We start from the raw sequence: 72,089 nt of genomic DNA, 5'->3' as shown, positions 1-72,089 counted from the left end.
AAAAGCATAACAGATCCTCCTAAATATGAGATCTGGGGTCAAAAAGACCTCAGATCTCATATTTACACTAAAATGCAATAAAAAAAAAAAAGTCATTTAAAAAAATGACATGAAAAAAATGTGCCTTTAAGACGTATGGGCGGAAGTGATGTTTTGACGTTGCTTACGCCCTGCAGTGTCATGGAGACCAGTGGGCGCCATCTTCCCCTCACTCATCTCTAGGCACAGCTAGAGGACAGACGCGATCGCCTCCACTACCGATGGCTCTGGTAAGAGGCGGAGGGCACCAGATCAGGGCAGGAGGGGGCCCTCTCCCGCCACCGATAAAAGTGATCTTGCGGCGAATCCACTTTTATCTTGTAGCCGACCGCTGCACGAAAACGGGGATACTGGGGTTATGGCAGCTAGCTGCTGCCATAACAATGATATCCGCCGGCAAAGTTAGGGCGTACATCGGCATGTGGCGGTCGGCAAGTGGTTAAAGGGATGAGATGGCAACCCTAGTAGTAGTGCTGTAGTAGAGGTGTAGTGGTATAGTAGTAGTGCTGTAGTAGAGGTGTAGTAGTGGTATAGTAGTAGTGCTGTAGTAGAGGTGTAGTAGTGGTATAGTAGTAGTGTAGTAGAGGTGTAGTAGTGGTATAGTACCCTGTTTCCCCGAAAATAAGACCTAACGTGATTGTCGGTGATGGCTGCAATATAAGCCCTACCCCCCAAATAAGCCCTACCCTGTTTCCCTGAAAATAAGCCCTACCCTGAAAATAAGACCTACAAGGACTTTAACTACGGCTTATTTGGGGGGTAGGGCTTATATTGCAGCCATCACCGACAATCACACTAGGTCTTATTTTCGGGGAAACAGGGTAGTAGTGTAGTAGTGCTGTAGTAAAGGTGTAGTAGTTGTATAGTAGTAGTGCTGTAGTAGAGGTGTAGTAGTGGTATAGTAGTAGTGTAGTAGTGCTGTAGTAGAGGTGTCGGCACCCAGTGATTTCCAGCTTCTAGAGAAATCTCACAGGTATGATATATACATAGTTACATTGATCCATTGTAACTACACATAAAACATCCAAACCTGGAATTCAGCTTTAAAAACATTTTCAGGAAGTACATAAAATACCCGCTAAATGACATAGAATGTGTGCCCCATGCCCTGCTTTGTACCCCCTGATGTTCCCTGTGCCCCCTGTGATGCACCATGCTGTGCTTAATAATGTGCCCTGCTGTGTACAGCATAATAAACCCTGCTGTGTGCCCCCTGATGTGCCCTGCTGTGGGCCTCATGCCCCATACCCTGCTGTGTACCACCTGATGTGCCCTGCTGTGTGTACTGTGATGTGCCCCATGCCCTGTGATGTTCTCAGTGCCCTGCTGTGTACCCCCTGATGTGCCCTGTGTTGTGCCCCATGACCTGTGATGTTCTCAGTGCCTTGCTGTGTACCCACTGATGTGCCCTTTGCCCATGATGTGCCTTCCTATGTGCCCTGTGATGTGCCCTATTGTGTGCTCCATGCCCTGTGTTGTTCCCTGCTGTGTGCCCCATGCCCTGTGATGTGCCTGTGCCCTGCTGTGTGCCTTACTGTGTGCCCCATGATTTATGTAGGTGGGGCTTTGTGTAGGTGTGGCTTGTGTGTGGGTGGGGACACAGGGGGCCCCATGATCTTCTATTGCCGGGGGCCCCATGAGTTGTCAGTCCGATCCTGGATATTCCATTTATGGGGAGAAGCTCCCAAAGGGTTAATCACACCTGAAGGGATTCTGACTTGGCAATTTTCCTCATTAAAACCCAACAAGTTCATCAGCTGCTTGGTAATAAAAGTCACTCCCATTTCTGATTTATTTTGCACACTGACATTACCCAACACAGCAACAAAAGGTAAGACTGCAACAAAGTTTCCTCCAATTCTTGCAATGTACATTGATCAGGTAGAGGGGCTTGTTTGTTTCTTAACCAAAGTGGGGTTATTGTTTAATATCTTGTGTGAAAATGTAATAATAATGAAGATAAGAATAAGAGGAAGCTCGGGGGTGAAGTCTTCTCCATTCACAGAATGAAGCCTGGGACATTGTTGTCTGTGAATGGTGTGAAGTAGAGGGAGGTAGAGGGACCACCTCAGTACTGGGGTCTATGAGACCTGCAGAGCTTGGCTCCAAGGTGGGGGGGTCTGTACAGTGGGAGCTCTACTAATCCAACATGGAAATGAGGAGGTAGAATAAAGACTGTGGAGGGGGGAGGACTTTGTTGCAATGGGATGTATCGATATGCTTCATCCTTGGGAAGGGCAAGTTTACCTAAGTTTAGTCTTTGAAGCTTTTATAGGTTATAATCTTATATTGAGGTCTGTAGTTCCATGGAAGACGTGTGTGTGTGTGGTGTTTTCCCCTACAGATCAGCCCTTACCAATGGCACATGGCATGTTCTGATAAGATTTGCTGGAACAAAACCAGACTGGTAAAAACAAACCCCTTTGGAGGTGTCTGGGGTCCCACTAGAGTCTCCACCTCATTCCTTTAAAACTGAACACATATGAATCACACAGGTTCTGTGGCTGATTAAGGTGGTAATTAAACTTGATTCTTTATCTGTATTAAATTGGTCTCAGAACCTGTATAATTAATGTGTTTGGGTTTTAAAGGGATGAGGAGGCAACTCTAGAACCCACCCAATGATATGATGTAAGGTCAGGATTATACGAGGATAAAGACTCACACACGTTCCAATAAACCTTCCCAACCAACTTCTACCATCATCTGATTACTGGTACAGCCATCTCCATCCTGTCTTCTGTATATCTGAGATCATCCTCTTCACAAGGCTTACTACTGTGTATGTATGTATAAAAAAAATTTTTTTTTTTTTTTTTGTTTTATCAGATTTCCATGTTGGGAGATAAGCGGTGACCTTCCTTCATCTCCAATGGCGGCCAATAAGGTGAGTGACTTTCTATTCATTTCCATCAGTGTGATACCAAATCATTTCATACAAGCAGAGGGAAGAGCTCATGGCAGCCAATCAGAATACATCCAGTACTGGATCCTCTAATAAGAAATCTCTATGGGGGGGAAAAAAACTCCAACTTGTGTGGCTGGGGTGAGTTAATATGAAGTCATTTGTGTGGTGTTTTTTTTTTTTTCTCCCCCCCCCCCCCCCCCCCCCATCAGAATCTTGTGGATTTGTTTATCAATGAGAAAATACAAAGCCCAGAATAGTCCATGAGAATTCTTTTACCCTGGGATCACACTTGTGTGGTGCAGGACACAGCATGTGAGTCACACAGGAGTTCACTTTGTATGGCTCGAATTGCACCGCATTCACACCAAAATGGTACAGGGCCCCTCTTATATAATTTTTTTTTTTTTTTTTTTTTTAACTCCTTTTGCCTCCCCTGTGAACACCCATACTATTCAATTCTGCATTTTCTGAGCTGTTTTGGGATTTTGTTAATTTAACATTCATACCTGCAGCAGACCGTATGAACACCATGTAAATTTCAATGCAGTGCAGGAAACTCAAAGGATTAGCTCGGCTAAAGCAAAATTTACACTATGCAGCTGTGACTTGATCCGATTATTAAACTTAATTTTTTTTTTTTTTTTTGTAGTGAAACTGTGTGTGGTTTTGGGAAGGAGATTTGGCAGTGGCGGCTGGTGCTCCCTGTCACCCCCAAATCATTTGATTTTCCCCCTGCCAGGTCACGGCTTCAGGGTCTCCTCCTGAGTCCCAGCAATTGTTTCTCCTCCCAGCCAATCGGGTCTCAGGGCTAGGGATGGGTCGAACGGACCCCTGTTCGTTTTAGAACCGGAACTTTCAAACACCGCAAAATTTCAAACCTGAATAACGAACCCCATTAAAGTTAATGGGACCCGTAAATCAAAAGTGCCCATTTTGAAGGCTTGTGTGTAAGTAATTGGGCATACAATGGTTATAGGGGTCCTGCCCTGGGGGACATGTATCAAAAAAGTTAGTGAAGAGCATCATTTTTAAATGAGCAGTGATACACCATTTATTTTTTAATTTTTTTTTTTTTTTTTTCTCATTTTCTTTTCTCAATCTTTAACTGCTTGCCGACCAGGAGCCACAGTTGCACTGCGGCAACATGGCTCGGCTGCGAGAATCGCCATTATGTTACGTCGCTCCCTTTGGCCACAAGGGGCGCTCGCCGCCGCCCCCCCCCCCCCCCCGGAGCCGACACGAGTGCCTGGAGGTCTGGATGACACAGCAAGAACCAGGATGTGTAAACAGAGATCCTGGTTCTGAGGGGAGAAGTGACAGATCGTCTGTTCATACATAGTATGAACCGCGATCTGTCATCTCCTCTAGCCAGTCCCCTCCCCCTTCAATTAGAACACACATTAGGGAACACAATCTCTTGATCACCTCCTAGTGTTAACCCCTACACTGCCAGTGGCATTTTTACAGTAATCAATGCATTTTTTTAGCACTGATCGCTGTATTAATGCCAATGGTTCCAAAAATGTGTCAAACTTTGTCCGATGTGTCCGCCATAATGTTGCAGTCAGGATAAAGATCGTAGATTGTCACCATTACTAGTAAAAAAAAAATAAAAATGCTTTAAATCTATCCCCATTTTGTAGATGCTATAATTTTTGCGCAAACCAATCGATATACGCTTATTGCGATTTATATATATATCACCAAAAGAAAGCTCTATTTGTAGGGGGGAAAGAGCGTCAATTTTGTTTTGGGTACAACGTCTCACAACCGCGCAATTGTCAGTTAAAGTAACTTGGTGCTGAATCGCAAGAAGTGCTCTGGTCAGGGAGGGGGTAAACTCTTCTGGGGCTGAAGCGGTTAAAATGAGAGCATAAAAATTCCAATATAGTGCCTGGGGGGGGTCCCCTTAGTCTACCTGTAAAGTGGCAGATCTGTACCATGTCTAGAATCTGCTGCAGCAATAAATGAATTTATAAAGCCCAAAAAATGACCTTTTCCCTGCAAACTGCCTCTTATTTTGCAGCATCTGTGGAGCCAGTGTGTATGATGAGGACACAATGTAGTGCACTGGGAACAAGATTAGAGATTTTTGGATACATTCTGGTGTCACTTTGACTTTGTATAGAAGTAACGGGTGTGTAAAAATTTGTCTTTGGGTGTTGGTGGCGCCTTCCCACCGTAACCCTATAGAGGTAATCTTGATGAAAGCAAGAATTGGCCTTGCTGTAAATTGTAATATGCACTGATACTGAGAAATTTAGTCTTTGGGTGTTAATTGTGCCCATGAAACCTATACCAAAAACATTCTTCCAGATGAAATGAACACCCTCAGTTCTGAAAGGACCAGACAGCTGAGATTTGGGGAGGGGGCTCAGATAACAGCTTCAGAATGTGATGGAATAGGGGGGCTGCTCTCTAATCTTGATGTCGACCTCCTTGGGGTTGTCACCTCACCTTCAGTTTCCTCCTCTGCTCTATCTGGGCCTGGAGTCAGTATCATCATCCGCTGTAGGAAAATGAATGCCAATTTGTCTACCAGTGTTCCTCCCTCTCTCTAGGCTCATGTTTCTGTAATCCTTAACCTCAGAACCAACATCTGAATCCAGTAATGGCTGGGCATCATTAGGGAACAAGTGGCTGACACTGGTCAAATAACTCAGCTGACTCCTCCATGGCTGATGTTGGAGCTATGGTGGGAATAGATGTGGACAAGGAGGCAGGTTTATCCACTCCGGCAACTGCAGGGGACTGTCTACTTGTCTCTGCTTGTGTGACTGAGGATGAGGAAGGTTTAGTAAGCCAGTCCACCACCTCCTCTGCATGCTGTGGCTGGATAGCACGGGCAACATCACTAAACAGGAGATGATGCCCTGCCTGAGGACTGACCACCACGTCCACCTTTACCTGTGGACACATTTTGTTGCTGACCCCCTTACAGTGCCAAGAGAACGTCTGCCTCTCCTTGTTGTCCTCCCAGACATTATTGGGAGGGAGGGGGCAGTGCTTATAAGCAAATGTAAAGAAGTGGTGGAAATCTGTACTTGGATGTAATTTAATCAATGTAAAGAGGTGTTTGGTGCACTTTAAATTGAGTACTCACACTACAGACACACTCCAGATATAATATACTACAATATAATGTGCCAAACATACAGAACTATATGGCGTTAAACTGGCAGTAATTCAATCAGACAGCGTGCAACTGTCACTACACTGACTATACACTAATGTGAAGATTACTGACAATCTCACTACACTACAGTGATACTATCTGATCTGTCCCCACTCTAGCTGCACACTATACAAAGCTGAATGATGGTTCTCCTCACTACATCACACTATCCCTAGACTGACACTAAACTAATATTCTACACTGACAATTGAAACAAAATAGCACAGTATAGAACACTAACTAATAGCACTGAACAGAGCCCTGTTCTATCTCTCTCCACACCAAAATCACACTGAAAATGATTGCCATTGAAAGAATACTTTTATGCTGTGGGGCGGGAATGAGCCATGATTGGATAAAGTCATGATGAGTGTCCAATCATGAGTCTGACTGTGCTCTGTGCTATCAGGGCTTTCAATGCACTGTTCAGCACTGCAATGCATTGTGGTCGGTTTTGGGGGGCCAAATAAACAGTCGAATGACCTGTTTGTTCGCTGAACAACAAAAGTTATGCTCGGGCTGAACCATTTACCCATCAGTACTCAGGACCCGCTTCCTGATTGGCTGGGAGGAGAAGCCGGAAGACATTAGTGAATATTAATGTTGCACAACTGGGTGAGGTCACCACCTTTTTGGAGACAATTAGAGCCTTAAGCCTCGTACATACGATCAGATTGTTGGCAGGGGATTGTCTGACAGACTGTTGTCCTAAAATCTGACCGTTGGTATGCTCCTTTTGACAATTGTTCAACTTTCAGTCAACAAATGTTGGCTGGCAGGCTAGTAAATTTTCAGCGGACAACGGTCTGTTAGATCCGTCACACAAGTTGAAAGTACAAACACGCATGCTCAGAATCAATGCACACCAAATTAGCAGAAGGGGCCCAAAGGGTGGCGCTTAAGACCTGAAAATCCTAGTAGTACGTCACTACGTTCGTGTTTGTTGGCTGACAATTGTGTACCATTAGTATGCAAGACGAGATCCAGGCACACACCTTTTTTGACAAAAATCAGACGCTCGATTTGCCAACAATCTGATCGTGTGTACCAGGCTTAAGGCTCTAATATGTGCCTTAAAACAAAAAACATCCATGTGTCTGCCACCCTGCATGTAGATTAGGGGGGTGGTGCCAGTAAATTTACTGAATATAGGAAAAAAAATTTAAACTGCCAGTAAATATCAGGGGCTGATAATGTCATGCGGTGTTGACTTGTTATAGGTATTGTCAGTGTTTCCATATCATGTTTTATACTGTTCAAGTATTCACTGTTAGTTTTTATGTAATTTCTCAGGTTTCCAGTAAAAGATGTGCTCTTCCAGTAAATTCTCCATGTTATGTCAGTAAAAAATGCTGCAGGAGGTAGGCAGACCCTGGGTGGTGCCCCATATGAGTGGCTGCCACAGGTGGTAGAAATATGGTGACAGATTCAGCTCTCAGGGATGCTGGTTGAGTGAGAACCAGGTGAATGTAACCAAAGGAACAGGATAACAAAAAAGTGTGAGGGTTCCCCCACAATCCACATCAGGTCCTTTTGGGTCTGGTATGGATTTTAAGGGGGTTTCAATGCCCAAAAATGGTGATGTCCCCCCTCAAATTACAGGGCATGTGGCCTAGTATGGTTCAGGTGGGGGCACCCCCATTCTTGACGTGCCAGGCTACATTCTCAGATAAGGGACTAGTATGGATTTTGGAGGCATCTCAGCTGCTTTGTGGGGTGTGGGGTTTTTTTTTTTTTTTTTGTCGAGGACCCCTTAAAATTTGCAACAGACCCTAAGGGCCAGGTAGACATTGTGGGGTAACCAATGGAGCCCAGGGCTGGCCTAAGACATTGTGCTGCCTGGGTACAAGAATATGCAAAATGCTCTGCCCCCCCCCCCAAAAAAAATCACACACCAAAAGGGGCCCCCCACAGTCATAATTTTATATTATGGTCACCTCTGCGTCCCAGTCCACAGCACATCTCTGCACCTATTCAACATCTGAAGTTTTCCTTCTTAAACATCTCACTTCTGCAATAACTGTCCATAGTCCTCACCTTTACACATCATTCCATTCACATCTCTAAGCACACCCCTCCCCCCATGCACAGCTTTTGTTTGCACACTTCAAAACAAATCTTCCCTTATTCTAGGGCTGACCATCTATCCATCCATCCATCCATCCATCCATCCTCCTCTTAGCAGTCGAAACAGATCTATTGGGCGGTGGCCACCTCAGGCTCAGCACACTGGCTGCTTTGCCTCTCATATAGCTGAATGAAATGTGTAAATCAACCTGGTCAGCCAGCCGGTGGCAGCGGCTCCTGGGGCACCTGTCCAGTGTGCTGGCGCTCGCAGCTCCCCCCCCCCCCCCTTGTCTCAGGGGAGCTCTGCAGTAAATCATCAGGATGCCTCTGTGTTCACCCCCCATCCTCATCATCCTAAGCCTGCTCCTACTCATTCCTTTCTGTATGAACAGTGTCCAGGACAGGAGCCTCTCCCCGAATGGTCAGTCCGCCCTAATCTTGGGTGTCAATTTGTCGCCCCCCTTAAAGTGCTGTCCGGGTCCAATGGGCCCCCGCAGGACCCATGGTAGGGCCGGCCCTCATGTAGCCAAATTGTGATTGGTTGCTACAGTTTACGTTAATTTAACTAACCATTAATTTGACACTTTATTTACAAATGTCACTTTTTGTAGCACAGCCTACGTATATTAAAAAAAACTAATGTCCCACCACAGGAAATCCATACCAAACCTTTCAAGTCTGGTATAGATTTTAAGAAAGATCCTCAAGCAAAATATGAAAAATGAATACCGGACCTTTTCATTTGAGCAAAAAGCCTGGCTGATCAAGAGACCACACCAGACCATATGGGGGGGGGTTCCTGCTATGGCAGATCACTCAGCAAAGCACCTTGTCTCCCCCCAATGTGAGGAGAGGCCTCTTCCCCAAAACCCCTAGCCTGGTGTTTGGGGGGGGGGGGGTCTGTGGGCAGGGGGGTTTATTAAATCTGGGACACCACCTTTTTAAAACCATTGAAAATAAACTAGTGAAATCACATCAACTATGTAAATGTCACAATTGTGTGAATACAGTCTGCACTACAAAAGAACTCTGTGCAATAAAATAAAGTGCAGAAAATTGTGACTCCAAATCCTCCCGTGTCCTCTCCCATGATCCTCCTCCAGCATGATATCAAGCCTCTTACCATTTCCTTATGACCCTTTATGTCTGAGGTCACAAATATGTGGATATCCAAGGAGATCGGAGATAAAAGCGTCTCGTTATCCACGCTTGTCATGGACCATAGAAAGAAGAAACCCTTCTCTTACTGTGCCCTATAGAATCACATCCTATTTATTAAAAATGTTAAATACTCACAAAGATCTGTTTAATAATCTGCATTGGAAATGATTGACCTCCGCACTGCTTTGGTGAGCATGTCAACCAGTTCAGTTCTTTAGCATTTCATCGGGGGGGACTTTAATTTTTGCTTTCTAGATCTTTCTACTAAGGATGAGCTGAGCACCAAACATCCCAACACCCCCCCTCGGTTCGCACGCCAACGGGCAATAAATTCATGAGAACACCAATTAAGTCTATGGGACACGAACATGAAAAACCAAAAGTGCTAATTTTAAAGGCTTATATGCAAGTTCTCATCAAAAAGTGTTTGGAGACCCGGGTCCAGCCCCAGGGGACATGGATCAATGCAAAAAGATTTAAACTTTTTTTTTTTTTTTTTTTTTTTTTTTTTGTTTAAAAAAAAAATCACTTTTATTGTCACTAGGAATGTAAGCATCCCTTGTGAGAGTAATAGGTGGTGACCGGTACTATTTATGGAGGGATCGGGGGGGGTCTTGCACTCCAAAGTATTCAGATCGCCGTTTTCGGAAATTCTGAATACCCATTTATTTTCCGGCGCCATTTGCAGCTGAGTTAATGGGAAGTGACGCCACTTCCGTGTTTACAATTAGGAGACTGGAACTAAGCAGTTTCCAGCTTCGTGCTAGTCTGTCCCCAGCCGCCAGAGGTGGCGGATTGTTGATTGGGTCACCTGGTAAATCGGGAGGCCCGTTGAGAGCGGCGGGAGGGAGGGAAGATGTCCCCTCCCACTCCTCCGGTGTAACAGCTATGTGGCTTTTAGCCACATCGCTTCTTATCCCTGGAAAGCCTGAAAAAAAATGGTACAGTGATGATGCCTGCAGCTGTGGGCATCATCCCAGTATAACCCCCGAAAGCCGAGGCTGCACATCTGTGTACGCTCGGTGGGAAGGGGTTAATGGTGTTCTGGCGGCTTTTGAAGTTCACACAAACACTGCATGTTTGCTGTTCTCCGAACACTCAATGCTCAGTTTGAACTTCTGCTCGGGCCAAACCATTCGCCCATCCCTACTTTCTACGTTCCTTTCCATGAAGCTCCTGCTAACTGATTTGGAGTTCCCACTGACTTGTAGAGGTAAAATGAGTGGAGCAAAAATCAATATCTGAGCTGTGAAACCTCCTCCGGGGTCACAAGAACTTTTCATTAATTCTGGAAAAATGTGTTTGGACATTTTGGTTTGTATCACCAGACTGTTTCTGAACATCACAATGTGTCTCTTTTGTCTTCACAGGGAAATCTTGATCTTGTAGATGGGTAAGTAATGTCATTTTTCTTAAATTTTAATATAGTCCTTTTCTACAGAAGAACAAAAAAAAAAATAGACATTGGGTGGTGCTGGCGACATGAATCTGTCCTCCTCCTGTATTTCAAAAATCTTGCCAACAGGACTTTTTTGTAGAAAATGTATTTTAAAGGAAAAGGTTTCCCTGTGACATCAGGCGTTTCCTAGGGACCCTACGGGTGCAAGCATTAACAGCAGGAAGCGGAGATGGTTGTCTCTTGTCTGTCTTACAGCTACTCCCAAATAGGCAGTAGTTTAGGTGTTTGTCTGGAGTACCAAGTGACCAAAGATCAGTCTGAACCTAGGTTCAGGCTTGGACGTCGGCTCCTCCTTCATGTCATGCAGCTAGCTCTGCCAAGTGGCATTGTCCCTGACACTATGCAAGCACCATTAAATGGGAGGTCAATGAGCCACAATTCAAGGAACCTTAGAGCTCCACAGGACCCAGGTTGAGAATGGCTCCTTTAATAGGAATGCTTGATCAAGAGGGAATCTTTCACACATTGGAGATTTCTATTCATTTGTTAATTTTTTATTGAACTCCATTCTATCCAGAATGACAGTCTTGTCTCTGGAGAAACTTTAACTATATTCTGTTTGTAAGAATAACTTTTTTTTTTTTCACACTTTATAGCTCTGAAGAGGAAACCATAGCTGTCAAGGCAAGGATGAGAAAAGTAAAGGAGACCCTTTTGTCCTTAGGCATGAATGTTAAAGAGGTAAGTCTTTAGTATTTTTGTCTTGTAAACCTTGATTTTGAAACCACTTAAACCAAGTAAGCGTTGCTCCTGTCCATGAAAAAACGAGGTGCTGGCTCAAAGAAGCCCGTCCTTGCTCACCATTGTAAGGAATAGGCAAATGTACTACTTTGCCCAGCTGTTGCTGATCTTGGCTTACTTCCTGGACTTGCTCTGCCTGTCGATCTGGTCCTTCACTGTCTGGATAAAGCTGACTGCCACCTGCTACCATTTCCTGCTCTGGTGCCAAGCTGCTTCAGCATCCTGTCCTGAGGACTGCAACTTTCAGCTCTACCCGCCTAAGGAGCGGACACCACCAGCCAGCTACTCTGGTACTTGTGATACTCCATGCCATAACAATCTCTGCCTCCACCTCTAGGAATGTAGGGCAGAGGAGGTGCAAGAGAGGCCTCTACAATTTTCCAGTCTTCATCCCATATGTGATAGTACATCTGCACTCATGTCTTCATCCAGAAGTCACCACTTCCCTAAAATGTCTCACCATAGTTAGAAAAATAACCCAAACCCTTATGGCCAAGCCATTCATCATGAAACTTTTTAAGGAAGTGGGGCTGGATTCACACCTATGTATTTTTAGTGCATTTTGCAGATTTGCACTACAGAAAGTGTTCCATAGGAAACCATGTTAAATGGACTGTAGTGCAAAAAGCACTAAAAATGCATAGGTGTGAATCAAGCCTTATGGCCAAGCCATTAATGATGAAACGCGTTAAGAGGGGCTTCTGGTTGGAGCCATGTTTCAGGTATAAAGCTGATTGAATTAAACAAATTTGGAGGAGTGGAGATCAGAGTAAAACTCTAATTTATTCCTTGACTATTATATATAAGGTAAGATTTCAACCTCATACTATAGCTTTATACAGATGTTGATTTATCCCATACTTGTATTCAGTTTTCATGCTGTTTTATCAATTTCTTACCACTGTTCAAGCCATATTCCATCTAAAGTAGACCTTTTCATGTTTGTTTGTTTTTTTTTCCCTGAAGAATTGCAACCCTCCTGTAATCGCGGTCTTGGGATCTGGGGGTGGACTCCGTGCCATGGTTGGTTTTCTGGGAACTATTTCTAAACTGGCTGAACTCAACCTTTTGGGTACCGTGACCTTCATCAGTGCGATATCTGGAGCAACATGGTATATATGCATATTCTAATTTATATAATTGACTTCTATTGTTGCTTTTTTAACCACTTCATGCCCAGGGCAATTTTAAAAATTTTTCACGTTTAAAATATTTTATTTTGTTAAATAGGAAGTTTAACACTTCAGCCTTGGAAGGTTTTACCCCCTTAATTACCAGGCTATGACACCCCCCTGCTATGTGATGGCATAGGCAGGGAATAGGTTCTCTATGGAGACATAAAGGGTCTATTGGACCTATTGTGTCTCCCCTGCTAATCCAGCACAGACCATGCTTGATTAGCTGCTTCTCTAGCTACAGTGACCAGGGAACGACAGCTCTTAAATAGAAGTAATGAAATCATTGTTGCTTTCAACTTCATTACTTTTTTGTTTGTAGACCAGCCATTCATGGAGTCTATAGGAAAAGGGGAGACAGGAAATGGGGTGTAGATTAAGATTGGTAGGGTCCAAGGAACAAGTATGTGGGTGACTAGAGAATGTTTGGGAAGATTTCAGAAAAGAGGGAGATTGAAGTTAGAGTGTGTAGGATAGAATCAGAGGGTGACCATAGTATTTGTGAGGGTCCAGGGGACAGGTGGTTTGGGTGTTAGAAATTAAGTTTAGCAACCTTGTCTATAGTAGTAGGTGTAGTAATATGACTGAACAGAGGTGACTCCATCTTGTGCGGCCATGGAGTCATATAAATTCATAAATCTTAGCTTGTATGTTCAGACTCTAGTTAAAGTCAGCTAGTTCTGTTTTTTCAGCTTAACAGGCTTTCTATAAAGCATACATATAAGAAAATATTGCTTGCATAAGCGGTTTTATTCTGTACCGTCTAAAGAATTGGGGCTCAATATGTCTGGGCCACCTTTCCTGTGTCACGAGACATGAAACGGAGAAGCAGGACTCATAACTGAGTCATGAAAGCAGATGGCGTAATTATGTAATGATGTGAAATGTACACCTCTGTATTAACCACGCCCATCTTCCATATGATTGGTTAATAAATTGTATAAGTTGTATACCCGCCCAGAATTAAATCGGATAGCTTTGAACATAACCTCTGCATTATCTCTTTTTGTGTTCACCAAGAAGCTATCTCCTCAGTACTGAGAGGGTCTTGTGAGTGTGGTAATTGCTGTGATTATACCTAGCTGGTCTTGTCAGGTATACGGAAATACCGTTAGATTCTCTTCAGTAGGGTTGAATAAGGGAGTGTTGATTATACCTGTTGGTGTGGGGGAGATACCGGTAAAGTGGAGATTTCATCAAATGATTAAATCTTTTATATTTGAAGTGATTGGCGATCTCCTGGGCAGTTGGTGGGTGGAAGCAGTGGAGGACGAAGCAGAGTTTAAAGATAGAGAAGAGTTGACATGGACTGGATGATGAGGTGTTAATGAGATAAAATAGGTCTGCTTGGGGAGGAGGCAGGAATTGCATTTTTGGAGGGCAGATTTTAATTGGTTGAAGTCCTTGAGAGACTTAGTCTTATTCCACTGATGCTCAAGAGCCCGGCTATGTGGGTTTTTTTTTTTTTTTTTTTTTTGAGACTTCTGGTGTCATCTGTTTGCCAGGGTTGTAGGGTCGGGACCTGATTCTGTGTAGTGGTGATGGCAAGCTTGTCCAGGGTGGAGGATGGGGATCTATTGTACATGGAAGTGGCTAGATTGGGGTAGGACAGGGGGTCAGTAGCAGAAAAGAGAATGGTTGGTTAAAGTGGTGACGTCGTGTGTGGTGTTTTTTTTTTTTTTTTTTTTTTTTTTTCCCGAGTGATTGTTAGGCGATTGGAGGGAAAGGTAGTGGAAGACGTAGTAAAACTAATAAGGTGGTGATCAGAGCGAGGAAAAGGATTGTCGGAGAGGTTGCACATGGGTAGGAGGATACAAGGTCAAGGGTGTTCCCATCAGTGAGTAGAAGCCTGTACCCATTGCTTCAGGTCAAATGAAGAGTTTAGACTAGGAAGTTTTAGAAGTAGGAGTGTTCATATGAACAAGGATGTTGAAGTCACTAGGAAGGATTGTGGGAATTGGACAAGAGAAAGTAGGGTAGCCAGGCCGAAAAATTGTCAAGGAGAGTTGATAATGGTCCAGGGGGTTGGTAGATCACAGCACTTAAGAGAATAGATGTGTACAGTGAGCTTCAAATGATGAGGGACAGTGAGGGTGGGGATTACCTGGTGCTCTGTGGTTTCCACCTCCCTTGCATCCACTAGGTCTAGGAGTGAGTCCAGTGAAGGCCACCATGGGAGAGGGACGAAGGAGAGGCAGTGTTGGATTCATGAAGCCAGTTTTCGGTTACAGCAAGTAATTTAAAGGAGTTGGTCACAAAGAATTTGTGAACAGTGGTGTATTTGTTGCCCACAGAGGGGGCATTCCAGAGGGCACAGGAGAATGGGAAGCTGTTTTTGAAAAGGGGAGACTAATATTATTGTGAGTGCTTCCAGAGGATTTGAGGTGATGGATGCATTGGGTACAATTTAAATAAGGGAGGCCCAGGATTTGGGGATCTCTATCTATATCGCAGTGTGCTGATTTTGTTAAGTTTGCTTTCAATGTTTGTTTCGTGCAAATTACTGAAGCGGAAGTGTCGACTAAAGAAATCCCACTTTGTTGGAAGAACCCCAGCATGCATCTCCCTGGTCTGTGTCCTCCAAAAAAGGTTCTCTTGTTTAATACTGTGGTGGGTGTGGATGGGATTTGCCAATTAATCAGGAGTTAATATTCGGCACACAACTAGCACAGCAAACTTTTCACACCACAATCAACCTTCAACAGGGCCAAGGGGGTAGGAATGTAAAGATACGGCAGCCCATAACTTGGGTAAGCCAGTTTAAAACCAAATAAACCTCCAAAATAATGTGAAGGGGTCTATAGATGGATGTGAAACAGCAGTAACACAAATTCAAAATTTACCAAGGAGACATTTGAACAGTCTATGTTCAGTTTAAGGTGGATGGGAATAGCAGGAATATAAATACAGTGTTAACCCCTTCCCTGCCAGTGACATTTGGACAGTAATCTGTGGCTATTTTTAGCTGATTGCCAAAAAATGTCAAGTGTCCATTGTAATGTTGCAGTCCCGCTAAAAATTGCAGATCACCGCCATTACTAGTGTAAAAAACTATAAAAATGCCAAATCTTTCCCCTATTTGGTTTGCGCAAAAGTTATAGCGTCTACAAATCAATATACGCTTATTGCATTTCTACCAAAAATATGTAGAGGAATACATATTGGCCTAAACTGATGAAGGGTATGTTATATGTAAATTTTTTTTTTTTTTTTTTTTTTTTCCTTGGCACAAAAATAAACTGCAGAAGTGCTCAAATGCCACCATAAAGCTCTCTTTGTGGGAAAACAAAGGATATAAATTTTGTTTGGGTACACCCACGCAATTGTCAGTTAAATTGACGCAGTGCCGTATTGCAAAAAAATGTCCTGGTCAGGAAGGGGACAAATCCTTCCGGGGCTGAAGTGGTTAAACAACAAATGGGGTAGAGCTTTCAGGCAAAGGAAGCATGTTGAATGAATAACTTGCCTATCAAACATTTGACTTACTACTTTAATGTTCCAGGTGTATGTCCTCTCTGTATGCTAAAAGTAACTGGTCGGACTTTTCATACATGAAAGATCTGGAGTTTTGGTTATGTGAGCGAATCAAATTGGAAACTGACCGGGACTGGACAAAGCCATGGGAGAAGATAAAAGAGAAATTTCTTGGAGACTCATACACTCTGACAGATCTTTGGGCCTATACATTCGTGTTCTTCGTCGTGAATAAAGTACGTACATGTCAAGTCCTGTCCAAGGTTTTAAACCAAGGAGAACCTTTAGCTCTGAAGTGACTTGACTTTATCTTCTTGAATAATGGAGGCATCACAGTCTCTTTATTTTACTGTTGGTCTATATCAGCCTCTTAGTTGCAGTTTGTCTGCATCATAACTTCCTCTCAGATGTTATCAGTACCGACAATCTGAGGCATTTGTAAGAACTCAGGATGAGCCAAACTGTCCTGGGTTTGGTGAACTTCAAAGTGCGCACCCCCCCCCCCCATCATAACCGGACACATGCCCTCAACATGAGGGGGTGTAATAAAGACACCCAAATGTTTGACAAGCCCTTTATTTAAATAAATCTCACAAACATTCCTAGCTGTGAATCCATCGTGGTGCCTGCTGACTTCTTAAAAGAGGGACCTGGTGCACACGACCTATGCTAACAGTACCACTAGCTGAATTTTATTTTCCATGAGTTGTCGTCATTCATATAAATAGGAGAGCCTGGCTTGTGGTGACATTGGCCAAATATGCCCATATGACAATCTCCCTGCTATCTCTGCCCCTTTTGAGTATGTCAGTGATCATACATACGTGTTTTGCTCAGAAATAAGTCGGCACATTTGTCCAAGCACCAAAAAAAATTGGCCTAAACTGAGTGGAGCAAACCATTGTCTCATTCCTGGTGAGGACTGATATTAAAAGGGTTTTTGCTACTTTATATTGTTTTGGTACATTCCAGTTAATTTTATTTCAGATACAGTTCTAATTAACCTTCTAAGACAAGTACAGTAATGGACAATGTTGCTAATTAAAGCTTGGGTAGCAGAAGGTAATGGAGCTAAAGTTGACTTCTATGGGAAAAAGTCATGATTTGTACATCAGTTCAGCTGATTACTAATCATTCTGATGTGCAGTTTTCAGATATGACAAACATAGCAGCAGTGTATTCTGGGATAGTGACCTGAATCCAGGTCTTGGAGTTTTTTACTTTTTTATTTTTTTATTTAGTTATTCATTATTATTCACAAGATACCATCCTGACTTGGACATAATAATTCTAGTTTTTGCTGCTTGCCTGTTCATGACCTTTTAAATTAACCCCAGCTGTCCTCTTGGCTTGTACCAGCCAAAAAAAGCTGAGCTGGGGGGGAGGGGGGGGGCACACCACCATGATGAGCCTGGGGGGTGCTTACCACCAATGATGCTGAGCCTTGGGGTACCCTTAAACAACTTCCACTATTACACTTTTTTTTTTTTTTTTTTTTCTCTGCAGATTAATGAAGAAAAGCTGTCCAGTCACAAAGAGATTTGCGATATCGGTGAAGACCCGTATCCCATCTACTGTGCTGTGAGGAAGAGTAAAATGCATGAAAACAGATCAGGTGTGTTTACTAGAATGGCCTCTTTATTCCTCACCTTATGATTGCTATAAATGAAGAATACTAAAAATGAAAATTGGGACTTTCATTATCCATATACTATTTTATTACAGAATTTACAAGCTCCTTCCCTGGTGGGCTGATGCCATCCAGATTAAGCCCTGCCGATCAGACACTAAGTGGATGTAGAGAAAGCTGCTTATCAAGCTAGTGGAGCATTAAAGCTGGACATACACTACTCAATTTTCCAATAAACTTTCTTTTAAAAATTACTCAACAGTACATTCCATCAGTTGCTCAGTCATTCAAAATTAGTTTCCTGGAACTATGCTCACCTTCACGCCAACCATACGGTGTCCATGAGCCCCTCAGCTACTCTTCTTTTTCTCATTTCTGATTGGTAGGGTCAGGATGAAGTCTCTCCCACACAGATTAATCTCGACAGATGTAAAAATTGTTCTGAGCTTATCTCAGTATACATTGGTTGTAAGAATACTTTTAATCCCAAATGGATACAGTAAAAATCCTCAGTAGTATATCGGGGAGGGATGGAAGTGCTCACCAAGAGATACTCAATTGCAAATGTGACAGGAAGGCTTCAACTCCATTCCCTCCCCCAACCACACCCTCTAATGTGTTTAAACCCATCATGGGCTCTACAATTAAGCCCATGGTAGATGAAATGTGTTAGGGTTTTTCAAGAGTGGATGGAACTGAAGCCTTCCTATCACCTGCAATGGACCAGCTCTTGGTGTACCCTTCCATCTCTCCCTGGTATGCTTCTGAGTAATGGGCAAGACCAGCCCTGTGAGAGCTGCACCTGACAGGGATTGAATCACCAGGTGACTGAACTAGTGGAGCTTGGAGTGGTGCTACATATTTGATTTGGGTGCAGATAGTAAAAATCCTCTTCAGAAATATTTATTAACTCCTTCCTGCCCAGCCCCTGGAGCCCCCCTAGTAGGATCTGTATGTCTGGGGAAGGATCAGCCCATCATTTGAAAACTATGCATGGTTGTCAAACTACTCATGTGATCAAAAGCTGGTCTCGTTGACGCCTGATCATTCGTACAGCGTGAAAGCCGTCTTTGACACCCTAGTTAAGGTGCTGGGAATGTGCAGTGAGCATGCTCTTGGCATGTGGGCATTAAAGACTTTCCAATTTGCCGCCGCACATATGCGTTATTTTGGGTGGCAAGAGTCCAACTAGAGGTTCAATTTTGGAATAAATGGAATTTCTGGAATGAAAACCATTCACTGATTGAAATGTGTTCATTGGAGAGAATTTCCATCCTGTTTGACTTTTCTCATTACTGCATCAAATCACTTCGACTTGACCCCACCAATCCTTTAAATGTGTTAAGACACTTTTTGAAACCAAATCCCTCTAGTGGATGGCCAGCCTTACAATTGCTCTTCTCCATTTCATTTTTTTTTTCTTGTCCTTGATAAAGCTTGGAAGGTCATTGTTTGCAATGAAGAGGAAATAGAGATGACTCTTCATTGTGTATAGGACACATAATTCTCTGGATGGACAATAACTGGAGGAAAATCTCATTTCAGAAGCTTGGTTTGAGTTCACTCCACACAAGTCCGGATTTCCTGCTTATGACTGCTATATAAAGACTGAGCATCTGGGATGTAGGTTTAGAGAAGGACGTTTATTGAAGGAGCTGCCTGAACATGACTTGATTTATCTTCAAGGTGAGCCGAATCAAAAATGGTCAAATCTTACCTGTGCTATTTTATCTTGTCACCAAATCAGATGTGTTTTTCCTATGCAAAATCTTGTTTTGGTTTTTTGAGGGATTGCGTGCTAAGAATCTAATGTACATGATAATGAGCTTAAAGTGATTAAGGGTTTTTTTTTTTTTTTTTTTTTTTTTTATAATAAAATGGCAACCCTTGTCATACTTGCTCTGAAGTGGTTTCACAAAGAAGCCCCAATCTTCCTCTTGGATCCCCCTCTGGCACTTTGGGCTCCACCCTCAGGCCAAGCTGCTTACTATGGGGATGACTGGTGCACGCTCTCTCCCGAGCCTTGCTCGGTGTCCATAAGGCACACAGCCAGGTTTGACCCTGCCCCCCCCCCCCCCCCCACTTCCTTGTGAGTGGCTCTTACTGGCTGCAGCGGGAGCCTATGGCTGCTGCCATGTCTGAGCCAATAAGGAGCAAGAGTTGAGATGCATAACAGATTTTGGTTAACACAGGCTGCTCCCCAGGGGGCAGAGGCCCCAGGAGCCAGAGAGCTTTGGTCAGACCCTTCTAAAGCTTTATCTTCTCCCCAGCCACTCCCTCCTAGAGATTGGTAGAGGTCATAAATTCATAACCCATTGATTGACCCTCCCACACTATATATTTCTGGAATGTTTTTCCAGAGGCAGGCAGGAGTAATCAGCCACCAGGCTTGGGAATAGACATGGCCAGACCTGGAGAATTGCTTCTCAACTGAATACAGCAGAGCCAAAGACTACAGTTATCCAGCCTTTGGCACGGTGCTACAGATCTATACATATACCATGGCTCTATCAAATGACCATCTGAAATCTATGTCCTTGACAGTTGGAGAGAACTCATAATTAAATATGAATGTGTATACGGCTATGAAAATACTAAAAGGTCATTTACAGTTCATAACTGATCCTCATTTTATATTCAGCACTAATGTAGCCCTTTATTTATATATTTTTTTTTTTTTTTCTGCAGGATTGTGGGGCAGTGCACTTGGAGCTGATTGGGTTTCGTTGGCCATTCGTGGTAGGTGATCAAGGATTCCCAGCTAAATATACCTCTCCACCAAACCCCCTAACTGATGTAACATTTAGGAAAATCAAATGTAGTGCAGATCCCATACTGGTCCCACTGTGTCCCAAGTACTATTCCCTATTTACTGCGTCCCTTGATTCCACCACCTACCAGTACTGCCCCTTTTAGAGAATGCAGAACAATGTACCATTTTGTGGTGCTAAATCATTTGTATGGAACATGTTAATGAGAAAGAGAAGCAGTAAAATCGATCCCCTGCAGCCAGGAATAGAATCCCAGCAATGGATCCCCACACAATGGACTCCCCCAGCAACAGTGAACCACCCACAAAATATCACACCCAGTAACAAAATATCCACCCAAGCAACATTAGACCTCCCCCCAGCAACCAACATCAATAGACCCTCCAGCACACCCCATGCTATTACATACATTCAGTGCTGGAACTGTGTTCCCGCTGGAAAAAAAGCCGTGCTAGGCACACCCAGAACTAGTGCAAACTTGGTTGAGGACACCATCTCTAAACCATTAACTAAGGTTTTCAAGGAAGAAAAATGTAAACAGTTTGGCCTATGGGGTTCCCACTCTGGAAACAGCCCAGGCCAGCAAGTCTGGAACCGTCTCCAAGAAAAACAAAAACCACAACAGCAATTGGTCTCTCCCCAAGATTTATCTCGGGCTTCTACCCGCTGTGCCCTTGTATTCATGAATGTCTCCTTCCAATATCGGCCAGACCCTGTACTGTTCTCAGCCCAATCCTCAGATGACTTTGCTCCAACTGTTCCTGCAGATTTGCTAGTTGGTTCCTCAGCTCTCCTTGGGCTGGAACTGCACAGAACCTCCTGCAGACTTCTCTGGATCACCATGGAGGGCATGATAATATTATATTATTGTGTTTGATATTCTTAAAGATAATAAAAGAATTGATTGTTTTACAGAAACCTACAAGAAAGTGATGAAAACAATGACTGGAGGTAAGAATTCAACCACTTGGCAAATCCACTTTCTGGGAGCACCTACCTGTATATTACATACGGTTTATATTAAATAATGCAATGTCTTTGAAGCTCATTCTTCCAGATTTGTGTGTTGGTTTTAATCGCTTCCATACGGGGCTAATTCTGGAATTCTCTCCTACATGTAAAAGTCATTATTTCTTGAAAAATTATTTGGAACACCCAAACAAAATATAAATATATATTTTAGAGACTCTAATGAAATTGTGGTCATTGCAACTTTTTGTCTCACATTATTTGTGCAGCAATTTTTCCAACATTTGGTTAAAAAAAAAAGCTTAATTTAGTCTTATTTTTTTTCTTAATGTGAAAGATTGTGTTATGCCGAGTAAATGGATACCTAACATGTCATGCTTTTAAAATTGTGCACACTCGTGGAATGGCACCAAACTTTGATACAGTTTGATACTCTCCGTAGGCGGCGTGTGGTTTGAACAGTTTACACATGTGGGCATAACATACGTGTGCATTCACTTCTGTCTGCGACAATGGGGGCACTTTAATTTATTTTTCACTTTTATTAGTATTACAAGGAATGTAAACCTCCATTGTAATATGAATAGGGCATGACAAGTCTTTACAGAGAGATCTGGGGTTTATAAGACCTCACATCTCTCCTCTAGCCTGGAATAAAAAAACATTTTAAAAAATATCCTTCTCAGCCTTTGCTGTAGAAGAAAAAAAACCTGTTTACATCGGTCTTCAAAGGTCACAGACTGCAGGGGACCATCTGGTCCGGTATTCTCTATGGTAAACTTCTGCCGCTGGCCGATTTCATTCCCCGGCATCTACGATCGTATGGGTGAGTTGGTAAAAACACTGGAGGGTGGTTGTTCTACCACCCCCCACCTGTAAAAAAAAAAAAAAAAAAAAAAAAAAAAAAAAAAAAAAAAAAATTTTATGGTGCAGAGAATCGCCGGCAGAATAAAGATATCTGAATGATGCCGGCAGCTGCACCCATCATTCAGATGTAACGACCCAACTCCAGGACGTCGTATGACTTCCAGCGGGCAGGAAGTGGTTAAATTCAAAGATTTGAAGATATGCCAACATAGGGATCTTGGAGGCCTGATGACCTTTCTTGTGGGGGTGGGAGATGGATGGATAGATATTTTTCTCTGAAGAGGGGTAAGTGCTTATGTGTATAATATGTTTCCTGCAATAAACCTTTTTTCTATCACATGAGGGACAATAGTCCTCTTTGAACCCCTGATGTCTCGCCTGTCCTCCGTTGAAGCTGATGGAGTGCAGATTGTTCTCCATTAACTTCTCCTCCGGCCACAACATCCAGGGAATGTGGCAGCCAGACCTGGAAGGGATTAGACTCCCTCCTGGGTAAGGGATATCAGCAAATGGAAGATGGTCAGATTTGCCACCCCCACTAACATATGACAGTGAAAGAGCTCAAGCGCTATTAAATCCCAAACCAGAAATGTAATATATTGCAGCTTACCAATCAATAGATGTGACAGCTACATTCCTTTTTTTTTTTTTTTTTTTTTTTTTTTTTATATTATAGTGATTCTGCCAGAGTGTCTGTAAAACTTCGTTTAACAAACCAAGCTGTCCGTATCTTACATGGGTCGCATTCAGCTGTGGTACTGCCCACAGAACATGACAGGAACAGTCATTTTTGCTGCGGATATGAATGTTCTCATCTTCCCACCCCCAACAATCATTTTTAAACAATTCAGGATTCCCAAGGGGGAGCAGGAAGGATTAGAGACCATGTGACTGCCATTGGTGGTCACATGATTGGAAGCTGGTCCGCCCACTAATCTTTAGCCTGGATCTGTCTTTGACAGTTCGGTCCTTGTGCTCAGTGTGTGTGTGTGTGTGGATCACGCTGTCAGCAGATGAACATTGGCTGCCCAGTGAAGCACATATGCAGTGTGAGGGTGGTGAAGCCCACCCTCTTTTACCACCGCACATACTGTATTGGGTTGTGATGAAGGACTTAAGGGTGCGATTGGAAGGCTAAAAACAGCTTGGCCATCAGTCTATATCTGCCCTATAGAATTTCCAGATTACGCATTTCCCCCGTCTCATGGGTTTAGCCATAGAGGTCCGATCCTCTATACATGGTGACTGGACAGACTGCTAGTGTGCGGCTCCTTATCTTATAGCAATTAGCAGTCACCATATACAAAGGATTGGCTTCAGCTTGTCTCCTCCAATCATATCCTTCAACATGTTTCACCCTACCATGGGGTTTAGTCATGAAGGGTTTAGCCAGATCAGCCCATTCAATACGTATGGAGGATTGGATTGTCATCTTAAAGCCACACCTCCCAACATGTTTCTCCCTTCCACAGCTTTAGTCAGAAGTCTGATCCTTTATACATGGTGACTGGTGTGTGGCTCCTTATCTTCCACAGTCGGTTACAATGAACTCCCCAACCGTATTAGAGTCACTTGGCTGCTGTAAGCCGGAGCTCTTTACTATTTTTAGGGTCACAATGCTTCTACATCACCGCTGATTACTCTTCTGTGAAGTACATCAGACTGGGGCACTGCTAAAGCTGGCTATACACTATTAGATTTGTGAACGAATGTTCTTATGCATGTTTGCTTGAACATTCCTACTAATTCTTTGTACATTTGACTGGAGAAATATCTTTTTGGAAGCACTTCAATGATGATGGAACTTTCTTAAAATGAAACATTTTGAACAAAATTCTTACTGTATGTCCGGTCTGACTCCTACTTCATTCATACCTCATTTCCTCCCTCGAGATCTCCTCCTCTGATGTTCTCCTACATATAGAAGTTGTGTGTTTGTAGCTCTGGATGTATGTTACTAATGCCGTTCCCTGATCTTCTTTTTTTTTTTTTTTTTTTTTTTTTCTTTCTCTTTAACAGTAAAAGATGGAGGTGTGAGAATCTTCAAAAGTAAGTAGTTGTGGGTTTTTTTTTTTTTCCCCTCATGTAAATGTTAATTTACTAATCTCCATTATTCTGCAAAAGAAACAGTTGTAGATTATATAATTTTTGACAAATCTGATTGTTAGAGGAATTCCAGGTATTGCTTACAGCCAACAAGGTATTATGGGCTTTAAATGTATCTATCTTGAAAAAATTAAATTCCAATCTTCACCCCCACTTTGTCCTTTATAATTGTCCCCCCCTCTACCTACCTCGAAGCCTCATCCCTTGGTTCTCCGCTCCCAGTACCACCCCTTATAGAGAATACAGACTTGCCTGTCTTGGAATCCAGCAGTCGGCACCCCAGCTGGTGGTTTTTGTCGGGTGCTGCCTTTGCTGGTAAGGGAACCCGGCAGTTAAGTCTTGTGGGTCCCTACTGTGCATGTGTGAAGTGTGCAGCGCTTCCTGAATGGTGCAGTGGGGGGAGGAGAAGGGGGCTGAATGTCTGCACCCCCCCCCCCAAGGTGCCAAAAGTGGCACCGGAGGGGGGGGGGGGGGAATGGGATAAGTGCAAATTCAACTTTTGGGTGGAACTCCACTTTTAATAAGGAAAAGCGGTAAAAGCTCACCTGTAGCTAGCAAACCTCCTTTTTCCAGCAACAATGGACCCTCCCAGCAACAATAGATCCATCCCAGCAAAAATACTCCCGACAGACAGCAACTATGGACCCCTCCCTTAACAGTACCCACCCCCAGCAACAATGGAGCCCCCTCCAGCACCCCTTGCCATTTCATACTTTCGGTGCTGGAGGTGCTGGAACTATGTTCCCCCGCAATCCTGTTAAACTGTTGGTGCAAAAAAAGTTTTCTTTTTACACTCCCACTGCAATACTTCTCTGCAATTTTGTGTGTCCTGCAGTAATACATCTTCCCCCCCCCCCACTAGATGTCCCTAGTCTACCAGGTAGAATGACACCCCCAACTTCATTCAATCTGTGATGCTGAGGGCATCCTGTGAGTGCAGGGTGTCTCCAACCCGCCCCTTCAGGGCACTGTGGTGGTTTTTTTTTTTTTTTTTGTAAAGAATTTTACAGCTAGTTAGGTAATTTTCTGACCAATATCAAAAAACGTCCTCAGTGATGGTAATGAAGGTTACGGTGATCTGTCATTTCAGTAATGTCATCCTGTAGCTATACTGCAATTGTAATACCATGACATTCCTAGTAAACATTATGGGGTCTATGTATAAAAAAAATGCAAAGACCAAATGTGACCCAAATCCGCACAGCTCCAATGAAACATGCCGTATTCTGTGTTATAGAACCATCACCTATAATCATTAGCGCCATCTAATGGCCAAAATTCCTTTTCTTTCCAGATTGTGGTATTTAAAATCAAATGCCACATTATAGCCAATAGGATGGCGCTTATATAACAGAATACATTTCATTGGAGCAGTGTGGATCTGTCGGACCTTTTATACATGGACTTCGATGAAATGTAATAATACAGCAAGATTTTTAATAAAATGTAATTTCAAATTAGTGTTTTGTGACCTTTAAAAAAAGCACACCTTGATCCTATCACACCATCTATCACACAGATACTTCTTGGTGTTATATGCACGGATTTCACTGATTTTTGTTTCCAATCATTTTATCCAGGAAGCTGGAGTTGGGTTTTTACTGGTCTGATGGAAGGTAAGGAGACTTCATCTTCTTCCATACACTGATCAGCTAATAGATGAGATAACCTTATGACCACCCACCATAACTCATCGAGGTATGGACACCACCAGATCTATGAAGGTTTTCTGTGGTATCTGGCCCCAATCCATCAGTAGCCGTTCCTTTTTTAAGTCCTAGGTGGGGCCTCCATGTATTGGACTCAATTGATCTGGAGAATTTTTAAGTTTAAGTCAATCAGCCTCAGATATGTAAGGCTGAGATCTTCTCCAGGACAGTCCAGGTGTGGAAACCAGGACATATTATTCAAACCAGACTGGCCCCCAACCTCAGGCGTGCCTGGGCACACCCTAATCCCCCAGTGGAGTGCAGATTCCCTCTGCTGCCCAGGTTACACCTATGTTCTCCAAGTACCACAACCATCAAGTGCATAGACCCCCCCCCCCCCCTTCTCAATCCTGCCTCCGACCAAGTGCATATACACTAAGGTAAGGGGTGCTTTATGGACTCTGATGTAAGGGGCATTTTGGGACCATCATTTAAGGGGGAATGCTGGGTCTTCTGATGTAAGTGGGGGGCTTTGAGCAGAAACCCCCTTACAATAGAGTTGCTTTTTTACACCAGAGTCCAGTGTTCCCCCTTTTAGAAAAAAAAGCAGTGTGCCGCTAAAGTGTTCGGGTTTGACTTTAAGAAAAGGTGGCAACCCTATTTGCTAGATATATAACATATGAATGATAACAAACTAAATGGTAATCTGCATTCATTGTAGTACATGTTGGCCCACCCTTTGCAGCTATAACAGCTTCAACTCTTCTGGGAAGGCTGTCCACAAGGTTTAGGAGTGTCCATGGGAATGTTTGACTCCTTCCAGAAAAGCATTTTGTGAGATCAGGCGCTGATGTTGGGTGTGGAAGGCCTGGCTCATGGTCTCTGCTCCAATTCATCCCAAAGTTTGATCGGGCTGAGGTCAGGACTCTGTGCAGGCCAGTAAAGTTCCTCCACCCCGAACTCGCTCGTCCATGTCTTTTATGGACCTTTCTTTGTGCACTGGTGCGCAGTTATGTTGGAACAGGAAGGGGCCGTCCCCAAACTGTTCCCACAAAGTTGAGAGCATGAAATTGTTCAAAATGTCTTGGTATGCTGATGCCTTCAGAGTTCCCTTCACTGGAACTAAAAAGGTCAAGTCCAACCCCTGAAAGACAGCCACACACCGTTAACACTTGGCACAATGCAGTCAGCCAAGTACCATCCTCTTGGCAACCACCAAACCCAGACACGTCCATTGGATTGCCAGACAGAAGAGTGTAATTCATCACACCAGAAAACACGTCTCCACTGCTTCAGTGGCGGCATGCTTTACACCCCTGCATCCAATGCTTTGCACTTGGTGATGTAAAGCTTGGATGTAGCTGCTCGGCCATGGAAACCCATTCCATGAAGGTCTCTATGCACTGTTGTGCTAATCTGAAGGTCACAGTTTGGAGGTCTGTAGCTATTGACTCTGCAGACAGTTGGCCACTTCTGCGCACTGTGTACTTCAGCATGTGCTGACCCCGTTCTATCATTTTACGTGGCCTACCACTTCATTGCCACTATTCCTAGTTGCTTCCACTGTTTTGGAGCAGAACAAAAGTCTGATATTATTATATCTACCCCTGAAAAAACTATTGAATATAAAGCATGCACGCTCTGAAGTGATTACACTGACACCAGTTCAGAATAAACTTCTGTTTTTAATTTCCTCTTTTCCAGACTTTTATACAATTTTTCGTTAAGGTTTAAGATAAGTCAGATAAGACTGGCGCATGCAAACCACAAATGTATAAATATACAGTGACAAAATATTGGCTTTAGCTGGGACATCCATGAGGAAGTCTATCACGGGTCTACTCTAGAATTCACTGAGCTTCTGAGAGCGACCCATTCTTTCACAAATGTTTGTTAAAGCCATCTGCATGCCTAGGTGCTTGATTTATACACCTGTGGCCATGGAGGTGATTGGAACACCCGACTCCAATCATTTGGAGGGGGTGTCACAATACTTTTGGCATTTAAGGTTTGAGGCATTGGAGATCCTTAGAGAAGATGCTGTAGGGGAGGTTGCAGGTCTCTTCTGTGATATCTGGGGCTCCTCTTTGTGGGTCTATAGTGGAGCTGGCAGGTGCAGAGGAGGGATATTGTCTGCAGGAGAGGGGGTATGCTCCATGCTGTCCTCTCCACCATCTTGTGCTTCTTCTCTGCCAAAGCCAGGAAAGAAATCAATCAACCTCTTTGGTTGTACAGGGTTGGGTTGTGGTGGATGGTTGTGCCTTATTTATTTTTTGTCAGTGTCGCTGTGTGAGGGGGCTATCAAAGCTTGGAGATTGCTGGAGAAAGATAATCTTGGACGGAGCTCCATGTTTAGTGGCCATTTACATTCATGGCCAGACCACGCCCCCATCAATCTTTATGTGACATTTTGATAAGTGTCATTATTTCAGAAATACAATTCTGCAGGAAAATGTCTGATGTTCTTCTTCTGTGTATATGTATGTGTGTGTGTGTGTGTGTGTGTGTATATATGTATGTGTGTGTTTTGGTGATATTGATGACACCTTGTTTTACTTTATCATAGGGGTCCCAGAAATATCCTTTTCTGAATTTATACGAGGTATGTAATGCAGGCAATCCAATGTCAGTGTACAGCTTGTATAACAGAGTAAATTTGCTGTCCCCTCAACTCAACACACACAGCCATTAATGTCTAAACTGCTGGCAACAAAAGTGAATACACCCCTAAGTGAAAATGTCCAAAATGGGCCTAATTAGCCATTTTCCCTCCCTGGTGTTATGGGACTCATTAGTGTTACAAGGTCTCGGGTGTGAATGGGGAGCAGATGTGTTATATTTGGAATCGATCACACGCTCTTGCTCTCTCATACTGGTCACTGGAAGTTCAACATGGCAACTCATGGCAAAGAACTCCTTTTGAGGATCTGAAAAAAAATTGCTCTACATAAAGATGGCCTAGGCTATACGATTGCCAAGACCCTGAAACTAAGCTGCAGCCGGTGGCTAAAACCATACAGCGGTTTAACAGGACAGGTTCCACTCAGAACAGACCTCACCATGGTTAACCAAAGAAGTTGAGTGTATGTGCTCAGCGTCATATCCAGATGTTGTCTTTGGGAAATAGACGTATGAGTGCCGCCAGCATTGCTGCAGAGGTTGAAGGGGTGGGGGGGGGGGGGGGGGTCAGCCTGTCAGTGCTCAGACCATACGCCACACACTGCATCAAATTGGTCTGCATGGCTGTCGTCCCAGAAGGAAGCCTCTTCTAAAGATGATGCACAAGAGCCTGCAAACAGTATGCTGCAGACTAAGGACATGGATTACTGGAACCATGTCCTGTGGTCTGAGACCAAGGTAAACTTATTTGGTTCAGATGGTGTCAAGCATGTGTGGCAGCAACCAGGTGAGGAGTACAAAGACAAGTGGGTGTCTTGCCAGTCAAGCTTGGTGGTGAGAGTGTCATGGTCTGGGGCTGCATGAGTGCTGCCGGCACTGGGGAGCTACAGTTTATTAAGGCAATCATGAATGCCAACATGTACTGTGACATACTGAAGCAGTTCATGATCCCCTCCCTTAGGAGACTGGGCCGCAGGGCAGTATTCAACTTGACAACCCCAAACACACCTCCAAGATGACCACTGCCTTGCTGAAGAAGCTGAGGGTAGAGGTGATGGACTGGTCAAGCATGTCTCCAGACCTAAACCCTATTGAGCATCTGTGTGGCATCCTCAAATGGAAAATGGAGGAGAGCAAGGTCTCTAACATCCACCAGTTCCGTCATGGATGAGTGGAAAAGGACTCCAGTGGCAACCTATGAAGCTCTGGTGAACTCCATGGCTAAGAGGGTTAAGGCAGTGCTACCAAAATAATGGTGGCCACACAATATTGACACTTTGGGCCCAATTTGGACATTTTCACTTAGGGGTGTACTCGCCTTTGTTGCCAGCAGTTTAGACATTAATGGCTGTGTTATTTATTTTGAGGGGACAGCAAATTTACAGTGTTATACAAGCTGTACACTCACTACTTTACATTGTAGCAAAGTGTCCTATCTTTTCATGTGACAACACTGAAGAAATAAGAAAATATTTACAAAAATGTTGAGGGGGTGTACTCACTTTTGTGAGATTGTATGTGGTTTATTGCAGGACATTTTTATATATCGCATAAGGGACAATAGTCCTATTTGAACTCCTGATGTCTCACATTTGCCTCCCCCCCCCCCCCCCCCCCCCCCAACTAACATAAAACATGAGATACGTCGGTGACAGTGAAAGAGCTAAAGTGCTATTAAACCCCAAACCAGAAATGTAATATATTGCAGCTTACCAATCAATAGATGTGGCAGCTGCATTCATTTTTATTAAGGAAAACACAAAGTCCAGCGCTCAGGAAATTTTAAAAGCAAACTGCAACAGGCACAGAAATTTGAATAATTTAATAAACCAGTAATAAATAATATATGAAGTGACAGTAATAACTGCTGATAGAAACAAAGTTAAAAAGCACTGTTGCAGAAAAACACAGTAACACAGTACATGGTGTGGTAAATATACAAATTTATACAAGTTGTATATCACGTTCTGTTTTGAGCTCTCCGGGTGGTCTACCATTGGCGCTGGATTATTACTGTGTGTTTTATTCATTTTTATTACTTTTTACATCTGATTCTGCCAGAGTCTGTTCAACTTGCCTTAACAAACCAAGCTGTCCGTTTCTAACATGGGTTGCATTCGGCTGTGGTACTGCCCACAGAACATGACAAACAGTCATTATTGCTGTGGGCATGAATGTTCTCATCTGCAGCTTTTGCAGCTTAAACAACTTCCCACCCACCCCCAACGCTCCTTTTAAACTGTTTAGAATTCCCAAGAGGGAGCAGGAAGGATTGGAGACCATGTGACTATTGGTGGTCACATGAGTGGAAGCTGGTCCACCCACTACTGATCTTTAGCCTGGATCTGTCTTTGACAGTTGGGTCCTTGTGCTCAGTGTGTGTGGAGCAGATGAACATTGGCTGCCCAGTGAAGCACATATGCAGTGTGGGGATGTTTAAGCCCACCCTCTTTTACCACCGCACATACTGTATTGGGTTGTGATGAAGGATTTAAGGGTGCGATTGGAAGGCTAAAAACACATCTTGGCCATCAGTCTAAACCTGCCCTATAGAATTTCCAGATTATACATTTCACCCTCTCATGGGTTTAGCCATAGAGGTCCGATCCTCTGTACATGGTGACTGGACAGACTGCTGGTGTGCGGCTCCTTTATCTTGTAGCACACTGGCAATCGGCCCAGTCACCCATACAAAGGATTGGCTGCAGCTTGTCTCCTCCAACCACAACCTTCAACATGTTTCACCCTCCCATGGGGTTTAGTCATAAAGGGTTTAGCCAGATCAGCCCAGTCAACATGTGTAGAGGATCGGATTGTCATCTTAAATCCACACATCCAACATGTTTCACCCTCTCACAGGTTTAGCCATAAAGGTCGGAGCCTCTATTCATGGTGACTGGGCTGATTGCAGGTGTGCGGCTCCTTATTTTCTAGCACAATTTTTTTTCAACTTTCCGCTCCCCCTCCTCTCCAAGGCGTCTTTCGGGACAGCACCTGAGATAGTGACTCCTCCCACCGGACCATAGGAAACACCTACTTTCTCCAAAAATTTAAAGTGAGGCACCTCCCTACCATACCTCAGATTGTGTCTCCTCCAGCCCGGAGGGAATATCTTTGGGAGGGGATTCAAAAGCTTTGGTGCTCCTGAGACAGGGCTCCCCCCCCCCCCCCCCCCACACACACCCTTTGTCTTTTCTCACAGGCTAAAAGCTCTGACCCAAGAAATATGTCCTCCTTGCAGGGCCAAAATGGGTGAAAATTGGAAAAAATCCCTATGCAGTGCTTGCATCACTTCTTTAGTTGAGGAGGAATCTGCTTCTGGTTGCTTCTGTAAAAGAGCTATATACCACGACTTAAACTTTTCGTGACTCATTAGTTAATCCAGCTGCTAGTCAGCCTTACAATTCAGTCTTCCCAGGGTTCTCTTCCGATGCTGGTGTTGGAAGCTCCTATCTGAAGACCCTTCAAATAGGGAAGCGCAGTCCCCTGCTCCTTCCGTTAAAGACTCGGAAGAGGTGGAGGAGGCTGACGTTGCCCCCTCCCAATTTAAGTTCTCCCTAGAAGAGGTGGATGGGCTCCTTAAAGCTATTCATGTTACACTTAGCTTAAGAAAAGGAATTGTCTTTGTGACTGCATGTATGCTGGGCTAAACTAACTTAAGAGGCGGACATTCCCGGTTCATTCGGTCACTTCTGACGCCATTAAAAAAAGCAGGATCCGCAGAGACCTTTTCTTTTGGGGGACGGCCTTTGGCAATGTGGAACAAGGTGCCCAGGTTGGATGCGGCCTTATCCCAGGTCTTAAGGTCCACAGACCTGTCTTTTGAAGACATGGGGGTTCTAAAGGATCCAATAGACAAATGCATGGATCTTTTGCTCAAGAGAGCATGGCAATCGGTCATGAGCATTTTAAAGCCAGTAATGGCCACAACATGTGTAGCCAGGAATCTAAAACTTTGGGTTAACCAGCTAAAATCGCATATAGTGGCAGATTACCCTAAACAGATTTTATATTCTTTTCCTACCCTGATCTCGGCTGTTATTTTTATATTGCAGAGGCCTCAGCTGAAGCAATTGTCAGTTAGATCAGCAGCTTTGACAAATTGTTCTATAGCTAAAGACCTGGCCAGGTGACGTGGCGTCAAAACAAGCTTTGTGGGATTCCCTTTTCGGGTGACCTTCTTTTTGGCCCTCATCTAGATGATGATCTAGACAGGACTGCCAATATAAAGAGGTCCTTCCTGGTCAAAGAAAAAGCAGGTCCCAAAACGTGTGGGGGTTTTTTTTTTTTTTCCTACCTTTTTAAAAAGCTTAGGAGCAAGGCAGCAAGTTTCAGGGGAGAAGGAAAAATTGGTCCACACAAGGCAAAGGATAAAGGTGGAATGCTCTTCCGTCCTCCTGCACAGGCAGAGAAATCGCAATGACTCGTCCCTGCGGGTGGGCGGAAGACAAGAGTTTCTTCTGCAGTGGTCAGGGATAACTTCAAATCTGTTCTGACCACTCTCTCTTGCAGGGCTACACTCTCTTGTTTACCCAGAGCCCCCCCAAGAAGGTTTTTGATAACCAATGCCCCACGAGATCCATTAAGGGCCCTGGCCATGAAGTCCTCTCTAGAGGAACTGGTGCAGCAGGGTGTAGTAATCCAAGTGCCACTAAAAGAATGACAGGAGGGGTTCTATTCTCATGTCTTCCTGGTAAGAAAATCAACAGGAACATTTGTATAGATCCTTAATCTAAAGCCTCTAAATGAATCCATTAAATACAGAGAGTTCAAGATGGACTTAATTTTCTCAGTCAGAAATCTACTTATGCCAGATTGCTTTATGGCGTCAATAGATTTAAAGGATGCATATTTCCTGCCAACCTGAGATACCTCTGGGACTGGGGGGGCGGGGGGGATGGAAGGTGTGATTCATCATCTACAGTTCAGGGCCTTACCCTTCAGTCTGTCATCTTCACCCCAAATTTTCACCAAAGTGGTAGCAGGAGCCTTGGCTCCGCTTCATCTTCAGGGAATCAATATATATATATGATCTGCTATTTTTTGCCCTCTCAAAGGAGGAATTGCAGAGCAATTTAGGCAAAGCATTCAGCCACCTGGATTCTCTGGGATGGATTTAAAAAAAAAAAAAAAAAAAAAAATCTTCCCTGGACCTATCTTAGGAGATTCGGTATCTAATCAATTCTGTGGAACAAAAGATCTATCTTCCCTTTAGAGGGACAGGATTCACGATACGGTGTCGGTACTGAAGACCAATCTGCGGCTGACTGCAAGACAGGTTATGTCAGCTTTTGTTCTGACTTCATCAATGCCGGCAATTCAGTGGGCAAGGCTACACTTCAGGTACCTGTAGACTTTTCTCCTAAGATCATGGGATCACAAATTGGAATCCCTGGAGATGGAGGTAAAAATTCCAACTCTGGTGAAAAGATCACTATGGTGGTGGAAGAGTAAGTATATCTTAACAAAAGGTTTAGTCTGGGCTTTTCCGGTAGAGAAGACTGACAATTGATGCCAGCTCCTGGGGTTGGGGGTCCACTTGGGAGTTTCACTAAGGGGATCTGATCCAAGGAGGCAACAAGGTCCTCAAACTGGAGAGAGCTCAAGGCGATCGCCTTATCTCTAAAGGAATTTGCTCAGGATCTTCACTCTCAGCATGTTCAGAAACTAACTGGACAATGCCACGGCAGTGGCTTATATACAGGCAGGGGGTACAAGGGAGCAAGTTACGCCAAATACTAGCCATGGAAGTTCTTCAGTGGGCAGAAGGACACTTGCTGTCTTTATCAGCAGTCCACTTAAAAGGGACCCTGAACAGGGTGGTGGATTTCCTGAAGTGGACCTGTTTGCCTTAAAGGAGCATGCTCAGGTTTCTCATTCTTTTCCCAGAGGAATCACGACGGCTCACTAGGAACAGATGCTTTGGTGTATCCATAGAAATTCCATCTTTGCTATGCCTCCCCCTCCCATTCCATTAATATTAAGGAAAATTCAGGAGGAAATGGTACAAACTGTGCCTTTTTGGCCAAAAAGGACCCGGTTTTCAACCGTTTTGAGAATGACAGTCAAACCATGTTGGCATCTGCCCCTCAGGGATGATCTACTGTTACAAGGCCTGGTAAGTCATCCAGGGGTGGTTAATCTGGCACTCACAGCCTGGTATCTGAGGAGCAGCTCCTAAAGAAGCAAGGGCTCTTCCAACCGGTTGATTGCAACACTAATGTCAAGTAGGAAAAAGGTGTCAAGGGACATTTATTCTAAGGTCTGGAAGGTTTATAATACATGGTGTAGTTCTTCTGCCCAGGACCCAGGGAGCCTTTGCTCCATTTTGTAAAAATTCCAAAATGGAGACAAGGGGCTAGCAGTTAGTACCCTTAAAGTGCAAGTTGCTGCGCTAGCAGTATTGTTGGAAAGATCTGTGGCCTCAAATCCGGTGGTAATCAGATTCTTTAAAAGCTCTTACAAGATCTAGACCAGCACCACTTGAGGCTTTTCCTAAATGGGATCTGTCAATAGTCCTGCAGTCTCTAACTGTCCTTTTTGAACCTTTAGAAGCGTCTCTCTGATATTTCACTTTCAAGACAGTGTTTCTGATTGCCACTGTCTCTGCACGTAGGATCAGTGAGCTAAACGCTCTTTCAATTAAAGAACCTTATTTGTCTATTTTTCCAAATAGTTCTTCTAAGGACCGACCCAAAATTCTTACTGAAGGTAGCTAGAATTGTGCTGAAGACATTGTACTTCCAACCTTCTGAGCTAACCCAGCAGGGGAGAAGGACATATTTTTTTTTTTTTTTTTTTCCCCACATGTTGGGTGTCAAAGACTTTGTTACTTGGAAAGGACAAAGCTCTTTAGACATTCAGATTCACTATTTGTGCTTTTGGTTGCCATGCTTCTACAGTTTCTTTAGCGAGGTGGCTGAAATTATCTCCACCAACAGGAGTTTGTGCACACTCAACCAGAGCACTGGCAGCCACTTGGGCAGAGCTGGTGCCACCCCTGAACAGATTTGCAAGGCAGCAACGTGGTCAGGTTTTCACACATTCATAAAACATTACAGGCTGGACCTCACATCTGCCAGAGATCAGGCATTTGGCAGAAAGGTCCTGCAAGTTGTTGTCCCGCTCTAAGTGGTTAAGTCTGTTATCCTCTCAGGTGCTGTCCTGAAAGACACCTTAGGAAAAACCAATTTGGACTTGCCAGTAACATGTTTTCCAGAAGTCTTTCAGCACAGCAACATCTCGCCCTATTGTTGGATATACTATGCTGTGACTAACGTATGTGTTTGTTCCAGCTGGGGCCTGAGGTTCTCTTCTACAACTGAGGTATGGTAGGGAGGTGCCTCCCTTCCAACTTCTGGAGGAAGTTGGTGTTTCCCATGGTCTGCTGGGCATAGTCACTATCTCAAATGCTGTCCTGAGACTTCTGGAAAACAAGTTACCAGTAAATCTAACTTTTTTTTTTTTTTTTTTTTTTCCAGTCAAGGCACCCTTTAAAATTAGACTGTCTCAAAGCACCCCATTCTAAAATGTAAAATACTAAACTAGTATGTCTACATATTGCAGCAACATTCCCACACATAGGACCCCTAATGTTAAAGATTTATTCTTCCAAATCAAATATACTTTTGCACACTGGTACTGACTACTATGCCAAGGTTTCTCTTCTCCCTCAATTTCTATAACATCAGTTAGCTATTGTAACCTTCATGCTGAAGGAGAGAGGTAGGAGGGTTTAGAGGAGAGTCAAACAATGATGCCGTTCAGGTGACCAACATCCATGTCGTCATCGGTTGTAAGGATGACGGCGGCTAGAAGGTCATAATGGTGCATAATGAAAACCTATGGCTTTGTGTAACTAAAATGCAAGCTTGATCATCCTAATGGCCTGTATGAAAATTGTGGAACGTTTTTAGGCATTGTGCCAAGTCACTTGAAGAAACCTCAAGGCACCCCAGGGTGCCTGGTCACCCTGATTGAAAAAGGCTGTTCTAGCAAGTGGCTTATCACCTCTTAAAGCCTCCACGTTTCACCCTCCCATGGGTTTAGTCAGAGGTCCGATCCTCTGTACATGGTGACTGGGCTGATTGCTAGTGTGTGTCTCCTTGTCTTCTAGCACACTACCAGTTAGTCCAATCAACATTTATAGAGGATTGGCTTCAGCTCGTCTCCTCCCAAAGCCACACCTCCGAGCATGTTTCTCCCTTCCACAGCTTTAGCCCGAAGTCTGATCCTTCATACATGGTGACTGGGCTCATGGCTGGTGTGTGGCTCCTTATCTTCCAGTCAGTTACAATGATCTGGGGGAGCACTGCTGGATGTGAACTCCCCAACCATATTGGAGTCGCTTGGCTGCTGTAAGCCGGTGCTCTTTACTATTTTTAGGGTCACAATGCTTCTACATCACCGCTGATTACTCTTCTGTGAAGTGTGGAGCACTTGAGACTGGGGCACTGCTAAAACTGGCTATACACTAGTGGATTTGTGAACGAATGTTCTTATGCACATTTGCTTGAACATTCATACTAATAATTCTTTGTACATCCGATGACTGGAGAAATATCTTTTTGGAAGTTTCCATAATCATTAACTTTCCTAAAATGAAACCTTTTGAACAAAATTCCCTTAGTGTATGGCTGGTCTGACTCTTTCATTCATACCTCATTTCCTCCCTCGGGATCTCCTCCTCTGATCTCTTCCTACATTCACCTACATATACAGGAGAAGTTGTGTGTAGATCTGGATTTATGCTACTAATGCCGTTCCCTGACATCTTATCTCTTCTTTCTAACAGTAAAAGATAGATGTGTGAGAATCTTCAAAAGTAAGTGGTTGTGTTGGGTGTTTTTTTTTTTTTTTTTTTTTTTTTTTTTTTTTTTTTTTTTTTTTTTTTAGCACACCTTGACCTATCACACCATGAGTCACACACAAATACCTCTTATTCTTGGTGTTATATGCACAGCTTACACTGATTTTGTTTCCATTCATTTTATCCAGGAACCTGCAGTTGGGTTACTACTGGTATAAAAAAAGGTAAGGAGACTTCATCTTCTTCCATACACTGATAAGCTAATAGATAACCTTATGACCACCCACCATAACTCATCCAGGTATGGACTCCACCAGATCTCTGAAGGTTTGCTATTGTATCTGGCCCCAATCCATCAGCAGCAGTTCCTTTTTTAAGTCCCGTGTGTTGCTAGGTGGGGCCTCCATGATTCAGACTCAATTTGATTGAGATCTGGAGAATTTGGAAGTCAATCAAGCACAGATATCATCCTTGTAAAAATGTAGAAAAACATGGAAATCAAATGGGAAGGAGGAGACTATCTCAGCCTTACAGATCTGTGCCTGATTGACTTGACTTCCAAATTGTTCTCCTCCCCTTTTTTATTTATTTTTAACAAGGAGGATATTTCTGCCTCTTCAGTGGAATTTTTAGCATCTTCAAAGTTCTGTTTTAATGCCCCCTTTTTCCCCTTGTTATGGGATTTTTCTTGATACTGAAAAGGCCACAATCAGCCCAGTGAATTCAGTATGGGATTGGAACAGCCTCAGCTCATCCTCCTAGGTCAAGGGTCTTAACTTTGTACACAAAGGGCCAGTGGGGGGGGGGGAAATATGCCCCATCTTTGGTGTTGGAGGAATTGTGCCCCATCAAAAAAAAAAAATTGACCTAATGTTTGCTTTTGTCGCTCTTGAACAACTTAGTCTTTTATACTATGCTTGGTCAACACTTACATTGCTAGAAGGGTTGCCACCTGTCCAGGATTCATCAGGTCAGTCCAGGATTTTAAACCTGGACATATTATTCAGACCAGACTGTGGCCCCCAACCTCAGGCGTGCCTGGGCACACCCCAATCCCCCAGTGCAGTGCTGATTCCCTCTGCTGCCCAGGTTGCACACACCTATGCCCTCTAAGTACCACAACCATTAAGTGCATAGACTCCCCCCCCCCCCCCCCCCCCCCCTTCCTCAATCCTGCCTCCGAGCAAGTGCATATACACTAAGGTAAGGGGGACTCAGATGTAAGGGGAACCATGACTTAAGTGGGAATGCTGGGTCTTCTGATGTAGGTGGGCGGGCTTTGAGCAGAATCCCCCTTACACTTGAGTTCCCTTTCTACATCAGAGTCCAGTGTTCCCCCTTTTTAGGATAAATGCAGTGTGCCGCTAAAGTCTTCAGTTTGGTTTGAAGAAACGGTGGCAACCCTATTTGCTAGATGTATAACATGATTGATAAGAAACTAAATGATGATCTGCATTAACTGGCATTCATTGTAGTACATGTTGGCATGTTTCAACTCTTCTGGGAAGGCTGTCCACAAGGTTTAGGAGTGTCTATGGTAATGTTTGACCATTCTTCCAGAAGAGCGTTTTGTGAGGTCAGGCGCTGATGTTTGGCAAAAAGGTCTGGCTCATGGTCCCCGCTCCAGTTCATCCCAGAGTTGTTTGATCAGGCTGAGGTTAGGACTCTGTGCAGGCTAGTCAAGTTCCTCCATCCCATACTCGCTCATCCATGTCTTTATGGACCTTGCTTTGTGCACAGTCATGATGGAACAGGAAGGGGCCGTCCCCAAACTGTTCCCACAAAGTTGGGAGAATGAAATAGTTTAAAATGTCTTGGTATGATGCCTTATGAGTGCCATTCACTGGCACTAAGGGGCCAAGCCCAACCTCTGAAAGACAACCACACACAATTTACACTTGGTACAATGCAGTCAGGCAAGTACCATCCTCTTGGCAACTAGGGATGAGCTTCGTGTTCGAGTCGAACCCATGTTCGACTCGAACATCGGCTGTTCGATCGTTCGCCGAATTGCGAACGATATGGGCCGTTCGTGCCAAATTCGTGTGGCGCGTCACGGCCCATAATTCACTGCGGCATCGCAGTGCATTGCTTGCTGATGATTGGCCAAGCATGCACTATGACCCGCATGCTTGGCCAATCACAGCGCCGCCTTAACAGAGAGCCATAATTGGCCAAAGCCAAGGAGGCTTTGGCCAATTATGGCTCAGGGGATTTAGTACATGCCCCACACTATATAAGGCCGCCTGCACGGCGGCCCTGTGCAGTGTGTTCCGGTGTGCTTAGAGAGACAGTGTCATTTCATTTGAGTTAGCTAGATTAGGCAGGACAGTCAGTTAGCTGCACTTAAAGTGTATTGTGTGTATATATATGCATCCCAGGTGTTGCATATATATATATATATATATATATATATATATATATATATATATATATATATATATATATATATATATATATATATATATATATATATATATATATATATATATATATATATATATATATATATATATATATATATATATATAGTATTCAGTTTAGCTAGATCCGTTCCTGTTATCTTCTAGACTATTTACATTTAGTGCAGTGCGTCCTGCTCAGTGTTCAGCTAGATCCGTTCCTGTTATATTCCTACTGACAGGCAGGCTTGTCTTGTTACAGTATTTTAAAGAAAATTGCTGATGTTCTTTTGATCCTATTAGTACCACAGTCAGGCAGCTAGACTATTTACAGTTTGTGAGCAGGACGCACTGCACTAACTTGTAGGTTTAGCAGAACACTGTGAGCAGGACGCACTGCACTGTGTTCAGCTAAACCTACAAGTTAGTGGGGTGCGTCCTGCTCAGTGTTCAGCTAGATCCGTTCCTGTTATCTTCTTACTGACAGGCAGGCTTGTCTTGTTACAGTATTTTAAAGAAAATTGCTGATGTTCTTTTGATCCTATTAGTACCACAGTCAGGCAGCTAGACTATTTACAGTTTGTGAGCAGGACGCACTGCACTAACTTGTAGGTTTAGCAGAACACTGTGAGCAGGACGCACTGCACTGTGTTCAGCTAAACCTACAAGTTAGTGGGGTGCGTCCTGCTCAGTGTTCAGCTAGATCCGTTCCTGTTATCTTCTTACTGACAGGCAGGCTTGTCTTGTTACAGTATTTTAAAGAAAATTGCTGATGTTCTTTTGATCCTATTAGTACCACAGTCAGGCAGCTAGACTATTTACAGTTAGTGCAGTGCGTCCTGCTCACAGTGTTCTGCTAAACCTACAAGTTAGTGGGGTGCGTCCACCTCAGTGTTCAGCTAAAGCTACCTGTAGAAGGTTGGTGGTGTTCTCATACTACAGGCAGGCAGTTGATTTTGCTAGCTGCAATATCTATATCTATATCGCCAAGAAGGAGAGGCAGGCAGTCACAAGCCAATAAGAGGGCAAGCAGGCTCTGTGTCTAGTGCTGATCGTGGAGACGGTGCATCCTCATCAGCACGTGGCCATGGGACACGCTTGGCCTTTTTTTCGGCAGCTGGCCATGTTGAGCCGCAACATGCGGAAGACTTGGTCGAGTGGATGACCAAGCCGTCCCCATCCTCTCACCCATGCCCAGGGTACTTTGTCTGGCAAAGCAGCGGCCTCTTCCCTCGGCTCAATGTCATCAGTGACTCCTTCCCTAGCCCCACCATGTCCTCCTGAGGAGTCCCTCGAACTGTTTGACCACAGTGTTGGGTACATGCTCCAGGAGGATGCCCAGCGTTTGGAAGGCTCTGATGATGATACTGAGCTCGAAGGCAGTAACACGAGCACGGACAGAGGGGGTGCCCAAGAAGGACAGCAATCTGGCAGTCATGCTCCCCCTGCTGCAGCATACTGCCAGGTTTGCTCCAGTGATGAGGAGGGAGGGGATGATGTCACTGACTCAACGTGGGTGCCTGATAGGAGAGAGGAGGAGGAGGAGGCGGCACATCACCAACGAGGCAGGATGCCCTCCAGGGGCCAGCCTAAGGGCAGCACATTGACTGCATCACACCCCAAAGCTCCACATGTGCAGGGCGCTGCAGTCTCTGCGCGTTATTCAAAAAGTTCTTTGGTGTGGGCCTTTTTTGAGACGAGTGCATCAGATCGCACCGCTGCTATTTGCAACATATGTCTCAAGCGTATCTCGCGTGGCCAAAACATCTCCTGCTTGGGTACCACATGCTTGACCAGACATATGTTGACCTGCCATGCAGTTCGTTGGCAAGCGTATCTAAAAGACCCACACCAAAGAACAAAGAGGACCTCTGCTTGCTCCTCATCAGCTGAGATTTCCAACCCCACTAGACCTTCAGTCCTCTCTGAGACCTGCACTGAGAGGAATGAAAGTGTAGAATTAGGTGTGTCACAGCCACGTACTTGTGGACAATCTGATTTTGGTACACCGACGTCAGATTGTACCAGGCAAATTTCCCTGCCCCAGCTGCTGCACCGCCGAAAGAAGTTTGCTCCCAGCCATCCACATGCCCAACGGTTGAATGCTAGCTTGGCAAAATTGCTAGCACTTCAACTGCTGCCTTTTCAGTTGGTAGACTCTGCCCCCTTCCGTGAGTTTGTGGAATGTGCGGTTCCTCAGTGGCAGGTACCCAAACGCCACTTTTTCTCACGGAAGGCGATTCCGGCTCTCTACCAGCATGTGGAAGGCAATGTCCATGCCTCGCTGGACAGGGCGGTCAGTGGTAAGGTGCATATTACCGCTGACTCATGGTCCAGCAGGCATGGACAGGGACGTTACCTAAGTTTCACGGCGCATTGGGTGACTCTGCTGGCAGCTGGGAAGGATGCAGGACAAGGTGCAGTAGTGTTGGAGGTTGTTCCACCACCACGCCTCCAAAATGCTAATGATTGTGACACACCTCTCCTCCACCCCCTCTTCTTCTTCCTCCATGGCCTCTTCCTCGGAACCAGCGGTGCTCTGTAGTCCAAGGGGCTACGCAAGTACGCAGGCCAAAAGATGCCATGCGGTGCTTGAGCTGGTGTGCTTGGGGGACAGGAGCCATACTGGGGCAGAGGTTCTGTCAGCTCTGCAGGGGCAGGTTCAGAGGTGGTTGACGCCACGCCAACTTAAGGCAGGAATGGTGGTTTGCGACAATGGCACCAACCTCCTCTCTGCCCTCCGACAGGGACAAATGACCCATGTGCCCTGTTTGGCTCACGTCCTTAACTTGGTGGTGCAGCGGTTCTTGGGCAGGTACCCGGGCTTACAGGATGTCCTGAGGCAGGCCAGGAAAGTCTGTGTGCATTTCCGCCGGTCATATAATGCCAGTGCTCGGCTGACGGACCTCCAAAAGGAGTTTAACCTGCCCAAGAACCGCCTAATCTGTGACATGCCCACCAGGTGGAACTCAACGTTTGCCATGCTGCAGCGGCTGCACACGCAGCAGAGGGCCATCAATGAGTACCTGTGCGACTATGGCACCAGGACAGGGTCAGGGGAGCTTGTTTTTTTTTCCCCATGCCAGTGGGCCATTATCAGGGATGCATGCACTGTCCTGTCACCATTTGAGGAGGCCACGAGGATGGTGAGCAGTGACAGTGCATGCATCAGTGACACTGTCCCCCTTGTCCACCTGTTGGAGCACACGCTGCGTGGAATAATGGACAGGGCACTTGAGGCAGAACAGAGGCAGGAAGAGGAGGACTTCCTTAGCTCTCAAGGCCCTCTTTATCCAGACAGTGTTCCTGCGTGCCCGCCGATCACACAGGAAGAGGACGAGGAGGAGGAAGATTGTGTCAGTATGGAGGTGGAGCCTGGCACTCAGCATCAGCAGCAGTCTAAGGGATCAGTCCCAAGAAACACATTGACTTGTACGTGGCTGGGAGGAGGTGGCTGCGGACCATGTTGTCCTTGGTGACCCAGAGGACTCCGGACCGAATGCCTCAGCAAACCTACGCTGCATGGCCTCCCTGATCCTGCAAAGCCTGCGTAAGGATCCTCGTATTTGTGGTATCAAGGAGAAGGACCAATACTGGCTGGCAACCCTCCTTGATCCACGTTACAAGGGTAAGGTTGCGGACCTTATCTTGCCATCGCAGAGGGAGCAGAGGATGAAACATCTTCAGGAGGCCTTGCAGAAAGGTCTGTGCAACGCGTTCCCAGAGACTGGGAGGTTACAAACTCCTGTTTCTGGACAACGTGTTGCTGAGGCTTCGGTCAGTCAAAGAAGGAGCTGTGGAGAAGGTGGCCGTCTGACCGATGCGTTCAGACAATTTTTTGGTCCGCAGCCCCAAGGTATGATCGGTTCCAGCAACCATCGCCAGCGTCTGTTTTACATGGTGCAGGAATACCTAGGGGCAAGATCAGACTTGGACACCTTTCCCACCGAAAATCCTCTGGGTTACTGGGTCTTGAGGATGGATCACTGGCCAGAGCTTGCACAGTATGCAATTGAGCTACTGGCCTGTCCTGCATCCAGCATTCTTTCGGAACGCACATTCAGTGCTGCTGGAGGCGTGGTAACCGATCACAGGGTGCGTCTGTCCACCGACTCGGTCGATCGACTGACCTTCATAAAAATGAATGAGTCTTGGATCACCACCAGCTACCAAGCACCTGATGCTGATGTAACCGAATAATTTTTTTTGAAATCTCAGATCCCTTCAAAGACTGCCTATGCTGATGCTGGGTGACTATCCCTGAGTAATTATCCTCTTCCTCCTCAATCATCACGCTGATAGCTTGTAAGAACATTTTTGGTTCTGGGTGCCACCACCAGTGCCTAAGGCACAATTTTTCAGCCCCTGTTTAACAGGGGCGTGTAATTACAATTTTTGATGCAATACTTTGCAGCAGGGCTCATTCCTGCATTCCAACTAGAGTGTCTGTGAGGGGTTGCAGTGTTGTGGCCACAGCAACACCTAAGGCCCAAATTTCTGCTGAGTATATAGGGCAGGACCCTACTTTCAAACAACTAACTTACAAACGACTCCTACTTGCAAACGGAAGGAGACAACAGGAAGTGAGAATAAATCTACCCCTAGGAAGGGAAATTCTCTCCTGTAAGAGTTAATATGGGAAAAACATTTCTCCTTTCCACTGATGCTTTCCAATCCATTGGGACAAAAAGTGAGGTGAAATCTTCTGAAGAGGAGGAAAGACAGCAAAACAAATGTCACAGGGGTGATAACCCTTCCCTATGTTTTCCAAAAAGCTTAAAGATTTTTTGGCTGGAGCTAAACACGTTAAAAATGTACCCGTTCAAAATTACAAAGATTCTACTTAACAACAAACCTACAGCCTGTATACTGCTGTTCAGAGTATATAGGGCCTGGTGGCCCCACACCTTTCCTTATTTTAATTTGGGTGCGGGGTTCCCCTTAATATCCATACAAGACCCAAAGGGCCTGGTAATGGACTGGGGGGTACCCATGCCGTTTGTCTCACTGATTTTCATCCATATTGCCAGGACCCGACATTACATTAAACCCGCAAGCAGTTTTAAATGAGATTTTTTTCCTTTAAAAATGACATTTGGTGCAGGGACTGTTCTAAACACGGGAAACACGCGTCACTTTACAGGCATACTATAGACGCCCCTCAGGTACGATATTTAAAGGAATATTTCACTTTTTTTTTTTTTTTTTTTTTTTAAGAATCATTAAAATCACTGCTCCCGAAAAAACGGCCGTTTTTTAAAAGTTTTTTTTTTTTTGCATTGATACATGTCCCCTGGGGTAGGACCCAGGTCCCCAAACCCTTTTTAGGACAATACCATGCAAATTAGCCTTTAAAATGAGCACTTTTGATTTCGAACGTTCGAGTCCCATAGACGTCAATGGGGTTCTAACGTTCGTGCGAACTTTCGGTCCGTTCGCAGGTTCTGGTGCGAACCGGGGGGTGTTCGGCTCATCCCTATTGGCAACCAACAAACCCAGACATGTCCATTGGATTGCCAGACAGAGGAGCGTAATTCATAACGCCAGAGAACACGTCTCCATTGCTCTAGAGTCCAGTGGCGGCATGCTTTACACCCCTGCATCCAACGCTTTGCATTGCACTTGGTGATGTAAGGCTTGGATGTAGCTGCTCAGCAATGGAAACCCATTCCATGAAGCTCTCTGCACTGTTGTGCTAATCTGAAGGTCACAAAGTTTGGAGGTCTGTAGCTATTGACTCTGCAGACAGTTGGCAACTTCTGTGCATTGTGAGCTTCAGCATGTGATGACCCCGCTCTATCTCTTTTACGTGGCCTACCACTTCATTGCTGCTGTTCCCAGTTGCTTCCACTTTGTTTATAATACCAGTAACAGTTGACTGTTGAATAGTTGGGAGTAGGGAAATTTCATGGATAGGTTGTCACCTGTGCAAAAAGTCTCACGGTTCTACTCTTGCATTCCCTGAGCTCCTGAGAGCGACTCATTCTTACACAAACGTTTGTAGAAGCCATCTGCATGCCTAGGTGCTTGATTTTATACACCTGTGGCCATGGAAGTGAATGGAACACCCGACTCCAATCATTTGGAGGGGTGTCGCAATACTTTTGGCAAAGTGTGAGGCATTAGAGAGCCTTAACGAGAAGATGCTGCATGGGAGGTTGCAAATCTCTTATGTGATTTCTGGGGCTCCTCTTTGTGGGTCTATACTGGAGCTGGCAGGTGCAGATGAGGGATATTGTCCACAGGTGAAGAGGGTATGCTCCATGCTGTCCTCCCCACCATCTTGTGCTTCCTCTCTTCCAAAGTCAGGAAAGAAATCAATCAACCTCTTGGGTTGTACAGGGTGGTTGTGTGTGGGGTTTTTTTTTTTTTTTTTTTTTTTTTTTTGCAATGCTGCTGTGTGAGGGGGGGGGGGGGGGGGGGGTCGGTCTATCACAGCTCAGGTTGCTGGAGAGAGAGGATCCTGGACAGAGCTCCATGTTTAGTGGTCATTTACATTCATGGCCAGACCACGCCCCCATCAATCTTCATGTGACATTTGATAAGTGTTTCATTATTTGAGAAATACAATTCTGCATGAAAATGTCTGATTGTTCTTCTGTACATTTTATGTTTTGGGGTGATATTGATGAAATCTTGTTTTACTTTATCATAGTGATTCCAAAAAAATCCTGGTTCGATGTTATAGGAGGTATGTAATGCAGGCGATCCAATTTGTAAGATGAGGTGATAATAATGTTATCTTGTTCTATCCAGAAATAACACAGCAGATTCCTTAATTATCTGGTTTAGGTGCAGGGCTTTTTTTCAGGGGGAACTTGGTGGAACTCAGTTCCACTACCTCTGGCTCAGAGGGGGGCCTGCTCACCACAATCCCTTGTAAACACAGAAGTCCGGTTTCAGTGTTTACAAGTGACAGCTCTGCACTCTGTGTGCAACCCCCCCTGAATTCTGCGCTCTGTATGTAATGCAATCTTGGTATTTATTGCCCCTTTAAGACCCTCCTACTGTTCGTGAAATTTCACTGACCACATCTACTATTCCTTGTGATTTGGAGGGTGTGGGTGGAGGGGATTTGGGGGGTCGTGGCTGAGTTCCAGCACCTATTTGAGGGAAAAAAAGCCCTGTTTAGGTGTATACATCCAACATAATGCCATGGATCAGATTTATCTCCAATCACACCCTACAGTATATCTACTGTATGTAATCTCTCATATAATCTCACAAGCGAGTACATCCCTCACATTTATCTAAATATTTTATTCCATCTTTTCATGTGACAACACTGAAGAAATGACACTTTACTACAATGTAAAGTAGTGGATGTACAGCTTGTATAACCGTGTAAGGCTGGATTCACACCTATGCATTTTTAGTGTTTTGCACTACAGAACCTGTTCCATAGGACACCATGTTACACGGACTGTAGTGTAAATCTTCAAAAATCGCTAAAAAATGCATAGGTGCGAATCCAGCCTCAATTTGCTGTCCCCTCAAAATAACTCGACACACAGCCATTAATGTCTAAACCACTGGCAACAAGTTAGTACACCCCTAAGTGAAAATGTCCAAATTGGGCCCAATTAGCCACTTTCCCTCCCTGGTGTCATGTGACTCATTAGTGTTACAAGGTTGCAGGTGTTAAATTTGGTATCGCTCTTGTCTGTCTGTCTGTCCTCGCAACTGTCACGGGTTGCTTCATGAAAAACGTTTTTCTCTTCTCTAGGTGTCTATGATAATGCTAAAGTGATGAAGAACATTGTATTTTGTTTTGCCGCATGGGAATGGGGAACGACAAACAATTTCCTCTACAAATGCGAACGTGAGCATATGTGTGACATTGTAAAAAAAAAATGTTCTCTAAATCGGGAAGTGTTTTGGACAAGATTGCTGGCCCTGTAAGCCTCTATCCTGACAGCCTAACCAGGAACTTCAAGGTTAACGACAGTGGGGGGGGGGGGCTACTTGATGAAGGAACCACTCACTGGGATCTGGAAAGACTGTCTCACTGTTTTTGAAACGTACTTCTCTTTTAATCCTGGAAATTTTCTTTGGCCAGAGCTAGGTTCTACCTCCCTGAGTAGGGCTCCACTGTGGGTCCCCCTTTGCCTCTGAATGTATGACACTGCTGCTCTATTGTCCATACATTGTCACTGGGTGACCCTGAATGTGAGGCAACAATGCCGATGGTGCCATAAATCAGACTTCTACAAAAATGGGCACCAACTATTCTTGCCTTGCATTTTATGATGGTCATAGGAGGCATCACAACCTGGGCAACAGTGGCGAAGAGGTTGGCACTTCTGTCTAGCAGCCCTAGGGTTGCCAGTTTGTATCACAACCCTACCTACCTGGAGTTTGCATGTTCTCCCTGTGCCTGCGTGGTTTCCTCCCAGGTACTCTGGTTTCCTCCCAGGTACTCTGGTTTCCTCCCACATTCCAAAGACATGGCGATAGATTAATAGTCTACTATCTAAATTGGTCCTACTTTATGAATGTGAGTTGGGGACCTTAGATTGTAAGCTCCCTGAGGACATGTGTGTGTGTGTGTGTGTGTGTGTGTGCGCGCATACCATCAGTAGTAACAATAGTCTAAGGTTATGGCTCTAGCAGACAGGACTGAGGGTCACCTGCCATACTCCACACCAGAGAATTTTGTGCAACTGTGAGGAGTTTCTGATGAGCTGAGTTTTGGCCCCGGGGTAATATCAGGATATACAATGACACCGTCCCCAGGAGACTCCTTACCAATGAAGACCTCACCCTCCTGGAATCTCTCCTTGATTACTGGAAACTTCTGTTGAAAAGGTAGCCACCTGGATGTTCTAAGCCCCTAGATGGGTCATTTGCAGGTTTGGACTTAACTGTCCAGCCAAAGCTCCTCAGGTTTGCCAGAAGAGTTTCCATTTTTAACTAAGAGTTGGTCTTGCTTCTGTGCCAACAACTGGATGTCATTCAAGTAGTGATGAATCTGAAGACCCTGTTCCCTGAGTGGGGCCAGAACTGCATTTGGCACCTTTTACGAAAAAAAGTTGGTGTGGCCTGTCTGTGACATTACATGGTGGCGGATGTCTGTGCTTCTAGTTGGCCGGACTCAGCATCTTGCTATTTATGTTTAAACCACCAGCCTGCTAAAGGATTTTATCTGGATGTATGGGTTGATCTTGTTTTATTGCTACAGTACATTGAAGCTGAACTTAGTCCATTTATTCAAGGACATTACAATACTTCACTATGCGAGGTTTGTATGGTACTTTCTCACTGGTGACCTTGATGCTGGGAGCTGCTGACCTGGTTTATGGAATTGCTTCTGTTCCGGTTATGCAAAATGCTTATGACCTTTTTTCTAATTTAATGGTCCGGTCGATCTGTTAAGAGGTCTGTTTAATTCACATGGTGGTGGATCTTATTTACACAATGGATTGGAAGTTTTTATGCACCACTCAAGGTGATCAAGGTGCCCTTATTCATATATGATTTGCTCTTATGGACACTTCTTTCTATATTAAACTTTTTTCACGTTTTTTTTATACGAAATTTATTTCTGCATAGATATTTCACTTTTTTGTTAATATTGTAACTAGCACTGCTTTCTTTGGTATATTACTTTTTTTGTAAAGGCTCTGGGTGAAATGTAGAGCCTGAAAGGTCAACAAACTGAAAATGCTCTGATCCTCAGCAAACCAGAGAAACATCTGCAATGAGACAAGGATATGAATGTGGAGGTAGGGGGTCTTGTAGATCCACCAAAACTATTCGATCGCCTGGCTGGATCTCTTGAATGATTTGTATGTTAAACTTTTCTACCCGAATGAAACAATTGAATTTCTTTAGGTCTGCCACAGGCCTTCAGTCTCTTGTCTTGTCTTTATTCTGTATAAGAAACAGAGTAAAATCCTGTAAACCTGTGCAAACAGGACACTGGAACTTTTGCAACCACAGAACATTGAAAAGATATCTTGGTTAGGGCTTAATGCATGCTCTGTCTCGGAGGGACACCAGGAAATGGGTGGAAAGTACCCACAGATCCTGACAACGGGTCACCCATACCATTTGCAAATTTGGTCAACCTGGCTCCTACTGCGCTCGTTCGGGGTGGCCACCCATCAAAAAGACTTCAGTGAGTCTGATGGAACTGTGGTTAACCTTTTGCCTCGAGTCTTTTTAAAAGGCTAGCCTGTGTCATTCCACACTTGTTTGATATCTATTTTGTTGAAAAGGCCCCATCTCAATCGATACTGGGAGCTCCTGCCAGGCAAACCCACTGGTGCCTTGACCTTTTTGTCCTGTGGAAGTTGGGCTGACTTCCTCTATCACCCTGGAGATTGCCACATCCAACTTCTGGCCAAAGAGAAACTTGCCATCAGAAGGCAGTTCACAGCAACTTTGCTTTAAGGATTGGTCTGCCAACCAAGGCCTAAGCCATAATGCCCTTTTATTCATCACCGAATGTAGCATCACTCTGGAAGCTGACTGAAAGCCATCTATCACTGCCTCTCGAAGTACACCATAACTTGTGCTCCTCTAAGGCATGAGTGACCTAATACTTGGGAAGATCCTGGGAGATGGCAAATTCTGTGTTCATACCTTCATCGCATTGGCTACCAAAGTCAAAGGAATAGTTGATTTATAGGTGCCTGGTATGACATTTATAATTTACCTCAATCCTCCTATCCAGGACAGCTTGAAAGAACGCAATCCTCCATCAGGAGTGTAACATTTCTGGTCAGTCTAATGACCACCCCATCCACTACTATGGTGTTATCCGGAGAGGAAACCTCTTCTGCTACAGGGTACAATTTCTGCAAACAATTACTGTTGACTTCTTATCCCCCTTCTGCCAATCATCAGGAGTGAAATCTTTATTTTCAATTTAAAGGGAAAGAGAGGACTGTGTGTTTTTCAAGAATGGAAAGTAGGTTTTTAATGTTGTGGGTGGGGGTTCTGGCTCCTCCACTCCAGGGCCTGCTTAATTGCTTTAATGTATGGCTGAGCCATCAAATTTACAGCCTGAAAAGTCCTGTTTCAACTCCAAGGAATCAAATTGATTCTCCTCTGAATCGGGGAGAGTTAAATGTGCAGTAGAGGTGGACGTTTTGGTCAAATGAACCCTCTGTGTAGAACTTAATGTCTCTTGGAGAGGTGACTGGAAACTCCTTGGTTAAAGGGGGTTTTATGAGATGCTCTGAACTAGTCACTGGACCTATGTCTAGAATGTTTTGAAGTGGCTGTGTTAACTTTGAGTAGAGCATTCCAACAGCAATTCTTGACTTACCTTTTTTGAGGGACATGATTTGTTGATGCTCAGACTCTGTCCCTAAAGAGGTTCTGGGAGCAGTTTTCATGAGCTTATCTGGTAAAGAATCAGTACCGCAGGCCCAGCATTTCTTGCCTCTTGGTTGCAATGAGTGCTCAGGGGAGGAGTATCTCTGCTTATGAGAACTATATCTATGGCAGGAGCTATGGGGGCTGGAAGAGCCGTTGTCCTCATACCATGACATGAAGATGCTCTTCAAGACTTTGTAGAGTGAACTGGAGCATGCTGGGCAGCAACAATAATTAAATGGGCCACGCTCAGGAAAAGTGTACCCTTTGCCATCCTCCAATTATGTCAAACCCTACCTGAGCATGTGGATAACTTGTTCACATGGTAGAAGGGTCATAAGTACGTGTTGGAGGCTGCAGAAAATTGAAAGCCTATTGCTAAGAATAAGGAAAGATTTCCAAAAAGACAATTCTGGTGAACAAAAAAAAAACCTCCCAGTAAAATTGTCCTACCCAAGAGACACCCAGCCAAGGATGTAGGAAATGAATATGCCCTTAAGCAAGTTGCTTCTCTGGGTACAAGGCAGCTTTAAAACTGGGAGCCAAAGTCCAGACAAAAATCTGACATGTAATTTCCACTCCAGAGATGTGGCATCCAGGAGCTCCCACACTGGCTGCTGATCTCATTGACCGGGCTTCTACTGGGTTCTGGATTTTCAGCCATCTTGATTTGGCCAGGGTAAGATCGTCTCGGCAGGTGTAGAAATTTGTGTGTACAAACAGTTGAGAATATTTTTATGCAAGAGACTAAAGGGTCTACGAATAAAAGCTTCACTCTGTTATTTAAGGTGCTTGTATAGCGCTGTCAATTTACGCAGCGCTTTACATATACATTGTACATTCACATCAGTCCCCACCCTCAAGGAGCTTACAATCTAAGGTCCCTAACTCACATTCATATACTAGGGGCCAATTTACCTACCAGCATGTCTTTGGAGTTTGGGAGGAAACCGGAGTACCCAGAGGAAACCCGCACAGGGAGAACATGCAAACTCCAGGCAGGTAGTTTCGTGGTTGGGATTTGATCCAGTGACCCTTTTTACTGCTAGGCAGGAGTACCGCCCACTTCGCCACTGTGCCGATATGACAAACCTTCACATACACAGAATGAAAATTAGACGCGTGCAATTCATTTAGTTCCAAAATTTAGAATTTTCAGAAGTTGGGAAATTTAGAAACTCGAAAATCCAAAAAAAAAAATCTGAACCTTCAAAAGAATTAAATAACTGAATTTGAAAATCTGAAATGACTATTAAATTTTATAGTTTTTGGAGTTTCTTTTCAAATTTGGCTATTGAACGTAAATAATATGAATTTATCTGACGTTATGAATTATCTGAAATAAGAAATGTCATATCTAAACTAATGGAATGTAACGTTCTAACAATTCCTTTTTAGTATTATTTTGTTCCCTTTGTTTAGATGCGACATTTGATGTTTCGGATAATTTTTAACTTCAGATAAATTTTTATTCATTACGTTCACAAACAGACAAATTTGAAAGGACATTCCAATACCTATAATTTTAAGTTATTTTGTATTTTACTGATTCTTTTTTTTCTTCTCGTTTCTCTAATGTGGTGTTTCTATATTGTCAGCGCCACCTAGTGGCCATAATTCTCTCCACCCCCCCCTAAAATATCTCGGTCCGCAAACCAAAATTTCTTGTGAAAACTAGATGGTGCTGATACAGAAACCGCACATAATAGAGGAAGTATTGGAATTTGTCATCCTAATTGTGCCAGTGTTTTTTGTCCTATTCACACAACAAAGGTTTTATACATGGACTCTTCTGCATTAAAAACTTGTACATTTGAAAAACTTGCAACTGACTTTCATAAGGTTTGTGTGAGTTAAGTATACAGTTTTATGTGGGGGGGGGGGGGGTTATTCTGGAGGCCGGGCACCTGAGAATTTACTTCCTGAAAATATTTGTAAAGGGGTGTGGGGTGTTTTTTGTGTGTAATAATAATTTAATTTATTTCCCAGATAAAATCCCAGAAGGCAGCGACCTCAATGATAAAAAACTCATCCATCTGGTCGATGCCGGTTTGGAAATTAATACTCCGTACCCGTTAGTGTTGCCTCCTCATCGCAAAGTAGATCTGATTTTATCTTTTGACTTCAGTCTTGGAGATCCATTTGAGGTAACTACATTTTATGGTCATTCGATGCAACTCGCCATTCTCCAGTTTTATTTGTTTGAGAATTGTCATTTGGTGTTGAACTTCTTCTTCTCCCCTTTTTTTTTTTTTTTTTTTTTTTTTTTTTTTTTTTTCCATGTGAATACACATCAGCCAATGTGTGAGGGCATCATTAACAATTAATAGAACTGCTGTGTATCTACTAAAGGGCAGCACATTTCTGTGGTGTCAGGAAAGCGTCATGGATTCCCAACACACTATACAATCCTTTCATTCACACTAGTGGCCAGTGTGAAGGTCCTCCTCAAATTGGTGGTCAGTGTAAATCCCTATTACATTGGTGGCCACTTAGAAACACCTGTTAATGTTAATCGGTAAAAAAAATCCAAACTTACATTTGTGGTCAGTTTTGAACCCTCCTTTACATTGGTGGTCCATGTAGAAGCCCCTTTAAATTGGTGGTGAGTGTAAATCCCCCCCCCCCCCCATTACATTGGTGGCCAGTGTAGAAATCCTCCTTTATGGGTTGATGTCAAATCCCCCATTACATTGGTTGTCAGTGTAAATTCATTACATTGGTGATCAGTTTACATTGGTTAGTGCAGAATTGCCCTTACACTGGTGGTCAATATTAAGCCCCCCCCCCCCCCCCAACATTAGTGGTGGGTGCAGAAGTGTCACCTTACATGGAGGTCGTTGTATATCCCTCCTTACATTGGTGGTTGGTGTAAATGCTCCTATTGCATTGGTGTCGGTGTAGAAATACCTCTTTATATTGGTGGATGGCATATAATCCCCCATTACATGGTGATCAGTGCACATTACTCCTCACACTGGTGGTCAGTGTAAATTTCCCATTACATTGGTGGTCAGTGTAGAATCGCCCACTATATACGTACCAAAGATTTCCAGCTTTGTTCTACATGATTCCGAATTTGCCACTGTGTACTGTCTCCTAACTAATCCCACCCCCCACCACTGATCCCTTCAACCCCCCAGCATTGCCAGTGATCACCCCCCCTCCCCCAGCATTGCCATTGATCCCAGGAGTCCTAGGAGTTTTTGCCTAGTTATGGGTCCCCTAACCTCCCCAGTCCATGGTGTGCAGGCTGTGAGGACATGTGCTATACACTTTAGTAACCAATCAGTGAGCAGTAATGATGTGCACTAACCTCTTGCAACCAATCAGTGAGCAGTATTGATGTACAGTAATCTCTAGCAACCAATCAACAAGCAGAAGTTATGTGCTGTAACCTCTAGCAAAAAAATCAGTGAGCCATAATGTGTGCTGTAACCTCTAGCAGCCAGTCAGTGAGCAGTAATGATACTCTGTAACCTCTTGCAACCAATTGCTGCCTGATCTGATTCAGTAAACTGAGTCTATTTATTGCATGGAGGGGGGCGCAAGAAAATGTTTGTCCAGGGTCCAATCAATATTAAAGATGGCCCTTTTTTACAAATGCAGTTGAAGTGTTTATTCATGGGATTAAGTTCATTTTCATAGAGGCATATTATCTGATCGCTCTTTAGAACATTTTGGAGATTGCAAATTGCCATCATAAAAACTGAGGCAGCAAACTTTAAAAATGTTAATATTTGTGTCATTCTCAACTTTTTTGGCCCACAGCTGTAGAGCATAGTCTCCCAAAAGAGTTCAATGGGGTTCACTGAATTTTAAATATGATTTGCAAAACTGTTCATAAACTGAAACTAGGCTTGTTCCATCATTACTATTTGATTACAATGGGTTCATTTTGATGTAATTTTTTTTTTTTTTTTAATAGACTTTGAAAAGAACAGCTGAATACTGTGAGGATCACCGGATTCCCTTTCCAGTATGTACCAAAGAACATTATGAGTACCCTCCAACTAAAAGCTGCTACGTCTTTGAAGGAGATGGATATGAGACGCCCGATGTGATGCACTTTCCTCTGTTCAACATGCAGACTTGTGGAGGTGAGTTTACAGAGTAAAGTCCTGTAATAAGACTTGTGTATTCATGGAGTTATCTCACTCTCTGTATTATGAGCTTGGTGGATGCTATAGGCTGCATTCCAGGTATGGATATTCTTACATAGTTCCAGCTTGGACCAATGCAATTCTGTATATGCCATACCCGTCTGATCGCTTTAGAACCTGGAAATCACTGTAGTAGACACCACTACTACCAGTGGCGGCCACTCCTGCAGGAGCGCCTTCCACTAATCTATGCCCCCGGCCCCTAATCTACACGCAGGGCACCAGACACATGGATTCCAATGTGTGGGGTTTTTTTTTTTGCACATGATTAGAGCCTGAGGCTCTAATTGGCTTCAAAAAGTGTGGAGATATTGAGATTTATTCCCGTTTCTCCATCCGGCCAATCAGGGAGTGGGTCCCAAGACCCAATTGGACTGGAGTCATAAGTCCTGATTGGCTGGGAGGAGACTCAACTGATTGGACTCTGGAAGAGATGTAGGGGGGGATCTGGGAGCTGCGACCTGGATGGGGTAAGTGTGGGGCTGGCAAAGGGGCCTGGCAAGCAACAGGAGTGATGGAGCAACAGGGGTAAGCGGCAAGTGTTGGGGGGAGGGGGGGGATTTGTGTCTGGCTGTGTCTTTTCCCCTCAAAGAACATTAGTGAGCACCAGCCACCACTGGCTACTACTATGATCACTGCTGGCTCCTTTGTCCCATGTCGAGGGGCTGCCCTGTTGCATCCTGAAATTAAGATTGGCCACTCGGCACATTCATCATTTAGAGATCTTTTTGGCATTCTTGCAAAACATTGTGATTGGATGAGGTGGGGCAGTGACATCTCCTCCAATCAGGCTAGCAGAAAATGTAACCCCCACCCCCTTGTAGGTCTGTACTTGCCCTACTGATGGGTGACGCCTCCTATTGATGTTTGCATCTCAGACAAAAGTCTTTTTGTATTGGGCTGTCAGCACAACAAGGGGAGCCCCCCAGATTCTGCCCCCCATGTTAATGAGTATCGGGTACATCTAGGGGGACCCCACGCTATTTTTTTTTTTTTTTTTTCTTTAATAGCCGGGTGTGACCAATTGTAACTGCAAGTCATTTTTAAATGGGATTTGACGCGTGTGTCTTTCTAAAAAAAAAAAAAAATAATTTTTTGCTGCAGCATGTTTTATGTATGCTACGGTTGTGCCACTTTATAGGCACATTTATTGGACCCCCCAGGCACTACAATTCTTTTTTTTTTTTTTTTTTTTTTTTTTTTTTTTTGTTGCACGTTAAGCATTAAAATCACTGCTCCTGAAAAAAAAATTAAAAAAAAAACTTGTATTGATGACCCCCTATAACCCCTTTTATGGCCAATTACTTGCCTATTTGATTTTTCCTGTTTGGCTCCCACAGGCTTCAATGGGGTTCACCGTTCAGGTTAGAACATTTCCCCTGTACGGTAGTTCTGCTGTGAACTGAACAGGGGGGTGTTTTGTCCATCCTTGTATAAGGGGCATATCAGCGATATCTGGAGACCATGAAGTAAAGAACTCCTCTGTGTATAAGTTGGCATTTCATGTGCCAATCAGCAATGATCCAGGATGGAGCAGCCCATGCCCCCACACCTGTCAGTGCAGGATAATGGAGTAGAGTGGCCACCAATTTGCACAGGCAGGAGATGTATGACAGGATAAAGCTTGAGAGGATCACACTCTCTACTTGGGATGGACTGGATGGATCAGCTTTGCTCATAGTGAATGGAAGCCAATGGCTACTAGAACAAATGCAGAGCTGCCGGACGACACAGAACAGCTTGGTGTCTTATCAGTAACTGTGATGACATGTTTCAGGTGTGTATCCCCCTTTATCAAGCCTTGATGAAGGGGGACACTCCTGAAATGCATTGTCGTCATGGTTACTATTGCAACATTCTATTTTTGTTCCCTTTTTGTTCTGAACTAAAGCACAGAAATGTAGGCTTTCTTGTGAATAAACTATAAATATTTCATAAAAACATAAGGTTGTCAAACTATGTGCAGGCCTGTTTTGAAAGATACCGGAGAAGTTGTTTTATAAAAATCTTATTGATATTTCAATTCTTTATTTCATTACACAATCTGATGCACGTTTCTTTCAGAGGCTTTAAACCTATACAGACTAAGCAAGAAGTATGCTGCACGTGTTCCTTCCTATGACACATCTATGATGAATGAATTGCTGGACATAGCAAAGAAAAATGTGGAGAGAAACATGGGGGAGATCCGAGTCCAAATACAACAATGTGTCTCCAGGAGTAACGAGAGGGAGATGTCCTAGACATAACGGGCAATGTCCGCAACTTTGCATAAAATCTTTAGAGGACCATTAAGACAAACTAATAAAAGTCATTTTCAAAGAAATTTGTCAATGGAATCCTGAGGATTTTGAACATATACAGTCTAAATAATTCAGCAAAGTTGTATAAATGAATGTTTGAATGTTACCAAGTACCACTAGATGTACATTTTCTGTATGCAATTGTAAGATGGACATCTTGGGTTCTGACACTGGTGGTTGGGGGTTATCATGCATATCCACCTATTTTTCCTGGCAAGGGTCTTTTTGGTAAGGGGTGCCAATGTTTATCTAAATGTATTTCAATATTACAAAATCATGTATTGTATCTGGTAATAAAATTGTTACTTTGTTAAAATAACATGTTTGTCTTCTTTCTGTACATAGGATAGGAATGTATATTAAAGGTTTGTGCTGTAATGTTTGGCTGTGGGTGCATTTTTGGTTAAAAAGAAAGGGTTTTGCAACAATTTCTAAAACTTTAACTGTCCCAATGGAGATTTGGCCCTAGAATGTATCTCTTTGCAACCACTTCAGCCCCGGAAGGATTTACCCCCTTCCTGACCAGAGCACTTTTTGCGATTCGGCGCTGCGTCACTTTAACTGACAATTGCACAGTCGTGTGACGTTGTACACAAACAATTGTGTTTTGTCGTGATTTTTTTTTTTTTTCCCACAAATAGAGCTTTATTTTGGTGGCATTTGATCACCTCTGTGGTTTTCATTTTTTGCGCTATAAACAAGAGCGACAATTTTGAAAAATGCATTTTTACTTTTTTGCTATAATATCACCCAAAAATTATATACTAATATATTTTCCCTCAGTTTAGGCCAATATGTATTCTACATATTTTTGGTAGAAAAAAAAAATCACAAGCATATATTGATTTGAGCAAAAGTTATAGCGTCTACAAAATAGTTTTATGGCATTTTTTTATTTTTTTATAAGTAAAAGCGGCGACTCCTGATTTTTATCAGGACAGGGACATTATGGTGGACTCATCAGACATTTTTTGACACTTTTGGGACCGTTGTCATACAGCGATCAGTGATATAAAAATGCATTGATTACGGTGTAGATGGCAGTGAAGGGGTTAACCACTAGGGGGCAATTAAGGGGTTAAGTGTGTCCTAGGGAGTGATTCTAACTGGTGGGGAGGGGCTACAACACACGACAGTGATCGCGGCTCCCGATGACAGAGCAGTGATCTCTGTCCTGTCACTAGACAGAAAGGGGAAATTATTTGTTTACAAAAGCATCTCCCTGTTCTACCTCCTCTGTGACATGATCGCAGGCACCCGGCAGACATCGAGTCTGTGGGACCAATGGTCATGAAGAATACAAAAGGCGCGTGCTGCTGGCAGCGCCGCTTCTTAAAGGGGACGTACCTGTGCGCCCTTTTGCCCACCAGCGCCATTCTGCCGACTTATCAGTGTGCGCTGGTCAGGAAGCGGTTAATTAAAAAAAAAAAAAAACCTTGGTTGGTGGTTTCATGAGCTTGACATGATGGCTTATTCTAGAATGTTCTTGGTATGTCACATCGGACTAAAGTGGTTGCAAAGGTGTGTGGTGGTCTTATTTTAAAAAAAAAAAGAGTAATAAACTTTATTATTATTATTATTATTATTATTATTTATTATTTTTTTTTTTTTTTTTTTAGCATTCTATTTAAAAAAACTTCTGCTCTGCGCTGCAGCTCACCCCCACCCGGACCCCCTTTTTTTTTTTTTTTTTTTTTTTTTTATTTTTTTATTATATATATTTTTTTTTTTCTTGAGCCTGTTTTGTTCCAACAGCTTCAACTGCTGTCTTTGGTCCCCATTGGATAGATTTATAGAAACAGGAACCATTAGCTCCTGCTGCTTTCAATCAAATCCAGTGACATTGGAGTTGGGGGGGGGGCAGGGCCGAGTTCTGCTGTCTGTCAATGGATGCAGCAGCAGGACTCGGGATGCGCTCACACAGGTGCCCGCATGGAAAGTGGATCTCTGTGGGCCACTCTGTACAAAACACTTGCACAGAGGAGGTAAGTATGACATGTTTGTTTTTTTTTTTGTACAGGGTGTTTATTTTAAAGTGATTTAAAAAGTTTATGCTTACCTGCTCTGTGCAATGGTATTGCACAAAGCAGCCCCTTACCACCTCTTCTGGGGTCCCCCATCACTGCTGTCCACTCCTCCTAGTATGAGTGCCCTCATAGCGAGCTGTTTTCATGCTCCTAAGCTGGTCTGTGTGCATCCATAGACACACATAGTGTGGCTCAGCCCTGCCCCCCCTGCACTCTCCTCACAGGATTCGATTGGCTGCATCAGGAGCCAATGGTTCTCACTGCTGCACCTGTGTACTGTGTGAAGAGTGAGAGAAGAGCACTGCTGATGGGCACAGTGCTGAATCAAAAGAGGAGCCAGGCATTTAAGAGCGGCTGGGGGAGCTGATCATGGGAGTTTTTTTACCTTCATGCAGATAATGCCTTGAGATAAAATACTTTGGTCTTTAGAACCACTTTAAGTTGGAATTTAAGTGACCCTTTGCTCCAAAAATATCAATTTTCACATAGATGGGTTTGAAAAGGTGCCCATTACAGTTCCCTTTTATATGCACAAAAAATATATAATCAAATGTATTAAAATAAACCTGAACTGAGATGAAGAAACAATATTTTGAGGGGTCATGTGTTCTGGTTGCCAAAGCCAATGGCTGTTTAAGTGAACAGCTTTGCTTCTAAATGGCTCCAAACTGGTACTACTCCCCCCTCACAGCGCACTGAAAAAACATTCCCTGCACTTATGGAAGGGAGGGCGTTCAAGGGAGGAGAGGGAGTTGCATGATCCTAAAGGAAACAGAAGTTCAGACCTCAGAAACGGACCCTTCTGCTTTTGCTTAGTGGGAGAGCCTCTAAATGGTGCAGATCTGTATATCAGGAGCTGTTTTCTGGCTTTGAGCTAATCTCAGAATTCTGAAAGGAACCAAGAATCCGTCTATTATACACAGCAAATGAGCAAAAGAGACCTAAAACTGTTTCTGAGACTAACAAAGTATTGCACTCACTTGTATTTGTGCCCAGACTCTCCACTAATGTGAACAGCCTTGCAAGTAATTAGCCATTGGCGTCGCTACCTGAATTTATGGAGGGGTCTTTTTATTGTGCCCAAGCTGGGTAAGAACCTGCAGGATTGTGCTTTATATCGGACAATCTCCCTTGTGAATGTCAATGCAAACATTTTTGCTAAGATTGTGGCTAGTCGCCTCTCTAAAGGGATTGAGGATTTGATATATGTTGACCGGTGAGGGCTTCCTTTGTGTCACTTCCCCCTTTTCCTTGGCCAATAGGATTGCTTCTCCTCTCGGCTAACGGGTCTCAGGACCTGCTTTCTGATTTGCCGGGCGGAGACTCAGGAAGAAAATATTGACTGTTAATTTACTATTGTCACACAACTGGGTGGGCTGGGGGCATAGTGCACTGCGCCCCGAGTCCACCCTTTTTCAAGCCAACTAGAGCCTCTGGCTCTAATCACATGCATCTAAGAAAAAAAAAACAACCCCATTGGAATCCATGTGTCCGCTGCCCTGCATGTAGATTAGGGGGGTGGTGCCCCTGTGTAAGTGACTGGAGCATGCATTTCTGGGCAAGCACAAGCAGACGGGGCAATTTATTTTTTTTAAATAAAAAAAAAAAAAAACACATTTGATACACTTTTGTTAATTTTTTTTTTTTTTTTTTTTTATATTTATCAACTTTATTGCTGACTGAAATGTTAATTTTGCATGCAAAGTCCGCCATACATGTGCAAGGTTTTTCCTACGTCCCTACTCCTAACTACAGGCTTGTGCTGCCCCAGCATACCTGCAAAGGTAAAGTCAGAGCACTTACCTGAGCTCGTCTGTATGCTGGAACATGTGCACGAGCATTAGCTGTGCAGGACTGAGTATCAGCTGAATTGGTTTCCTGACACCCAGCACTTACTGACACACCCTGGTATATTTCAAAGAACATTTAGCCAAGTGTAATCTAAATGAAGAGAAGTTTAGCAAGTCTACTTATGAAGACAATAACATTACTCTCAGAGATATGGGTAATCATCTACAGTATTCTGACTATCAGTAAATAAAAGAACTGAATTACTTTTACCTAGCAACAGTATATAAAGACACTTCTAACCAGGCCCGGACTGGGACAAAAAATAGGCCCGGGCATTTTAGACTGAGCAGCCAACTTTTCCAGGGACCGGGGGGGGAGAGATGTCGTTAGACATTCGCGGGGGTGGCTGGTGTCAGTCCTCCACACTATAATGTGCAGAGACACTGTGATATAAAGGGGACTGCACTGTAAAGGGGCACGTTGATGATTACAGTGTCCCAGTCCTATTGTGGCCATACAATGCTAGCACTGTCTGTCTCCTATTGTGCCCACACTGCCCAGTGACACTGACCTACTCTCTCTAGTGGTTCTGGACAGCATGGTGCTCTCTTTCTGGTGGCGCAGAACAGCGTGCCTCTCTCTGGTGGTACGGTTCAGCGTGGCTCTCTCTCTCTTTGGTGGTGCAGGTACAGCGTGGCGCTCATGGATCTCTCTGATGGTGTGGATACAGCGTTGCGCTCATGGCTCTCTGGTGGTGTGGGTACAGCGTGACGCTCTCTATCTCTCTCTCTGGTGGTGTGGGTATAGCGTGGCTCTATATGGTGGTGCTGGGGCTATTAGTTCCCCCAGCACAGTCCTCTTTCTTTTTCCATGTCTCCTGTAGTACCTGCTTGTCTCTGGGTTTTCTCTTTTTCCCCCCAGCAGAGAGCATGCTGGGGACTGTAACCGTCTCCTTGCTGAGATCAATTGGGCATCCTGTCTCTGGGACTACATTTCAAATGATGCCCAACTAGTTATTTCTGATTGGCCCTTCGCTGTGACCAATTGGGAGAGAAGAAGAACACGCAGGAAGCTTTCTTCTCTCCCATCCAGTGCTGCCGACAAGCCTGACATGAGAAAGGGGGAGAGGGGGGGACATCCTGACAGTGGCCCAGAGGAGAACTCTCAGTGAGGCTGAGCTGCGTGTGACAGACACACAGCTCAGCACATGCAGCCACTAGTTTCACCAGAGAAGGCACAGGCACGGCCGCATAGCGGTAGGTGAGCGGCAGCCATGGCCTGTGTTGACCCTGTCCAGGCCACGGTCGCCGCTTACCTCCCTCTGTGCGGCCTGACCATCAACAGGCCATGGAACGGGAGGTCCTCCAGGCAAATGCCCAGTCTGCCCTATGGCCAGTCCGGGCCTGCTTCTGTTAGCCTGTCCGGGCCTGTTATTAGTATATATGTTATAGTCTCAATTTTATCCCACTAGCCAGTAAATGATGAAAAAAAAACATTGGCCAGTAATGCTGGGGCCCTTGAAGAAAGCCCAACCATTCCTAGCAGACAGAATAACTTGGCAATGTCAGTCTCTCACCGGACCCAGAGCACCCTCTTCTGGGTCTCCAGACATGTGCTCTTATTCAGTTCAAGTCCACAGACAGGGATAGGAGTTGCTATAATTTCTCTCTTTCAATCCTGCTGAGACAGTCTTTTGCTCCCTTACCAGTGGTGGGAATGCTCCGTAGTGCAATCTGATCTCACCAGACATCCAAATCACACTTCACACCTTCCCAGGAAGAAAGTTCCCATCTCTGAGGCAAGGTCCTGTGTCTTAGTTGATTGTGGTCAGCAGTCCAGTCCTTTCATTTAGCCAGTAGTCCAGTCTTTTTTTTTCTCACACTATCTCATTTAAGACCTATCTCTCCCTCTCAGCAGACTGCAGGCCCTCTTCTCCTTGCTTTGTTGCAGCAGCCAATCACTGTCCTTCCAGGACTGACCCAGTTCCAGCCAAAAGTGCTGCCCCTGTACTGGAGACACTCCTTAGAAGAGCATTGCAAAGTGGTTTTCTTAAAAATGGATGCTGCACTTCTGTATTAATGAATATTCAGTTTAGCCCTGTCCACACTGCAGAAGGACAATACAGCAGCAACAAAGGAAGAAGTTCCACAGCAGTTATCAGCTATATTACAAGGTACAAACAAACCCCATGCCAGTTACAATTATACTGTGAGCACACCTGAACAGTAACCTGACATAGTCTAAAAGGCATGAGTGTCAGACAGGCATTTGATTCAGTGACGTCGCTATGGGAGTGCACACAGGTGGCAACCAGATGACATCCACCAGAGGGGTGAAACTCCAAGCCTCGGCACTGCTGTCATTTTTTTCTGGTGGGATGGGGACAGTAATGGAGTTACTAAGGATATTAATAGGAGGGTGAGGATAGTAATGGTGTCACTAAGGACATTATTGGGGGGGATTAGGAAAGTAATTGGGTCATTGATGACATTAGGGGGGTTGGAACTGGGGACATTTTTGTAGGGGCTTAAGGACAGTAATAGTGGTTTGAGGACAATAATAAGGGCATGAGGACAGTAATTGGGGTGTTGTAGAATCTCATATTAGCCAATGTATTTCATATTATTCATATTGATTTGCATATATTTTATTGATTATTATTATCATTATTATTCATATTATTATATAGTAGTGGTTTTATCAATATTATTATTCAATAAGTAAAGCAACAATTATTAATCTTTAATAATGTATACTGTGTTTTCCAGATTTAGAAAGTCTTCATTTTTAAGTGTTGAACTTTAAATGACCTCTGCTTTATGACAAGTATTTGTACACAGGTGTTCTTGAAAATGTATTAAGATAGTCTACTGGGTGAAAGTTCATTAGAATAGATTCAAGTTATAAAGAATTGTCTCAAGTCTGAAATGCATATAAATCAGACAGATAAAGATAAGAAAATAAGTGGTTTAGAAATAATTAAAGTTATGTACAGCACATTAAATTACGTTTGACAGGGTCAAACAAAGGTCTGCTTGTGCCCTCATTAAAACGGTTAAAATGCATGCATATAGTGAAACATATAAAACATCTGGTGATGTTGTTGAAAGTTCATTTTCCCAAAAGTTATAAATCTGTAATTCTTGAACTTAGTTAAATCTTATCAAGATGAGAAGAGTTTGATAACACAGCTGGGTGCCAGACTGTCTCTACACAGGTGTTTTTAATTGAACAAAACCAGTTATAAATCACTTTAATGAACATATAGGAATTTTGGGAATAATTAAGTTTGTCTGGTTGTAGAATAGGTGACAGATTTATGGTTGGTTACATTGACGTAGCTCTTAGCAACCAATCATATGTAAGAGAGATGGTTGAGATAAGACTTGTAAAAGGGTATATAAATGCAAGCTCTACAATTGTTAGACAAGTCAGATAGGAGCTCATAAGGCTGAACTCTGTGTATGCTGCCCTATTGCAAGGGTCATAGAGGTCAGGCAAGTATCTGTCCATAACTTGTCTCCTCGTACGAGTCAGAGAAGACTTCTTAACTTGTTCCAGAATGTGGTCTCAGGTGAATTTCCCTCACAAACTTGGTCGAACTGGAACCCAGAACTCTGTGAGGGGACCAGACCACCGGCCGATCGACTGGTCCCTATCAGGTGACAGGTTCCCAAGAATTGGCAGATTAAATTTCATCTATAGACAGGCGGTTCCTAGAGAGAAGAAAGTTTGCAGGAAGAAGAGGAGGATATCGGCAGAAGAGGAGCTTTAGCCGCAGACCCAGATGCCGGTATAGGTTGTTGGGAAACCTTTAACCTCCTATATGCCTGGTCAGACCATTGTGGTCTTCTGAGTCGGTAAGGAGCCTAATATTTACTTGGGTGCACTCACTTTTTGGGAGATTGGATTTTCTTCTTATCACGGATTCTCGATCAGCTTTTTTTGTTATGCTTATAAACTTTTTATCTTTTGAAATTGCACCATATGTGATGGGACTTTTTGTATGAACATTTTTCTGTTTATATGACACTATCACTCGATTATTTGAATATTACACAATCTTTTAGTGATCATATTAACTTTATGGTATGTTTTTTATAATATTGTGTTTTTATGATATTGCGTTACTCACATTTTTTTTCATAAGTTTTTTTTCTATTTGTCTACACATTTGTTTCACATATTGGTTATCCTTAGCGCTGCATTGTTTTTTATTTCAAAAAACTTCATACCCACCTTAAAGGCACTGTATTTGTGGGAGGTGATTCAAATATCGCCTTTGACTCTGGACTTGATAGACTAGCTAATGGACAAACCTAAACACCCAGCCAAACAAAGTGCTAAGATTGCAGCTCTCCTGTTCGAGGAAGGACTTATTGATTTATGGAAGGAAGCTAATGCACACAAAAAAGACTATACCTATTTTTCCGCACCCCACAATTCATATGCCAGGATAGACCACATTTTCTCTCGCGCCCGCACGATTCCACTTATCCTTAACTCAAAAATTGTCAGAGAGCTCACCTTGCTGGTCATGGGATTGGCCACCAGAGGGCGTGCCTGTGAGCAAGCCGGCCTATTTAAGTTTGCCAGGCACTCTGTTCAGTGCTGCCTGATCATCAGCTTCCTGTGCCATAGTTCCTGTTTCCTGTCTTGTCTTCCTGTTTACCTGATCTCCTGACGACCCGGATTGCCCTTGGATTCTCCTGTTTGATGCCTGTACCTGACCTATTTTTACTATTTCTGGGCATCTCTCATGCCAATCACACCATTTAGTACGCCCCCTTTCCTTGTACTCAGATTTACCCATTCATACTCCCTACCCCTTCACCCGTACCATCCCAGGGTTCCCTCTTCTTTATTTATTTCCTGTACCTGACCTTGGCCTGTTTGACTCCGCTTCTGCCTGCTCCTATTGTACCTTGCTGCCAGTCTGTTGCCGAACCCTGCTTGTGTCCCGATCTGCCTGTCTTGCTCCTGCTCAGCACCTGTTACCAGTGTTACGAACTACTGACCTGTTGTCTGAAGATCATCTCTCATCCTGTGCCTGGATCTCTTCAGCAGGCTCTCATACCATTCCGCACTCTCGTGCCTCCTGTCTGCTCTACCAGGGGCCATGAGTCGGATAAGTAAGGGAGTCTACCCTCTGCCCAAGCGGACTCATCAGTCTGGTAAGTAAAAGTCTGACAGTATCAGGCAGCCATGAGTCTGGGCAGGGGGCCTCCCCCATGGATGAACTATGTAGACACCTGGCAGGACTTACCCAGGCCATGAAAAGCCTTCAGGAAGGTTACTCAAGATTGGAGGAACAAGTCCAGGCCTTATCTTCCTCTTCCAACCCCCAGGGGGCGTCTTCTGCTGGATTCCAATCTGCACCCTCCGTAGTAATGCTTCCTCCAGAGCCCAGAGTACCCACTCCCGAGAAATTTGCCGGTGAACGCAGCAAGTATCGTGCCTTCCGCAATTCCTGTGAACTCTACTTTGCTTTGCAACCCCACACGTTTTCACTGGAAGCGACCAAAGTAGGCTTTGTTATTTCCCTGCTGACAGGTGAGCCACAAACCTGGGCTCACCGCCTTCTGGAGCAAAAATCTATCTCCCTAGATAGCCTAGATGATTTCTTCAGGGCCATGTCCCAATTATATGAAGATCCCCAACTGACAGCGACTGCTGAAGCTGCACTGCGCTATCTGCAACAGGGTCGTAGAGCGGCCGAAGATTATGCAGTCGACTTCAGACGTTGGAGCACCGATACGAACTGGAACGACGCTGCCCTGCGTCATCAGTTCAGAATGGGGCTATCTGACCCACTCAAGGACGAGTTGGCTCGAGTAGGGGTACCTCAGTCTCTGAAAGACCTCATCGATCTCTCCATCCAGATTGACCGTCGCCTAAGAGAGCGTTGGTCAGAAAGGTCTACCAGCCACCTTCGTCCCACCTGGATGTTACCCAAGGTTCCCAGTCCGGTCAGTCAGTTTCCTCCGGCTTCATCTGTCTCGACTCCCCTGAACCCATGCAACTCGGTCTGCTCCGGCCTACGCTTACTCCAGAGGAAAATATGCGCAGACGAACCCACAACCTGTGCCTATTCTGCGGTGAATCCGGGTACTACGTGAGAGCCTGCCCCAACAAGATGCGTAAGTGTCGTTCTGCCTCTTCAATGTGTGCATCTGTGTTACCTAAACTTGGTTCTCATCTCGCTCTTTCCTTCACTCTACAGCTTCCAGGAGGGAGTATTCCAGTGTCAGTAATTATTGATTCCGGCGCATGCAGCTGTTTTATCGATTTGACCTTTGCTGCCAACCATCGTATTCTGGTTCAACCTAAGGCTCAGGGGCTTTCTGTCCATCTAGTGGATGGATCCATCCTTAGTTCAGGCCCGGTCACTCAAGAGACCGTCCCCTTTCTGGCCACCATGGGTACCCACCATCAGGAGCTTCTGCGTCTGGATGCCATCTCTTCTCCTCTCTTCCCTATTATCCTAGGGATGCCCTGGCTGCAGGCCCACAATCCCAGTATCAACTGGGCCACAGGAGAAGTCAAATTTCTCTCTGAGTATTGCCAACAGCATTGTTTACAGCAATCTTCTGACATGACCTCCCAACTCCTGTGCTTGGACTCAGATGCTGAACTACGTCAGTCCGTCCCTGAAGCTTATCTGGACTTCCTGGATGTATTTAGTAAAAAAGGAGCAGAAACCTTGCCCCCTCATAGGCCGTATGACTGTCCTATAGAACTGTTACCTGGTACTGAAGTTCCATTTGGGAGAATCTTCCCGTTAACTGAGCAGGAGTTAGACACATTAAAGACTTACATAGATGAAAACTTGGCAAAAGGGTTCATTCGTCCTTCTACCTCCCCAGCCGGTGCCGGCATCTTCTTTGTCGAGAAGAAGGACCACTTGTTACGTCCCTGCATCGATTACCGGGAGTTGAATAAGATCACCATTAAGAATCGTTATCCCTTGCCTTTAGTACCTGAACTTTTTCAAAGATTAGGAACCGCAGTCATATTCACGAAACTAGATCTCCGCGGAGCTTATAACTTGATCCGTATCAGAAAAGGGGACGAATGGAAGACGGCCTTCCGTACTCGATTCGGGCACTTCAAGTACCTTGTCATGCCATTTGGATTATGCAACGCTCCCGCAACCTTCCAACATTTCGTCAACGATATTTTCCGTGATTACCTGGATCTGTATGTAATAGTATACCTTGACGACATCTTGATCTTCTCCTCTTCACTAACCGATCACCGTAGACATGTCTGCAATGTCCTAACACGGCCTCTATGCAAAACTCGAGAAATGCGAGTTTGAACGTCAATGTATTCAGTTCTTGGGCCTAGTCATCTCAGTGGAGGGTATCAGGATGGACTCCCAAAAGGTGTCTGCTATTCTGGATTGGCCCGCTCCGATAGATAAAAAAGGGGTACAATGCTTTATTGGCTTTGCCAATTTTTACCGGACGTTTATTAAAGGTTTTTCTGCAATCATCGCTCCAATCACCGAATTGACCAAACAGGGAACCCGATTCTCTTGGACTGACAAAGCCCAGTTGGCTTTCGAAAGACTCAAAAAGCTATTTACTTCAGCCACCATTTTGAAACACCCTAACCCTGTCCTACCATTTGTCTTGGAGGTCGACGCTTCGGAGATCGCAGTGGGAGCGATGCTCTCTCAACGACAGGGCGCCAAGGCCCTCCTCTATCCAGCAGCGTTCTTTTCACGCAAACTTTCAATTTCGGAAAGAAATTATGATGTTGGGGATCGAGAACTTCTGGCCATCAAGGCGGCTCTGGAGGAATGGCGTTACCTATTGGAGGGTGCTGCACATCCTATTCTGGTCTACACCGACCACAAGAATCTGGAATACCTGAGAACAGCCAAAAGATTAAGACCTCGTCAGGCCAGATGGGCACTTTTTTTTTCTCACGATTCCAGTTTCACATAACTTACAGGCCCGGTTCCAAGAATATAAAGTCAGATGCTCTTTCCCGCATGTTTTACGATTCAGAGAAGACTGTATCTCCCGATACGATTCTTCCTTCGGGGAACTTCCTGCTCCTCCAAGGGGACCTTGTTTCACGGATAAGACAGGCCTCGGTGGGAATGCTTCCGTACCACGAAACAGATTGGAGAGAGGGCCTGTTTTGGCGAAGAGACAAGATCGTGGTTCCCGAGAAGCTAAGGGTGACTGTAATGGAACTATGTCATGATCATAAGTTGGCCGGACATTTCGGTGTCCTGAAAACCACTAAGCTGGTACAGCGCACCTTCTGGTGGCCTCAATTAGCCTGTGACTGTAAAAATTTTGTGGATTCATGCAACACTTGTGCTCGGAGTAAGAACACCAGGACAAAGGCCTGGGGATTATTAAAACCCTTACCTGTTCCAGAGAGGCCATGGAAGATGATATCAATAGACTTCATCGTGGAATTGCCCCCCTCTGAGGGTTTCTCTACTATTTTTGTTGTGGTAGACAGGCTGTCGAAGATGACACATTTTCTCCCCATGAAGGGTACACCTTCGGCTATGGATACGGCAAAGATTTTTGTCAAAGAAGTGGTTAGGTTACATGGAGCCCCAGCAAGCATTGTGTCCCATCGGGGTGTTCAATTCACTTCAAGGTTCTGGAAGGCCCTCTGTGGTTCCCTCGAAATTGAATTGGCCTTTTCATCCGCCTATCTTCCCCAGACGAACGAGCAAACTGAGAGAACCAACCAGACCTTGGAGCTATACCTCAGGTGCTTCTCTGCCTTCTCTCAGGATGACTGGTTTTCCTTATTACCCGTTGCAGAATTCTCCTATAACAACTCCTTGCACTCTGCCATCAATCAAACACCATTTTACACTAATTACGGGTTCCATCCATCTTTTCTACCAATCTCAGTACCTGAATGCTCCGTTCCGGCCGTCTCAGAGACTATGAATTTCTTTTCCACCAACAATAAGATCCTACAAGAGACTATGGCCAAATCCCAGGATTACAATAAAAAAATGTTTGATAAGAAGAGGCGTGGAGAATTGATCTTGGAGCCCGGCAACCAAGTGTGGTTGTCCACAACTAACCTGAAAATGTCTTGTCCCTCTAGGAAATTAGGCCCTAAGTTTATGGGTCCATTCCCAGTGAAGAGGAAAATAAATGATGTGACCTATGAACTTGATTTGCCAGACTCTCTAAAAGTACACCCAGTCTTCCATGTGACGCTGCTGAAACCTGCTACCTCTAATCCTTTTGCTGGTCGCACTGTCGGCCCACCCAAACCTGTCATAATTGACAACGAAGAGGAATTCGAGGTAGAGGCAATCCTTGACTGTAGGAAAAGGAGGAATGGAATTCAGTATCTTATTAAATGGAAGGGGTATGGTCCGGAGGACAATTCCTGGGAACCAGAAAACAATTTACATGCCCCGGAACTTTTACAGACTTTCAGAAATGTTCATGCCTCCAAGTTGGCCCGGCTGGGCATCCGGAGGCTGCCCTTAGGGAGGGGGCACTGTCAGAGAGCTCACCTTGCTGTTCATGGGATTGGCCACCAGAGGGCATGCCTGTGAGCAAGCCGGCCTATTTAAGTTTGCCAGGCACTCTGTTCAGTGCTGCCTGATCATCAGCTTCCTGTGCCATAGTTCCTGTTTTCTGTCTTGTCTTCCTGTTTACCTGATCTCCTGACGACCCGGATTGCCCTTGTATTCTCCTGTTTGCTGCCTGTACCTGACCTTGGCCTGTTTGAATCCGCTTCTGCCTGCTCCTATTGTACCTTGCTGCCAGTCTGTTGCCGAACCCTGCTTGTGTCCCGATCTGCCTGTCTTGCTCCTGCTCAGCACCTGTTACTAGTGTTACGGACTACTGACCTGTTGTCTGAAGATCATCTCTCATCCTGTACCTGGATCTCTTCAGCAGGCTCTCATACCATTCCGCACTCTCGTGCCTCCTGTCTGCTCTACCAGGGGCCATGAGTCGGATAAGTAAGGGAGTCTACCCTCTGCCCAGGCGGACTCATCTGTCTGGTAAGTAAAAGTCTGACAAAAATCTTGGATTCCCCCTTGTCAGACCACGCAATAGTTTCGGTGGTAGCCCAGAAAGCAGGTCCCACAAAGGGACCTCCTCGATGGAGATTGCAGGAATCACTCCTCAGTGATCCGATACATTGCACGGATGTTGAGAAAGCCATTAAAGACTATTTCAGTATCAACCAAACGGCAGATGTCTCCCCGCAGAGCGTATGGGCAGCACACAAAGCTGTTCTCCGTGGACACATCATTAGATTATCTTCCCAACTCAAAGCAGCACACAAAGCGGAAGTCCTTAAATTAACAGCTGACTATCGTTCTGCAGCGAGGGCACACAAGAACCTTCTTACTGCTGAGTCCCTGAACAAGCTTGATAAATTCCGTACTCTCCTCAATCTTGCTCTGACCTCGGCTGCAGAAAAACACCTAAGATGGACTGGAGCC

At 44.3% G+C, this 72,089-nt stretch overlaps 1 protein-coding gene across 1 annotated transcript; it reads left to right on the top strand.

The window, feature by feature from the left end:
• Positions 1-28,762: 28,762 nt before the first annotated feature.
• Positions 28,763-58,088, top strand: LOC141123500 (cytosolic phospholipase A2 gamma-like). Its single transcript, XM_073612059.1, has 8 exons — positions 28,763-28,793; positions 37,605-37,634; positions 37,808-37,843; positions 46,677-46,712; positions 47,748-47,843; positions 53,336-53,493; positions 55,275-55,446; positions 57,574-58,088. Exons 5-8 carry the CDS (start codon positions 47,771-47,773, stop codon positions 57,750-57,752), a joined length of 582 nt encoding a protein of 193 aa, XP_073468160.1. The 5' UTR covers positions 28,763-28,793; positions 37,605-37,634; positions 37,808-37,843; positions 46,677-46,712; positions 47,748-47,770; the 3' UTR covers positions 57,753-58,088.
• Positions 58,089-72,089: the final 14,001 nt, after the last annotated feature.

This window comes from Aquarana catesbeiana, linkage group LG01 (genome assembly GCF_042186555.1).
Source record: "Aquarana catesbeiana isolate 2022-GZ linkage group LG01, ASM4218655v1, whole genome shotgun sequence".
Lineage (NCBI taxonomy): Eukaryota > Metazoa > Chordata > Amphibia > Anura > Ranidae > Aquarana > Aquarana catesbeiana.
This window is presented reverse-complemented; position numbering and strand designations above follow the sequence as displayed.

Coding starts and splice junctions, on each gene's coding strand:
- LOC141123500 (XM_073612059.1), top strand. CDS start 47,771: ATGAAGAACATTGTATTTTGTTTTGCCGCATGGGAATGGGGAACGACA. Junction 47,844..53,335: donor TTTCCTCTACAAATGCGAAC/GTGAGCATATGT, acceptor TTTATTTCCCAG/ATAAAATCCCAGAAGGCAGC. Junction 55,447..57,573: donor CAACATGCAGACTTGTGGAG/GTGAGTTTACAG, acceptor CGTTTCTTTCAG/AGGCTTTAAACCTATACAGA.